The sequence below is a fragment of the Scomber scombrus genome, chromosome 15 (assembly GCF_963691925.1).
Source record: "Scomber scombrus chromosome 15, fScoSco1.1, whole genome shotgun sequence".
NCBI lineage: Eukaryota > Metazoa > Chordata > Actinopteri > Scombriformes > Scombridae > Scomber > Scomber scombrus.
Window position 1 is genome coordinate 26638492 of NC_084984.1, and position 60948 is coordinate 26699439.

Consider the following 60948-nt stretch of genomic DNA (forward strand, 5'->3'; position numbering starts at 1 on the left):
TAATAGTACAATGAATGTACACTCTGCCTGTTACACACACACACACACACACACACACACACACACACACACACACACACACACACACACACACACACACACACACACACACACACACACACACACACACACACACACACACACACACACACACACACACACACACACACACACACACACACACACACACACACACACACACACACACACACACACACACACACACACACACACACACACACACACACACACACACACACACACACACACACACACACACACACACACACACACACACACACACACACACACACACACACACACACACACACACACACACACACACACACACACACACACACACACACACACACACACACACACACACACACACACACACACACACACACACACACACACACACACACACACACACACACACACACACACACACACACACACACACACACACACACACACACACACACACACACACACACACACACACACACACACACACACACACACACACACACACACACACACACACACACACACACACACACACACACACACACACACACACACACACACACACACACACACACACACACACACACACACACACACACACACACACACACACACACACACACACACACACACACACACACACACACACACACACACACACACACACACACACACACACACACACACACACACACACACACACACACACACACACACACACACACACACACACACACACACACACACACACACACACACACACACACACACACACACACACACACACACACACACACACACACACACACACACACACACACACACACACACACACACACACACACACACACACACACACACACACACACACACACACACACACACACACACACACACACACACACACACACACACACACACACACACACACACACACACACACACACACACACACACACACACACACACACACACACACACACACACACACACACACACACACACACACACACACACACACACACACACACACACACACACACACACACACACACACACACACACACACACACACACACACACACACACACACACACACACACACACACACACACACACACACACACACACACACACACACACACACACACACACACACACACACACACACACACACACACACACACACACACACACACACACACACACACACACACACACACACACACACACACACACACACACACACACACACACACACACACACACACACACACACACACACACACACACACACACACACACACACACACACACACACACACACACACACACACACACACACACACACACACACACACACACACACACACACACACACACACACACACACACACACACACACACACACACACAAAAATAAAATAAAATAAAATAAAAGTAGCCTATTACATCAACATTAAAGTCATATCGGTTAGTCAGAATATTGATCATTTAATTAATTATTGATGTTTTTGTGGAGAATGGATTTCAGAACCATGTCTGCTTCTGGAGGAAAGCCCTACCGCTGCCACTTAGTGATTTTATCAACAAGAAAAGCATCTGAACTTCTGTGGTTAAAAACATCTGTATTGATCTGTTAATGAACGTGGGTGATTCTTACAGTGTCTGTTTATACTGTAGGACTGATATGTTGAGAAGTCTGCAGCCTCTGAGATGCTGCACAGAGCGCAGTGCCATTACACACAGCTGCTCACTGTTTATTAAATCAGTTAAATGTCGGGTTAGCACCTCATCAGCAAACTTTCTTTTCAGCCAAAGTAACTCATGTTTTATTCTTGAACACATTACTTGGTGGATTGCTATAATGGCAATCCACCAAAGTGACAGCTCTCCTGGATATTAAAGGGAATGGGAGATGACACTCTGATGAAAAAAATGGGGCCCATAGTCATAGAACTGTAGACTTGTAATCTTTCTTGACTTTGAACACCTCTTATGTCAAACTGAGACATTTCGCAACTTGTTTAGACAGGAAGTGTTTCACAGTCGTCTCTCGCACACATTTGATAGACAACTTGTGTCGACAACTCTCTATTGTCTATTTAAACCAGGAGATCCACGGAGCTAGTAAATACCAGGTGTGCCAGATTACAGCCCGATTGCATCACCTAGGCTGATGATGTCATGCGCCAACAACTCAGATCAAAACTCAACACTCACAACATCATGCAAACACCTTCAGTTCTTTTGAGGGTTTTAAACCAGTGTTCAAGGATAGTTTATCTCTGTTGACAGCAAATTACATTTTTTTGGTTTGCTGTAAATCACTTTTCCTTTGATTCTTATCTTTGAATTAAGTAATAACTTGGTGAACATCCTGCTACATAACACAAGAGCCACAGACTCAATGAACTATAACTAGGGCTGGGTATCATTTAAAAAAATGACGATACTAGTACCAATCCAATTACCCTTAAAATGATACCGATACCAACTGACTTCATTAGATACCCATTCCACATTTAGTACTCTGTCTTTTATCCGGTGTAACAGGCATGTGTTTAGGTGGCATCTTGGCTCCTGAACTGATAAGCGTGCTAACTCAAATTCACCACGACTTCACCACCACAGGCAGGTTGTAGCTGCTGTCGCAGTGGGCCAATCACAGGTCATATTAAATCCAAGAATGCTTGCGTTGATTAGCTGTGAGCAAGTCCATCATGGACAACAACTCTCACCCTATGCATCTGACTGTGAAGGCCTTAAGCAGCTCCTTCAGCAACAGACTAATACACCCCAAGTGTAAGAAGGAGCGCTTCCGCAGGTCCTTCATTCCAACTGCAGTCAGACTGTACAATGCTGCACTACAATTGCATTTTAGGGTCCTTTTATTTAGTTTTTAATTTTATTGTTGTATACATTTGTTTTTTCTTTTTTTCTACATCACTATTTTTTGAGCTGCTGTAGCAATGAATTCTCCCCAATGTGGGATCAATACATTTATCTTATCTTATATTTTCTAGCTCTGGATGCAAAAAGGATTGATTGCAGGTATTGTTTGACAGGAGACGTTTCCATACTACTTGGTGGTATTTTTGACTGCAAAGAGGGATGATTAAATGTGACTTCAGTGGGACAAATAAGCAGTAGGACCTCCCAGTGTTTGATCAGTTATTTTAGTGTTGTATTTGTCTATAGTCTTCTTAATGAGTTGCTTCCAAGTTGGTGGGTCCAACTTGTCAGGAAGTTTAGCAAGCAAGATTTTCAGATTAAGTGAATGCTCAAAACATCTCAATTATGCCATATATGAACATTTACCATCATGCAAGGAATTCCAACACCTGAGTTTGTAAAACTTTTGAAAACCTGATATTTATCAGCTGTTGTTTCTCAAAATATTGCAAAATGTTTTTCACTCGGGTAAAGTGGAAAAGTTATGAAAATTGTTCATATTCACATTCACCCAATACAACTATAAAATTCTAATTCATTACAACTTCAAATCTGATCCGCAGTTAAATTAGTGTTGACATGATTGTTTGCCAAGTCACCATTTTTTGCACAATCAAAAAAAGAATGAAAGTCTTTGCAAGCTTAAGCTTAGCTGGAAACATATTGTAATGTTTTATGGCAGTTGGTGTGTTGATAAATGCAAAATACAGACACTCTAAAATGACTCATAAATGCATGAAATGAACACGAATGCCATCTTTACATTATTTCATGTTTCAGAGTTCGACTGGCACTCTTTACATGTGTCCTTGTCTCCTGCAATGGTTTAATGGCCTACGACTGGAAAATCAGTGCTACTGTATATCCCAGTGACACCAATTCTGTGGAATTTTCCCACTATTTTTGGATGGCAACCTGGCTATATATAGAGGATTAAAGCTGCTGTTGCTAACATCTTGCTTTCACTATGAAGCTAGCCTTAGACATTGTCTTACACACACTGATGGTGCCATGTAGTGTTGTGGCAATTAATGCCCATTGCACACATAGGACACTGCCTTGAGAGGTGCTCACAATCATGGAAGTTGGAACATACAGGTCCGTGACAACAGAGCAAACCCAATCTGCTTATGGGGACCTTATACCTTGATTTGAGAAAATGTTGTCAGTTCGTATAGTTTTAATGTTGAATGTTTGCAGTGGATAAACATGCTATATAAATGATGTCATATTGTCTGCTGTCTTTAGGCTACAATGTGCTCTGTTAAATGTTATAGTAAGTATGGTGATATCCAGATACAGATTACACGTTAATGCCAGCAGGAGATGGTGTGTAGAGAACACTTGCCAGCCAATCAGAAACCAGAATGTTCTGCAGTGTAACTCATGTGATACATGAGAGAGTCTGTATGCGAAAGTCAGAAACTCCCAGCAGGTGGGGCCTGTCAGTAAGAACAAAATACACCACACACACACACACACAGACATACACACAGACATACACACACACACACAGTGTTTAACAGATTCACACAGTCTCTCTCTCTCTCTCTCTGTCTGTCAGTGTCAGTCACCCTAATAGGGTGCTGTCAGGGTGTCCAAGCATTAGACACAGAGAGAGAGTGAGAGAGGAAGTGGATGAAGGTGGTGTCACTCTGGTGTATACTTGATGGATTTTCCCCAAAAGAGCATCTCACACACACACACACACACACAAACCTGGTCTTCTGAGCTCAGTGTGTTCACATGCTGACTCTCTCAACATTTTCCTGAAGTTAAATGAAGATAAATGTGATGCTACTGACTGAACTGATTGGCCCCGCCTCTTTCTGTAGACAAATAACACCCTGTGCGTCGGGCCCCTTGTCTCCTGAGGGGGCCCTGCCGCTGCCACATGGATTTACTCTAAAAAATAAATGACTTATAGTATTGGTCCACAGCTTATACTAGCTTCTTGTTAATGCTTTACTGCTACATTTCAAGTGTTCAATGGTCTGGTTGCAAAATACATCAGTGACCTGAGCCCAGTTCAGTAGTAATCTGATTGGATTTCGGCTGTTGGATTGGATCAAATCTAGAAAATAGGTTGTTCAAAAGAAAAAAAGGATTCTGAAATCACATTAGTTCATGTAATCCAATTTTGGTTTTGATCTGGATAAAGCCCTCAGTATGTGTTTCAAACATTTTTAGTAGGATTGTGAAACCTTTGATCCAGAAAACCAGGATTATTCTGATCCCAGAAAAGGGGTGTCGGCAGTCTGACTGTTTCTTTTAAACAGTCAAGGGTGTTTAAAAGAAACTGAAAATCAAACGGGATATTCGTATTGTTTTATTGTGTTATTTTCTGTCTCTACAAATGTATACACACACTTAAAGAGACCTCACACTGGCTATTTTACTTGTTCTTTTAGGCTAGTAGCCTACATTGTGATATGTAGTCCCATTTAGAGTACTGTTAATCCAGATTTGGTAATCTTGAAAAATGTGTCTGTTTCATGGGGATCTAATCCAATGTTGCTTTGAAAAACCAGCATAAATATGGTGAATTATTTCACCCTGGATAGTGTTGCAGAGAAAACCTCCTCTGCTCCACAGACCAGACACTGAATGACAATCTGTGACATGCTAAACTTACAGTAATGCCACTCTGTGACACCATCATTTTGTATTGTTGGCTATTTTTAGTATAATAGTGAAATGGTTCATTCCCATAGTGAATAGTTATATAACTTGATCATTACTATATTGATAATATATCACAATAGCAATGCATGGGGTTTCCCAATCAAGATCATTCTGATCGAGATTGAACTTTTTGAAAATGGGCCCTGATGACCTATTATAAGAGTTATTCTATGGCAACAGAAAGTATTCAGGACCACAGGAACTTTACCTCCTTTTAACTCCAGGAACTTTGTAAATTGTTCATATAAATCCGGTTTCCATCCAAATGTAGTGCACATTTTAAGAATTTACTGAGTGATTAAATCACATGCTTCATGTACGTCATGATTTATTCGATGACTTATGTCCACTGCACTTTGTTGCATTACATATTTGCAAAAAATATGAAGCCATGACATAATACAGATTAGTCTCAAATTTAAACTGCTAAGTGTATATTGCGAACTATCTAGAATAAAAGACATTGTCTCTGGAAAGACAAATAGCTGTTGAATTTCTAAATGTCAAACGACAACACACACATTACATCCCTTTCACCTATATATGTGAATATATTATATTACTATGGAGTCATAAATCTCAGAGACATATCTCAAAACCTGAAAGTCTTTGGATTTATTTTTCAGAATGTTTTCATGGTGTCATTTTTTATTATGAACGCTTTAGCTATTGTATCCCCCGTCAAGTGTTAATTAATTCCATTTTCAACTTTAACTCAGGTTGTTGTGTTTCCTTTTCAATCCCCCTGTTGTGTTTTTCTGTATTTCGTGTGAGGAACAAGAAAAGTCATTAATACAAATTAACTGACATGTATCCAGCTGAAAGACTAAGCAGCCGCCCTCGGAAATTGTTATTCACAGTCACCGCTGTGTGTGTGTGTGTGTGTGTGTATGTGTCGTGCAGGTGTTTTTGTAGACAGGAAGTGACTCATTACGATGTTGTGTGTCGGGTCATCACCCTCAGCAGTTGAGGCCTTGCAGGTTAACAAACAGATGATGTGACGGATTACAACACAGAGACAGATGGCGCACGCACACACACACACACACACACACACACACACACACACAGGTTGGGTGTTTTATGGGGACATATTTCTCAAACCAGTACATCACATCAATAATGTAGTTACTTTTACACTTCAGCGTTGGCTTGAATTTATTATTTCCAGGAGTCGGGGGAAGCCATATATACCTATAGTTCCTGCTGTCTAAATCTTGCCAAACTTCTTATGTGTGACTGCAGTGTGGCCTCAGTTTTAAACTTCTTGTGCCATTTAAGGTCAGATGGCAGTGGTTCACAAGATGACTGCAAATGACACACTTTTATATCAATATGCTATAAGAAAGCACCAAGAATGTTAAATAATAAAAGCATTAAGGGCGTACTCACACTAGGCAATCGTACCATGCCCAAGCACATTTGCCCCCTAAAATCCGGATTATTTGGCTAGTGTGAGTGCAAGTGCACCGTGCTTGAGTACGGTGTGTTGGTTTTCAGGGTACGGTTTCATCAGCCATGGCAGAAGTGGATATGCCGCATCTCCCAGTACCATCACGTTTACATCTCCAAACCGCTGTCATATGAGGAAACAGTGTACCACTCTGACCCCTCTCATACAAAGATGAGTTGCCAAAAACTCTCGCATCATGTACTTTGCCAGGCCAACCCACATTAATGTCCCAGAACCGAAGACGATGGTCAACCACACCTTGCAGGATTACCGAGTAGAAACCTTTGCGGTTATAATAGTCTGCAGGACAGTCAGTTGGGGCTAGAATCCCAATATGGGTTCCATCAATAGCCCCTCCACATTGTGGGAAACCCCACCTGTCTCTGAACCCTTGAATAATAAGCTTAAAAAGGTTTTTTCGTTTTTTTCTACTGAGTAGAGGCTTCCGTCTGGCTACTCTACCATAAAGGTCTGATTGGTGGAGTGCTGCAGAGATGGGAGAACCTTCCAGAAGGACAACCATCTCCACAGAGGAATGCTGGAGCTCTGTCAGAGTGACCATCGGGTTCTTGGTCACCTCCCTGACCAAGGCCCTTCTCTCCCGATTGCTCAGTTTGGCTGGGTGGCCAGCTCTAGGAAGAGTCCTGGTGGTTCCAAACTTCTTCCATTTCCGAATGATGGAGATCACTGTGCTCTTCAGGATCTTCAATGCTGCAGAACTTTTTTTTTGTACCCTTCCCCAGATCTGTGCCTCGATGCAATCCTGTCTCGGAGGTTTACAGACAATTCCTTTGACGTCATGGCTTGGTTTCTGCTCTGACATGCACTGTCAACAGTGGGACCTTATATAGACAGCTGTGTGCCTTTCCAAGTCATGTCCAATCAATTGAATTTACTACAGGTGGCTTCAACCAAGTTGTAGAAACATCTCAAGGATGATAAGTGGAAACAGGAAGCACCTGAGCTCAATTTTGAGTGTCATAGTAACGGGTGTGAACACTTATGTACATGCAATATTTCAGTTTTTTTAGTTTTAATACATTTGCAAACATTTCTAAAAATCCTATTGCGCTTGGTCATTATGGGGTATTGTGTGCAGATCGATGAGAAAAAAGAGGAAGTTAATCCATTTTGAAATAAGGCTGTAACATAAAAAAATGTGAGGGAAGTGAAGGGGTGTAAATACTTTCCGGATGCACTGTATGTACAGTTGTTAGCTGTTTGCTAACAGCTACAGTTGCCTGTCATAGAGACAAGGGAGACATGATATTGTTTTAATACGGGGATAACAGCACATATTCTCAGACTTTTTTTCTGCTGGATGGTGGTCATAGTGTTTCACAGCTGTTCACATTGAAAGTGACTGAAATGGTTGTGTCAGGAATGTAAAGAAGGGGCCTTGGAGACAAGTTAAAACCCTTAAACCTCTGCACAGCTGGCCAATCACGGTGTGAAGTGGTTTTGAAGGTCGGATTGTCTTTCAGGAAGTTAAAGATTTGGCCTTATAGAGCCTCAAACTAATCTGATGTTGCTAAAATGTGGGGGGAAAGGATTTCTGTAGGGGAGTGTGTCTTCACCTGTCTTCCAAGCATTTTCATAGATGACAAAACAACATGTTATGTGCATTAGGGAATGGCCATACCTGTGCTGTGAGAATGTAGGCCTGAAGAAACATAGGGCCTAATTTTTATGGGAGGAAGATTTCTTAGAAATGAGGGAACATAGCTAATATCCCCAGAAGGGGGTCAGCCTTAACAACTTTTCTAACCAATATTGTGAGTTAAATTACAATTATTTTGTTTAAATGAAATGACAGGCATGTATTTGTGTTCTAAGATATTTTATCAAATAGTTATTTGTTCTTGTTTAATCTTGACAATAAATGGTCCGCACTATAGCTGCTTTAGCTAACATTAATACAGACTGACTGGATGGAGCTTTGATGTGTTTGTGAACTGAGATTCCTATAAATCTGTTCACCAGTTGTCATTTATACCGACTTATTCAACTACTGCGGTGCCTGCTAGCTAAATGTCTTAAACTGACGTCACCTAGATCATTTATGTACAAAATGACTCCCCACTTTGTTTTTTACAAAAAGAAACCCTAATTGTGTCATGTTTCATCTCTCACTAAACCATATTTGACTAAAATGTTGAGTTGCCAGAAGGCAGGCAGAGTACATATTCATCAGACAGAGTACATATTAATCAGACAACAGCCAAGATTTCTTTTCTGTTGATTCACCAACTCACAGAATTCAATTTACTCAGTTAGAGTTGAGTAAATTTGCCATCAACCTAACTGGTGAAATCAACCGTCACCAGTTAAAACTGTTATTCTTTCAATTGAAATCAAATGTCTCATTTAAAAATAATTATTCAGCCCCAAGCATTTAATAAAACTGGTGAGGACCTTTCTGCTTTAATTGGACATTTCCAATACACACACACACTACTTTTTTTTAATGTAACCAGTTTTTACATCCCCTTGAGTAAACTAGGGGATATGTAGATACAACCAAAGATCACACTGTACATGTATGTCCAAAAAAAATAATAATTCACCTGTCTGCCCTGTCATACTTTTAAACTGCTAATTCTTATGTTTCATTCCAGGTAATTTTCAGTTATTATGTCTCTTAAAAGGAGTTTTTTGTAAGGAGAGCTGCATTAATGGATCCCAGGTTTTCCAGGATGTTTGAAAGCTCTGCTTGAAAGTTATTTTCAGAATGCTCCTGCTGCCTGGAGGTCCTGGGAGCTTTGATTGCCTCTGCTCAGACAAGACTTTGGTCTGAATAATGTTCAAACACATTCATCTGCCGTTGTTTTCTGTCAGCGAGCGTGCACTGCATTTTGCTGCTGGATGAAGAGCAGAAAATGAAGGTCAGACGTCTAATTGATGTTTTAATTAACTTTTTGACCAAACGGCTCTTTGCAATGACTTTGAATGTGTCGCAACCATGTAAGAGTGAAAAGAAGCACAATGTGGCCACAGTAGCAGCTCTGTGAGGCTGTGCAGCTTACTGTAAAGAAAACCAAACTGTAAGATGATAAAAGCTTCAGTTTTTGTGTCTGATCCTAAGCAGCTGCAGTCAAGTGAATGTAAACAAAATCAAACCATGCCAGTATAAAAGTGCCAAGAGATGTGTGGCCAACCCTGCCACTTCAAATGTATTGAACTGTGTTCACTGATAACATCCTCACCAGTCCAGGACATGCTTCATTGTACAAAGCTCAGGACTTGAACACTGCAAATCAGATTTAATCTCCTTCATCCCATCTGGGATAATATTGTGCCTCGACCTTAGAGCTGAACGGAATTGGGCCTACATGGAATCCCAAAAGCCTGAAGGAGTTTTCGTTTGTCTTCTCAAACAAAAGGAAACAAAGAAAAGGGTGCCAGCCATGCCCTTTCAGACCCTTCACCCAGACCTAGGGTCAATACAATGCAAATTCAACCTCCTTGAATTCTCATCCCCCATTGGCTAAGAGACACCTCTACTATTTGATTATTGGTCCTGGTTCCCAAGTGGTTCCCCAAATTAATATTAATAGTTCTATAATTTCCTTTTAATAACTATTTATGATAAATTAATTATTACTAATAACTAGGGATATTGTCGGCCGATATTTACTTAAAAATGTAATATCGGGAAGTATCGGTATCGGGTTTTTATAACCGATGTTTGTTCTGTAGGCTATGTAAACACAACAGCTGAGAGGACCGAGTGAGAGGACGTTCCTATAACAGAGGTTTTTTATATATATATATATATAAATAACTGTAACTGAGGACAAGCGACTTGTCCACAGTAACTTTTCCGCAATATAAACTGACTATTTATTAATAACTGTTATTCATTTAATTGAAATATTGCTTATCGAAGTAAGTTTAACTCCCTGGCTGATGACATCCCCTGGCATAATTCATGTTCAGTCATTTTTGTTTTTATTTCTGTGACGGTGCAACAGCTGAGACAGCGTTCACAGCACGGCTCATTTTTCCTCATTCTTTGTCTTTTTCAGGACCTTTAATTCCACTAACACTAAATAATAATCTGTGTTTCTGTTGATCTATTTCTGAGAGCGGGACCTCAGTCTGAGAGCTCGTAAAATTCTTATTCTTAGTCTTAAGTGCCATTTTCATGAATGGAGCTTCTCCACAACCTGCCGGTCGTCTGACCTTATATGGTATTTTGGGGGCGTCATTCATGTTAACTTACTATTCTCAGGAACGCGCATTCATTTAGAACAGGTGGGATTCATCATGTTTACGAATGTCATTTACGACTGTTTCCTGGTGATACGAGTGTTTGGTGAATCCGACGTGGCTCACTCGTAAATTCCACCTCACGAAAAAAGTACGACTTTAGCTTGTGTTAATGTTGTGTGTGTGGTTTTCTATTAGACATGAAGCAAGGTGAGTTTTTCAACTAAAACTGGTATTAGATGTGAGGTGGGTTTAGTTGTTGATGTAAATTGACTTGGGTCTGGAACATGATCGGGACAATTTTTTTTATGTCGAATAGGCAAACCTATGTTGTAAAGGTGTGCTAATGAGCATTGAGGATGAATGGTTGATGGGCTTGACTTGGGCTGAAACGGAAGAGGTGTGTTGCAGTCTGATTGGTTGTTCTGAAATGTCTCCGCCCATGTACGAGCAAGGTATAAAGATAGCAAGGATCTGATGTCTGTACCATTCACTTGGTTTTTTCAAACCAAGGAGTTCAGTAAACTCCATTGATCCACCAATCTTTCAAGGTAAGCAGTGTTTTCATTCCTAAGAGCAGAGTATACATTTAGTTTACATTGTATGTAATGAAGGAGATTTCCACTCACTGGGTGTGTGTGTGTGTGTGTGTGTGTGTGTGTTTTATATTAAGTGATGGTTTGCTTTTTTTTTGTTTGATTGTGATCCGTTTATTGAATGTGTAACTTTGAGTGTATTTCGGGGAGTTATGCTATGTTATGGCTATGAGAGACACTGATGTTTATACTGATGTGTTTAAACTTTCTAATCATTCAGATGCCTCGTATGAAGTCCTTCCGCCGTTCCCAGGCCGGTAGGAGGAGAGTGGAAGAGCAGCAGCGCATCGTCATGCTGGGTCCTGCCATGCAGCCTCCCTGTGGCACCCTTGCACGTATGTAGCCAACTATTATTTTAATTAATATTTTCCTTTACATGTGGGCAGGTGTAAACTGTTTTTTTTTCTCGGTTTTGCACAGTTTTCCTATTGGAAATGTGTGTTAAGTTTTGGATATGTTGTGATTGTTGTTGTTTTTATCTTGGCTTTATCTAGGCCGTGGCACCGGCTGGCACCACAAGGTGGAGAAATGACCAACTTCTTTGCTGACTGGCCGTCAGCACAAGTTGGTCATTCCAGATGATGCCCCCGGCAAGAAGGTATTATTATTCTTAGAATTTAAGAACAAATAATTTGATCCAAGGAGTAATTATTTCCATTACCCCTGACTTGGTCTGTGTCATGGCTCCTAGCAACAACCTGACAGCGAGCCGGACAGTGGACGAGGGCTGGGCCGACTTTGCCAAGCTCCTGTGCACAGTCAGCACACGCTAGCCTAAGGTAGGCAAATTTGTCATTATAATGATTATTATTGCTGTTATTATGTTTTGTTTATACTTTGAGCAGTCAGCTGTAGGAGAGACAGGCTGGGCAAAGCTGATTCAGCAGGAGTAGCTCCATGTGTATTTTTTACATTTGTGCTGAGTTAACTAATGAAGCTCTCGTTTTACACTGAGTATCGGCTGGACGGCGCGGTGGCTACTTGCAGAGAGTGGAGGAGCACCGGAGCAGAAAAAGTCTGGCGAGCTTGTTATTGCGGTGGAGAGCCCGGTGTAAAGCAGCAGCACGAGAGCTGCGCAAGTCTTACCCGGGATTTCCACCGGGTCCGTTAGCGGCGTGGAACGGCTGTGCCACGGTTTTGCTCCGTCCTCTGCCCGGCTTCAACTCACACCGGGAGCGTTACTGCAGCGGAGCGGTGCCTTGCAAGCCAGCAGTATTCGCACGAGATCCCTCTCTCCTTCCTCCCCCATGTCAACCATATCACCAAAACCGCCTTTTTCCACCTCCGAAACATCGCCCGCCTCCGCCCCAACCTGTCAACTACCGCTGCTGAGACACTCATCCATGCTTTCATTACATCCAGGCTCGATTATTGCAACAGTCTTCTCTACGGCACCACCACCAAAGTCCTCAATAAACTCCATTACGTCCAGAACTCTGCTGGAATCTCTCCAACCCTCTCCTCTTTCAAATCTGCACTCAAAACACACCTTTTTACACTAGCCTTCAACACCTAGCTCCCACTGTACTCTTCATGTTTTAACCTCTGCTTTTGTTTTTTTTAACCTTCTAGAAACGTCTCTGTCAAAAATAGAAATGCTGCGGATTGAGAGCCGCTGCTGGGACGTTGCTGAGACACTCCTGGTGGAAATACTCTCATTGATTATAGTGGTACCTATCAGCTCCGGTGACCGCGGCGCAGCCGTAACAAAAAATGTTAATTGAAATGTGTCTGACTAAACTGCGTTGAGGAAATTTATAGTTGCAGCAGCTTGTGCCACAAATTAATTTGATTGTAAAAAGAAATGTACTTTTTTAATGAAAATTTTTATTTTATTTTTTCTAGGTGATCGTCATGGACTTTGTGCCGCGTTTGGTGGTGGATGAGGAGCTCCAGGGCCACTTCCGGAACGCCTTCAGCCAAGTTGCTGCAAGCATGGGCATGTTTAAAAAAGAAAAAAAAATAGCCTTAATGTGAATTATGTTGTCTCTGAATATTTCAGTAATTACTTGTTTTTTCCCCTGTAGATGTCCCATACATTCATACTGCAAACAACTTCCCCAAGGGGCGTCTACAGCTGGGGAGCAGGGACGGCGTAAGTATAATGCTGTGATATGTTCATGTTTTTGGAGTTGAAATGAGTGTCAAATTTGTGATTTGTAAATTGATTTTTCATGTGTTGTTTTTGCAGGTCCAATTGAGTGACGAGTACGGGATGCCTGTCCTTGCTGACTTGCTGTGGAATGCTGCCTACACCCAGCTGGCGACGCCGCCACCAGAGCCCTGGGTGCCTCGCAGGACGTCGGCCGTGCCGAGACGCCTTCCGCAAGTGGTCGTCAAGGGGGAGATTGTTTGAATGGTCATTGCAATATGTTTGGAAGAAATTGATGAATGAAGTTTTGTAAAGATATACATTTTTTTCTGTTAAGAAAAAATTACATTGTTACAATCATGTCATGGAAAGGAGGTAAAAAATATTTTATTCCAACTTTATGGGTGACTGTGTACAAAAGAAATGTCCTGTTTATGTGCCAGTCCCAAGTCTGTTCACATCAACAATTGGAACCACGTTTTCAAGTGACAGCAGTTGTTGTAGTGTCTTGTTAGTTATCGTTACTTGCGTTATTGATATTGTGTGTTGGTTAAGTTTTGCATGATGTGTAAATTCTGATACTGTTTTGGAAAAGAAGAAAACGAAGAAATTGTAGTTTGTGTCAGTGGTCTTATATATTGAATATTATGGCAAAGTGTTTCAAGAGTCAGTTGAATCATGTGTGTTATTTTGCGACAGGTTGAATGGAAGCCATTGCAAAGACACCTAGTAAAATGTAGTCATGCTGGCTATATAGACTAGCACAAGTCAATTGATTACGATCCACCATATCTGATAGTGTTGGTATTGTAGATATATGCTATGAATTGGCAAATGCTAAAATATCAGATAATGGGATTAATTACTTTGTTTGTTTCATATGATAATGTGGTACAACGTATGACAGTTTGAAAGCATTATGTGTGACGAGTAATATGAATGCACCCTAAATGATATTAGAAAAGTATTGAAGACAGTTTACCCTGAAAGGTTTATTACTAACAGGAGATCAGGGTCAAACATTCAGTCTGAATTAGCATAGCCCTACACCTCATTCATGATTAGCTGTTACTGTAACAAAGGGTAGCTTTGTATGTCGTCTCTTCGTTGTTACGCTAGTTGTGAGTGTTTTTGTTTTTACTTCCTGCTTAGCTTGAGTGCAGACGCTTCGCTCTTTGCTGTCCGCTTTGCTTTTTTTCCCATTGCAATCCTGTCCTTTTGCTACAAAATTTATGGAAAGTGGGTCCTGGATACTTCTATATCACTTGGAGCTTAATTTATGAAAGTATCTGAAGGCTATCACTATTATTTAAACTCTTCTACTTCGTGAGTGTGGCCTATCAGCAGCACAAGCCTGCACTATAGTGACTGGGATTGAGGAGCTCAGCTAAGCTAAGCTAATTAGCAGCAAGTTGCCTCCCTTTTCCACGGATGACTACTACCAACTTCTCCAGAAGATAGCAGTACTGGAGACGAAAATTCAGCGACTCGAAGTCAACGTGGAGGTAAATGGACAATATGGGAATGAAACCACTCTACTGATGACCCAAATCAGTGGACAGGAGCAGGCTAACAGACAGCTACTTAGCACCACCAAGAAGCAGGAGGCTGGTGGTTACGGCAGTAAATCAACCAGTAGTCCTCCCTACAACTCTTAGTGCAAAGCCAAAGCATACAGATAAATCGCTTCCCTCAGATATGGGAAGACGGTTAACAGGCATAACCCAGCACCCGGAGACTCGTGATGAAACTGGGTGGCCTGCACAGCCATCGCACAGGAGGGTCTCTTCAACCCCTATACCAAGGAGAAATCAGCCGTGGACTGTGGCAAAAACAAAAAGTAAGAGCAAACCGACCCAAGACACAGGGATTCTACTAGAGAACAGATTTGCTCCGCTTTTACGAGACCCTGACTCCCCAAAAGAAAGGTCATCTTCCAGCACCGGAGAAAGGTATGAGGCTAAATCACATACTGAAAGGCTGCAGAAAGAGCTAACCACTGGGCCTCAAACGCTGATAGTGGGTGACGGAGCTGTGAATAAGTTAACACTTTTTCAACAAAAACACCAAAGTACTCTGTTTTACCAACGACATGGTGTCCGATATCTCAGAGAAAATTCTGGAAATCGCTGCTGAGCATCCAACAGTGAAATCTCTCGTCATACACACAGGAGCACTTGATGTTGTCAAACAACAATCAGAGGTATTGAAACAGGATTTTAATGATCTGCTGAACAATGTTCGATGTCTGAATATTGAGGTGTTTATCAGTGGACCTCTACCGACAGTTCGACGAGGAGACGAGAGATTCAGCAGGGTGATGATGCTTAACAGATGGCTCAAAGATACGTGTGCCGCTCAATCAGTGATTTTTATTGACAATTTTTACATTTTTGGGAACGCAGACACCTCTTTATGGCAGATGGATTTAGCCTCAAGTCAGGAGTACAGCTGTTAAGCTACAACATTTTTTATTTTGTGCATCAGTCACCAGCAGCCCCTGCCAAGGACAATAGGCGAAACAATCCAAAACAACAGATAAGACAGCTTTCTGGAGAAGAATTGCTACCGCCTGAGATAAGGACTGACCATGACAGTCAGCACACCCAGAGAGAGTCTCCCCCAGCTCCACCAGGAGACTCCCAACTTTCACCCACCAGGACCCCATCCAGCCTTTCATTCTCTCCACTCAGTCCGGAATCCCCACTTCTGGGTTTCACCGACAGGATGAATGACCTTGTCACTGTAGGAATCCAACTCACACCACGCACAAATCCCATTTTTTCTCCCTTCAACCTCCCTCCTCGTCCAGCCCCTCGCATTCCACCACGCTGGAAAACACCATCACCCAAAAGTTACAAATCTGTATTTCAATGCAGGGAAATTACATTAGGTGATTTTAGCTCTTTTGAATATGTTTTTTATTAAAAGGTGATCCAAAAGTTCTTTTTAAAATCATTTATAGACCTCCAAGATACTCAGGAAAATTCATTGATGAGTTTGCTGAACTGCTGTCCGTTATCTGCACTAACTACAACTTTTTTTATCATAACGGGATTTTAACATTCACGTATACAATAACATGGACAGTAATGCCAAAGAACTCTCTGCTCTACTTGGCACTTTTGGCCTCTTGCAACATGTGAAAGGGCCCACACACACTCGAGGCCACACTCTGGATCTGGTTATCTCTAAAGGTGTTAACATTTCTTCTGTTGATGTTAAGGACTTGGCTCTTTCTGATCATTTCTGTGTGTTCTTTAACTTACAGATCATTCCAAATGTTCAGTTAACCTCTGTGTCTGTTAGAAGGTACATAAATGAGAATACCAGTGCAAAGTTTATGGAGGCTATAGCTATGTCACCAACTGTGAGTGCAGAGTCAGTTGATGAACTCCTGGATAATTTTAACTGGAAAATCTCAAATGTCATGGATGCTGTTGCACCTATTAAAACTAAAACGACCTTGATCAGAAAGAAAACACCATGGAGGAACATTATGATGGTAAAGTCTTTGAAAACAGAATGCAGGAAAGCAGAGCGTAAATGGAGAAAAACTAAACTTCAAATTCACCTTGACCTCTACAAACAAAGTCTTTGTAATTTTTAACTATGAGTTACTCAAAGCTAGACAGCGACACTTTTCTGAAATTATTAATAAGATCATCAATAACACTCGCACTCTGTTTGCTATGGTTGATAAGCTTACAAACCCCCCTAAACAGATAGCTCCAGAACTCCTTTCCACAGATAAATGCAATGAATTTGCTTGCTTTTTCAGTGAAAAAATCCAGTCCATAAGGTTAAATATCAACACGAATCAACAAAACAATAAAAAGACGCAATCCCTAAGACCCCCCAGGAATAACTCAACTGCGATGTCAGAATTTAAAACAGCTGACCAAAAAAACATAGAGGAAACAGTTCAGCATCTAAAACCATCAACATGCTGTCTTGACACAATGCCAGACTTTTTAAAAACTATTGTGAACTCTGTCCAAACAGATTTGCGACAAATAATAAATAGCTCACTTCAATCAGGCACGTTTCCTAAACCCCTAAAAGTAGCTGCCATTAAGCCACTCTTAAAAAAAGAGAACGCTGGATGCTTCCATATTAACCAACTGCAGACCTATCGCAAATCTTCCTTTTATAGGCAAGATCATTGAGAAAGTGGTTTTTAATCAACTCAGCAATTTCTTGAACTCCAGTGGCCTTTTTGACAAATTTCAAATCAGGCTTCCGACCTCACCACAGTACAGAAACAGCTCTTATTAGAGTGTTAAATGACATAAGGTTAAACACTGACTCAGGCAATGTGTCAGTTCTGGTCCTGTTGGATCTCAGTGCTGCGTTTGACACTGTGGATCACAGTATACTGTTGAACAGGTTGGAAACTTGGGCAGGATTCAGCGGAACAGTCCTAGAATGGTTTAGGTCCTACTTGGAGTTATTTTGTGACTATTGGAAGTTATGAATCCGATCGAGTGGCTATCCAAAAATTGTGGAGTTCCTTCAATTAAATCAGGACAAAACTGAGGTCATTGTTTTTGGCAATAAAGAGAAGAGGATTGCTGTCAGTAAACATCTCGAGTCACTCTAAAAACTAGCGACCAAGTCCGAAACCTTGGCGTGCTGATAGACTCAGATCTGACCTTCAGTCATATCAAATCAATCACCAAAACAGCCTTCTATCAGAGTATAGAGTCATATAACATATTCAGAGTGAAGGTTTTTATGTCTCAAACAGGCCAGGGGCCTCATGTACAAAGGGTGCGTACGCACAAAAAACGTGGCGTACGTTCTTTTTCACGCCAAAGTTCAGATGTATCAAGAGTGAAATGACCGCGGAAATGTGCGGTGCGTCACGCCAACTTCATGGCTGGCGTACGCACGTTTCTACAGCTGTTGATCCTTTGGCGACACTTAGGTGATGCTGGGAAACTTTTAGTCATCAGACTGAGTGATGTGCACATCAGAGACACATGAACAATTAACACACCCACGTGCACGCAATTACATGAGTGGATATAAAAGCATACGTGGTGGTGCAGAAAATACCGTTAACAACAATGGCTGCTTTAGCATTATTGGAAGATATTGCAAACGGTGCAATAAGAAGAGAATGTGCGTTCCGAGACAGAGGGGATTTACTGGCAAACGATGACAACTGGCTCATCAGCCGCTTTATGTTCCCCAGGGCAATCCTCCTGGAACTGTGCGCAGAGCTGTGGCCGGCCTTGGAGCGCAACACAGCGAGGAGCCATGCGCTGCCTGTACCGATACAGGTGCTGACCACACTGGGGTTCCTTGCAACCGGGGCATTCCAGAGGGAGCTGGCCGACCGATCGGGACTGTGCCAGTCTACCCTAAGCCGAGCCATGCCAGCCGTGTGGGACGGAGTTATCCGCATGTCAGCCAGGTAATATATAAAATTCCCATACAATGCAGCTGAACAGGTCAACATTAAAGCGCAATTTGCAGTGAGAGCCGGTTTTCCTAATGTAATCGGAGCTATCGACTGCACACACATTGCTATAAAAGCGCCATCACATGATGAATTTGTATATATCAACAGAAAACATTTTCATTCGATCAATGTACAGATCATATGTGATGCGCAAATGGAATTAACAAACATTGTGGCGAGGTGGCCTGGTTCAACGCATGATTCATACGTTCTGAATAACAGCATGGTTGGGAACAGACTACAAGCTGGCACTGCACGATTGGTGGCTTCTTGGGGAGTTAATTTCTTCATTTAATTGTCTTAATATTAATACCCGTGATGCGCATTGTACGTGTGCACCCCCAAATACTATCCCGTCTCCACAGCATCATTACTAGTTAGTGACTTGCTGGTTAAACTACAGCTTCAGATCTTTGTAACAAGCCTGATTGTCTGTGTGCAAAGTACTCATGATAATAACCCAGTGCGTAAAGTGTGAAATATCTTAATCAGCCTCATCTTTTCCCCGGCGCCCAGTGTGTGATCCAAGTGGTGTATAAAATGGAAACTGAATCCAGTTTACTTGTCTGCTTTTAATTGACCCCAGGTGACCGTGGCTACCCACTTAAGAGCTGGCTGATGACCCCTCTCACCAACCCTCAGACTGACCAAGAGCGGAGGTACAATGACCTCCATTCCCTCACTCGGTCAGTCGTTGAGGACAATCAGTCTGCTGAAGGTACGGTGGCGCTGCCTGGACAGGACTGGGGGTATGCTGCTGTACAGTCCCGAGAAGGTGTGCCGCATTGTGATGGCGTGCGGCGTCCTCCACAATGTGGCAAACCGGCACGCCATACCACTGCCAGAGCAGTATATCCCCCCACCAGACGAACCAGAAGCTGGACCCACGAACGTGCATCCTACCCAGGAGGCCATTCGGGCCCGGCAACATTTGATTTCAACCATATGAAAAGAGGCAAGGACGCATAATTCACTTATTCACCAATGTATTTATTGATTCACTTATATTGAGTACACCTATCAATTGATCTAGGCTATCATTTATGCCGCCTATTGCCCTGACTATCTCTTGTTGTGACTCCAGCACAGCACGGGTGAGGACACGGCCAGTCGGGCGGACAGCAGCAGCAGCAGTCGGTGGTTGCGGTGCACTGGCGCCGGAGACGCTGGGCATGCTGGAGGAGACGCCGGGGACGGTGGAGGAATCCCGTGTCTGTGACGCCGGGGACGGTGGAGGAATCCAGAGTCTGTGGCACGTGGATGCGACTGCGTGTCCTCTCCTGTGTTTTAAAATAAATTGAGTAATCAAACATGAGTCAAAGTCTTTGATATGCTGGCATGTTTAAAATTTAATTTCAAAAGATTTATTTCAAACCAAATAATACCATACATACAGCATTTACACATGAAACTCTTATAGTATGAACACTTTGAGTTACACAAATACATAGGTATTTACCTTGGGGATAATCGGAGTCACCCACATGTGCTCCCACCACCCCTGAGACGGCAGTGTCACCTATGATTGCGGTGACTCTCTTCAAACAGGGTGGGCTCCTCCTCTGTCCCCCCGCCTGTTTTGGCCACACTTTGGCGGTGGGGGGCTGTCCTCTGCTTCACATCCACCTTGATGTCAGACCACTTCTTCTTTAATTCAGCGTGTGTGCGCTTCTCTGACCCCACAGCATTTACAGCTGCACACACACTCTCCCAATCACTCCTCTTACGTTTGCTGTTGATGCCAGAGGAAAGCGTGCCAAAAAGAACATTTTTGCAGGCCTCCGCTTCAGTGAGAAGCGTCTCCAACTCGCTTTCTGTGAAATTCTTCTTCTTTCCCGTCTTACTCATTCTTTCGTTTGATGTTTCTGATCGTGCAGAGAGGGGAATCTCAGGTGCAGGGCCCATTTAAATATGATTTGCGTATTTAAATGAGGGCGTGGACAGGGAGGGGTCGGGTACGCCAACATGTGCGCACAATTCCACATTGATTGGGATGTACAAAGGAAATGTGCTTGGATTCATGCGTACGCACAGATTCATACATCTGGATTTTTTGTGCGTACAACGTTTTCTGGGTTTGAGCGTACGCCATGTTTCAGTAGGAAATCCACGCACGTCTTTGTACATGAGGCCCCAGGAGAAATTGAGTCATGCTTTCATCTCCAGTAAACTCGACTACTGTAACGGTCTTCTGACTGGACTCCCACAAAAAAGCATTAAACAGCTGCAGCTCGAGTTTTAACCAGAACAAAGAGATCAGAGCACATTACTCCAGTTCTAAAGTCTTTACACTGGCTCCCAGTCAGCTATAGAATAGATTTTAAAGTTATGCTACTGGTCACTGAATGGTTTAGGTCCAGAATACATGAATGACATGTTAGTAGAATATAAACCCAGTAGAGCTCTGAGATCTACTGACTCAGGTCAGATAGTGGAGCCCAGAGTTCAAACCAGACATGGTGAAGCAGCTTTTAGCTGTTATGCTGCACACAACTGGAACAAACTACCAGCAGAACTGAAATCAGCCCCAACTGTGAACATGTTTAAATCCAGGTTAAAAACATTTCTCTTCTCCTGTGCTTATGATTGAGCTCTTTCAAAGCACTTTAAATGTTTCTTTCATTTGCACTCGGTCCTTTTAATGATTTTAAAGCAAACCATTATTTTATACTGCAACCTTATATTTAATGCTCTATTCTAGTATTTTATTTCTCTCTTTCTGTACTTTGTTTTTATTATTATTATTTGTGTGTGTGTGTGTGTGTGTACACTATGATTGGGTTTTATTTTTATTTCTCAAATTCCATGTTTTTTTTTCAATTTCTGTTAAATGTTTGTTTGATGTAAAGCACATTGAGTTGCCACTGTGTATGAAATGCGCTATATAAATAAAACTGCCTTGCCTTTTGATTATTGTGTATTGACTGACTGCCAACTGCTGCTGTGTATAAATTATTTATGTGTTGTATGTTGCGGTGTGTGTGCTGCTTGATTGTGCAGTGTGTGTGTTGCTTGTGTTTGTTTGTTTGTTTGTTTTTTTAGCTACTGTCATGCCCCTTGGGGATAAATAAAGTGATTTGAATTGAATTGGGAGGAGCTTTTGCTCACCATACCATCCCCAAACAAATGGACTTATTGAAAGATTTAATAGTACCATTCAACAATAAGCTGATCTCAGAGCGGTCACCACCTATAAAAAGCTGCCACTTTAAGCTGACAACGAACATCCTCCATGTTGGATATCTGCTGCTCCTGTGCAGTAACTGGACAGCCCCATGGTGACTGGGTAAGAAACCACAGCTCTGCTTCATGAACTTGACTTTATTTGCTTTGTGATCTTAACAGCTGAAGTGTGTTTCAGATTGAGTGCACATCATGTGGCAGATGGTACCGCTGGGTGTGTGTGTGGAGCAGCCTTCCACAGATTAGGAGTATGTGTGCCCTACATCATCAATTGAGTTATTTTCCCTGACCACCTTCAGAAGACATGATCTCTGATCTTCATATAAAATGATTGACTTCAGAGGTGCAATAGACTGGACCTGTGTGGTGGCTGTCATTGCAATAATAGTGGTCACAAATGAATTTGGCTTTGTATGCATGAGTGTTTGATGTAGAGCTGACAAACAGCACAGCTTAGCGGTTTATCACAATGCACAAGTAGTTTTGGTTTAGTGAACCTGAAGCAGAGGTACACAGATAAGAACTGAAAAGCTGGCACATTAAGTAAACTTGAGATTAGGCTTGGGCGGTATCACGGTATACAGAAATGTCGACGGTATGATATTCAATACCGTCAAAAATAAACGGAGTCAACCTCAACTTTACGTGGAGCACCTGAAGACAGCACAGTGTGGGTTGCAATGTAGTTGACCTCACAGGAAGTGAAAACTGCAGAAGCAGTGATTCGAAGTATCTAACTTCGCTAAAAACTTTAGCCAAAATATGAGAGATATGCTTGTTGTATTTGTGGTGAATGAAACTTGCAACATTTTTCTTTGTTTGACCTGATATTCATTGTGAGGCCTTCAGTGACTTTGTTCCTGACATTTCTTCAGCTGTTTCTCTGCTGCGGTACCTGATGAACAGGTAAGCCACACAAATGTTTTCTCTGTAAAGTTTGGTCTTGTAAGCGGTTTGTGAGTCGTATTACCGTAGACCCCGGTAAAATACCAGAAAGGTATGGAAAAAAAGTAGATACCGCACGAGCCTACTTGAGATAAAAGACAAAAAAGTTGGCTGATAAGCTGCACCACTGCAGCTCAGTGAACGATCTGCAAAAGACTGAAGAGGCGAGCCGGGGTATATATGCTGCAGAGGAGCTTGACTATTAGATTGGTTGCAGGTGGGCAGGTTGATTGGCAGCAGAGTGGCAGCAGGTTGATTGAATGCAGAGAATGCAGCACCACACCCAGGCAGACACACACAGGGAACAAACTGTGGACCAATATAAACACAAAGGGAGGGAAAACAAGTAGGAATTAAAGGCGAGAGGTCTCTGGACCATGACAATCTCAGTTGATCCAGTTTGTTTGCTTGCTTCCATGACTGCAGCACCCTGTGTTTGCGTGCCACTGTTTCATATCTGGCAACTTGGGCTGTTGAAATGGGCGTCAACCTAATTTCACAGAAATACATGAAATGACCACAATCTCTTAAAATCACATTACGTGCTGGTGGCGTGTGTGTTAAAATTACATGCCAGCACTATGTTTGAAAAATAACAATAGAGCCCAATACACCATGTTAATATGAAGGATTTTTTTTGTATTGATTTTTCACATATTTTATCTGCACTGCATTGTGGTTGCAAGAAGCCAGAGCCATTACACACAACGGTCAATAAACTGTCAAAGTTTCATTCGAAAAGTTGGAGGAATATTTCTTTAGTTACAGTTAAGAATTATATTTATTTCTTCACATTTCAATTACTAAGATGATTTATGTTAAGGACTTAGATCAGTCTCATTTAAGTTGGAAAGATTTAATCAGCTTTTTTAACCTGTGTCTACTCTACCTGGAATATTTTGCAGACCCATTTTGGGACTAACTTACAATATTTTACATTTTACCATTACATATACCATTACAGGGGGAGAGAAGTCAAACCATGCAAATATATTAACACTCCAGTTTGTCGTTTCTACCTAATAACATATTTTAGCATCTGTTTCTGATCACGTGAAAGCTTTACACTTATGCCAAAGATCGAAATTCAATCTGAGTTGCACATGAGAGTCTGAAAAGGCGTTTGTCCTACTTGCAAAATCATTCCTCCTTCCACTGAATCCCCTCACAACCTGATCTTTGTCCAGAAGCATCTGAGTCAACTGAGACCCTGATTAACCATTGTCAACCTCTTAATCTACTGGGAAGCTAAGTCAAACAATATACCTTTTTTCTTTGAAAAACTCAAATTTGCCTGATACAAGATTAGATAAGGCAGACTTACCATTATTCCAACTTGTGATGTTTGTGAATTTAAATGCGTCTCATTGACTGAATACCCCCTAACACTGCAGATCACACAGACATGTTAACAATTTTTTTTTTATGTGGATATAGAAATAGTGGAAGAAGCTTTTCACAAACATGGACGAGACATACTTGAAAATGGAGTGTGGCTGTACAGTTGAAGTGTTCATGGAATTTTTGCAGCAGAGAATATGCAGATATTAGAGGACTTCACTTGAGTGTGTCATTTGAGCAGGCACATACAAGAGGGCCTGACTATAACTCACCCATTTATTGGAAGTCCTAAGATTTTTAACATATAGATGTCCTTTTCATCTCATATTTCCAGATAACACAGATGGTGGAATGTTACTCAGCTATCACCTGTTCATCTATGTGAAGTTATAGAACAATCTATTCCAGTTGAGGGAGCACATGTTGCAGATAATGTACCTGAAGGAATTGATGTGATTGATGCAGACAAAAGTAAGAATGTTGGGAGAGATAAAGTGCAGGACGCTGATACAGAGAATCTAGCTGTGTTTCACTTGGGTTTACAGTGCCTACACAGTTACAGATATAGCAAATGAAATTATAGTTCTTAAGGCTATTCAACAGGAGTATACAATAGATGTGCAATTTCAAGCAGTGGTGTTCTAACACTATTAGCAGAGCCCTTTGCAAGAGGCTTTATATGCAAATGGGTGTTTAACTACATACCATCAAAGGCTGCAATATTACAAGATGCACTATAACTATATTCAGTCTTTGGAAGTGACACTTGGGTACAATGATAGAGGGCAGAAGAGGTCCTATCATTACATCCCAGCACTGGAAAGCCTTTATAGCAATGCTAAAACAGTGAAGTGCAGCTCAGCTTAGTTTTCACCCTTTTCTTGTTTGAAGATGGCACATTCCGTTATTTCACTGATGGGCATGTCTCATACAATGTTTTCCTCAGACCCAGATTCTTTAAGGGTGATGCTTTTTTTTCAAGATGCTTTTGAGGTGGCTAATCACCTTAGATCTGCCAGGCAAAAACACAAAGTTATGGCTTTTTAAGTTTTAGCTGTCTACTTCACTCTGGGAAATTATCCACAACCACCAATCAACTGCTGATCAAATACAGTCAGTACTGCTCTGTATAGAGAAAGGCTGTTAATATTTTGGAGTCGATAATGTTTTCAGGGACCTTTGTAAAGGTCATATCTTTTGAGGGTAAGATATATACAGGTACTTCACGCATAATCAGCCAATTAAACTTTATTTATATAGCAGCTTTCACACAGGTTAATTAGTTCAAAGTAAAAACTTCCGAAATGTGTCCATTTCTGACAGATATCCAATCAGAATCAGAATCATGGTAGTTTATTTACTTCCCATGTTTCAGACTCGACTGGCTGTTATCCAGAGTTTTATGATGGTATGCCTGTCTTACTAAAATATAACAAAAATAAAACTACAAATCAGGGCATATAGTGAGTATTATTATCAAAAGTGAAATAACTGTCCTACTTTTGCGGCAGTGGAAAAACTGCCAGCTGGATGCCTGAGCTTGGAGTCTATGAAATCGATAAAAATAGTTCCAAAAAGCTCATTTGCAAAAGTCTTGACAGACTTAATGATTATGCTTCAAATTCTCTTTAACGCAGAGGTGTAAGGTTACTCATCTCATGTAAGCATATGCTACTATGGAGCTTGTGAAAGCATTAGTTCTGAAAGCTGTGTCATCACTCAGTAATGATCTGATGAGGACTGAGGACATTGATGGAATTCTGCCATCCATTCAGTGAACAAGACTAATTGAAGCTTTAAATGCAGCTATGCTTTTAGATTTCTTTTATCCTTAGGTTCTGTACACTCTGTATGCCTTGTAATTCATGGGTTACTGTGGCTACAGGCTTCTAATAGTTATTACCTTACTCAAAATGTAACACAATGAAGTCAATATTTAGTTACAGTGTGTTTGATTATTATAACAGCAGCATAACTAACTTAACCAATGTAAAGGGCTGTATGCTCTGTACTCATCAGCTGAAGTTCAGTACAAACCTTATAAATGGAGGATTTCTTGTCCAACAAAGCTAGCCTAGCTAACTTCCAAGAGGTCAAGCATTATAATTATTAAGAAAAAAAATGGCTAAGTCTTCACGCACTTCTTTTGTGTAGTACACTGTGTACTTACTTGTATAGTGCGCAAATGTCAACAGGTCAGTGTTGTCTCAAATCAAACACGGCCGTTGCACACTTAGAGGAAATGATAATTAGCCAGTTAGTAAGCTAGCGTTAGCATTCCCAGTACCAAATCATTACGTACTGCTAAATTAACCCAAGAAACCAACTGATGGCTTATATCTGACAACTGTATAATGGTGCTTAGTGAAAAAAACACATTTATAAAGTATAAATCGAGTCTCTTCACCGTAGTTACAATGTCCTCAGCCGACATATCCAGTTTGAAAAGTCCCCATTTTAGCTTCACTGCATTGGCTTCCTATAAAATACAGAATATAATTTAAAATCCTTCTCACTTTCAAAGCTCTTTATGGTCAGGCTCCATCATACCTCAAAGAGCTCATAGTACCTTATGTACCTACCAGAACACTGCGCTCCCAGCATGCAGGCCTACTTGTGGTTCCTAGTATCTCCAAAAATAGAATGGGAGGCAGAGCTTTGTGCTCAGAGCTCACAGGTAGCCTGGATGGTGTCCTGGCTACCTGTGGATGGAGCATTCCCCATCCTGTGAAGCATATATTGTACCATGGCACAAAATGATCACAAACATCATGCTTGCCTTGAGTGAAAAGACCAAAGCCTGAAGAAAGCTGGTTTGTATAGTCATTGATGATGCACTCAATAAAGAGTATAGAGGGTTGGGAAGTTTGCCAAGCAGATTGGATAGATTGGATAGCATTATCCCTGCTCTTTCCAAGACGGGAAGGTCAATTGAACGGGTTACAATGCTCTCTTTGTACGGCCCACAAAACAGAGTAGAACCATTTTTGGAGGCTGCAAAGAAACTAGCAGAAGGTACAATGAAGAAAAAGTCCTTACACTCAATGATTATATGTGTGGATTGGCAGCCTGCTATTGAGGCTAAAGCAGAACTCAAATCTCAACGAGATTCATTTTAAAACCGCTTCAAACCTCATCATCTGTCATGTGCTCAAAAATGGATGAGCGAAACATATCGCAGCCATCGTTCAACCATCAGCAAAGAAAGCACTGTAAACACACTATCGGAAGAGTTGCCCTTCTTTTTTGAGGTAGAGGAAATTGTCAAAAAAAAAAAAGCAAAGAGCATCAAAGACTTCTATGACACAAAAGAGAAAGATACAACTAGGTGAATATCAAGTACAGCTGATCTTTGGCATTGCGAAAGAAAAACTTAATGTATGTGTCATGGCGTCATGGGTTTTGGACTTTTTGTGTTGGTTCTCTTGGTTTCCAGTGTTGTACCTCTCTTGTTCAGTCCCTTTGGTCATTTTGATCTTCAGTTTGCTGTGTTTCCATTCCATATTCCTGCACTCAGCCCTTTTTTCTCCTCCACACCTGCCCTGCGTTATGTTCGTTAGCCTTGCCTTGCCCTCTGTTTTTCCCCAGCCTTCACACCTGTCTTGCATCAGTCTCGTCAGCCCTGCCCTGCTCACCTACTCCGCTATCCTTGACAGTATAGGCTATTGACTACTTATCGACTACATAACATCATCTGTAATTTATTTCATATTTGACCCACTTTGCACTGCTGGTGCTCTCTACTGTCCCTCTCTCTCTCTCACCCTGTTAATCATTCTCTCCCTTAAACCAAGATTCAAAGAAATCCATGAAATCCCTTTTCTCTGGTTTGTTTCCTGACAAATGGAATCCCTGATCAGAACAGATTCTTTACTTTTAACATTGATCTACGCGTAGCTGAAAATCAAGGGGCTCTAACATTAAAGGTGCACTGAGTAATTTTTTTTGATGGCTCTTCAAACGTAAGCAAACTTTTTTAAAGTATCTTTTAGCTCTGACAGAGCTCTTGATTACATCAGTTTGTAAGAGCTAAAAATGTGTTTTTAGATGTACTTTAAAGCCATAAAAGATTCTCAGTGGATCCTCTCCAGACTAATATCATGTAGTGAAAATTGAGATTTAGGCTTATGGTACTTACTTGTAATTAACGTAACTCTTACTAGTCACTTATGGTGTAAGTATGTGGGTGGGAAAACGGTATACCTCCTGCATATTTATCATGGGTTTGAAGTCTGTTGTATCATATTAACATATTTTCTCACCCAAGCTAATGTTTTTCACTTGTGCTGTTTATACAACTGGATCATTTGGGATTTTTTTGAGGTCTTGATGTCTGTTGTATTTAGTATTGTGGAGGGTTCTTGTTGGTGTTAACTTTTCCTATACTCACCATTTAATTCATTAGGTACACCTGTGCAATCTAATGTAATCCAATACAACAGCTCTGCTATAAATTCTACATTTATGAAGTTTATACATTTTCAGTTTTTCTTGACATTGTCAGAAAGGTGATAATTCTACTTTATGTTTAATATTGAGGTGGTGGTGGTGTACTGGGGTGCATTATATTGAATGGTTATCCTGATATTTTTTTAGGAATATCCACGAATCCAAATGTAATGACTCTAAACCATTTTTATTTTATTTGAAATTGAAACCAATACATTAAAACTATTTTCTCCTCCAAATATAAGAAGGCTATCAAGTGCAGCCGTCTGATTACAACCGATTCACAAGCACATAACATTTTATTTTATTCGACAGAAATCAAACACACATGCATTTGCTTTTTCATAGAAATAATGTGATCAATATTTCCTGGTTTGCTAGAGAGAGAGAGAGGGTCTGACTGGACCATTACTGAAGGTGGAAACAATGTCACCATCTGGCCGTCTGCCTCATGACCACTTAGTGTCCAACCGGAACCTTTTTTTCGACCAGAGACACAAACGTCACCGTCTGAGCAATGTTCGCTTGGAGTCTTTTCTTCTATGTTCAGCCATCATTATCAAGGCCTCTTGTTTATTTAGCTGCCAATGCAACCCAGGTCAAGATTTGCTGCAGAAAATGGATGGATAGATAGGACTGAATTTAGATGTTCATTCTTGAACATGAAATACAAGGTTGATTGTTAGTGGGTTTAAGTCCAATAATGTACAGAACATCAGAGGGACCAAACCACTACTTTTACTGTAATACTGCATACTACATCACTCCTAATACTGCAGTACTTTTACTGTAATACTGCATACTGCATCACTCATAATACTGCAGTACTTTTACTGTAATACTGCATACTACATCACTCATAATACTGCACTACTTTTACTGTAATACTGCATACTACATCACTCATAATACTGCACTACTTTTACTGTAATACTGCATACTACATCACTCATAATACTGCACTACTTTTACTGTAATACTGCATACTACATCACTCATAATACTGCAGTACTTTTATTGTAATACTGCATACTACATCGCTCATAATACTGCAGTACTTTTACTGTAATACTGCATACTACAACACTCATAATACTGCAGTACTTTTACTGTAATACTGCATACTACATCGCTCATAATACTGCAGTAATTTTACTGTAATACTGCATACTACATCACTCATAATACTGCAGTACTTTTACTGTAATACTGCATACTACATCACTCATAATACTGCACTACTTTTACTGTAATACCGCATACTACATCACTCATAATACTGCACTACTTTTACTGTAATACTGCATACTACATCGCTCATAATACTGCAGTACTTTTACTGTAATACTGCATACTACATTGCTCATAATACTGCAGTACTTTTACTGTAATACTGCATACTACATCACTCATAATACTGCAGTACCTTTACTGTAATACGTTACATCATAATGATCATACATATGTACTTTCACTGTAATCGAGTATTGTTACATTGCTGTATTGGTACATGATCTGAATACTTCTTCTACCACTGCATTTTGCAAACTCACAATATGTTAAGTTATGTTATACTACATCACATTAAGTTCATCACATTAGGTTACTATATGTTACATTACATACGTTTCTTTTATGTTATATTATTTTCTGTGTCACTTCACACACTATTATTATTATTATTATGTTGCATTATGGACATGTGTCATATTAAAGACTATCATCTTCCTATTATTCTTATAATGCAAATGTGTTATTAAAAGCAGGCAACAGCAGAGCATTAAATTGGTTAAAGACAACAGCTTAAGCAGCGCCCCTCACCCCTGCCTCCATCAGTGCGTGTCCCGGGGTCAGGCTGTCTATTTCAGTATGAAAGTCCTGCAGGCGGCCTGCTGACCCTGGAGGTTCTGCTGCCTCAGAGATACCAGCCCTGAAATTAACAACTTGCCTTTCTCTCCTCCTCCTCCTCCTCCTCCTCCTTCTCTCCCTCACCCTGCTCCTCTTTTATCCTTTATTATTCCCTCCTTCTGTCTTCTCTCTTCTCGCTACCATTCTCAGTCATTTCCTCCACCCGCTTTTCTTCCTCTTTGTCCCTCTCCTCCTCTCACTGTCTTCACCCAGACTCATCTATCCTTTTTGTAACCCTTCTCTCTTCCTCCCATTTCTTCTTCATCACCTTTGTCATCGACCTCCATGGCCGACTTCCTCTCATCGCTCCTCCTGCAGATGATTTACCTTCACTCACAAACAGGGAGGCTTGTCCTTCTTTATACACCTTGCTGTGTGCTATGAACTCCACTTTGTACTCAGTTTAATAACCTCTATACATGAGAGTGAATGTTGGAATAATGAACTGAAAAATATTGGAGAACTTTAATCATTGGGCTGAAATTAAAAAGCCGAAATTTGCTAAGAAATCAATATATATATCCACTGTGTTACTTTTTACTTGCATATAGTACTTGTGTATCTATTTGAAAAATAAATAAAGTGTAATTACCAAAAAATAAATAATTTTTAGAAACCTCTACAGGGGTTGGGAATTTTTCAGACAAGCTGACAATGTCACTGAAAATAGTGAATATCGCTTTAATTCCGACAACCACACAAAACAACAACCTACTGATTAACCTGTACATCGATGAATTATCCAACCAATGAAAAGACTACAAAACTGGCTGTATGATTGGTAACATCTTGGTAAATCATTTGATGTATGCTGATGCAGTGCTGGCTTTCAGCAGCTATATGTTCTGAGTATGGGGTGAAATATGATGTGCCATACAATGCTAAAAAAGAGTGCTGTCTTAATAGGTAGAATGAAACGAGAGATACAAGATAAGGCTCTTCAAGGCATTTTGTACTCCTTTATATACAGCACTTTTATACACAGCTCCCTTATGGACGAGGTTTAAAAAGGCAAGTATGCAAAAGCTTCAGGTTGCTTATAATGACTGTGTGAGGTTCTGTAGTGCAGGTGAGCTGTTCTGTAGAACACGGGTCAACATTCAAAGCCTTATTGAGGAGTTCGCCTGAGCGTTTCTCAGAACATTGTTAGGCTGTTGTCAGAGAAGTATAAGTCCATACGTTACCAGTCACCTGTATGGAAACACTGATATGAATGTCTTTTATAAGTAGTGCAAAGGTTTTTTTTCTATGTATCTTATATGTCTTTTTTATATATCGTGTCTGTATCATCTGTGCGTTTTTAATGTGGACCCTGAGTCTGACAATAAAGGTGATGATGATGATGATGACGATGATGATTTAGCTGTTCTTATTCACTGTGTCCCAAATCCATACTGCACACTAATGTTAAACATGTCTTGAGTATGTGGAGTACTAACACTGAAAAGTGAAAAAAATCGCAGACTAAATGTGGATTAGTGAGTCTTTTGAGTGTGCTGTGTGTGTGGACAATACTGTCCCACAATGGAACCCGCCACTGACAAGATTCATCCCTCAAGGAGCAATTTGAGACAAAACTGGAATACACATACACAATTTACCCTTACAACACATAAAAATAATCTAAAATTCTAAGTATGATAATGTTAGAAATATTCCATGGCGGTGGCCAATCTATAACTGGTTAACAATACGCACATGTAATGCTAATGTCAGTTAATGCTGTCTATACTCAAGGTAAATTGACCATTTCTTGTACTCTGGCTATTCACGAGTCTAATGGCTTCTGGAATAAAAACCAAAGTAATATGAAACACATTAGCTTAAAATAGTCATAGAGGACATATGTGCAGCCATTAACAATCTCATATGCCTTTATGAAGACTTGTTCACTACTAAGCTGTACAAAGGATCTTTGAGTTTTTCTAATCATTCTAGAGCTGATGTTAAAAACATTGTGCAGTCAGTTCCTTTCCTTTGGACAAAGTGATGTCAACCAGAAAAAAAATGAATCAATTAAAATACTTCTTGAGAAAAAGAGGAATAAAACACCGTCAATATTATCTTATCTATACCAAAGCAGTTCAGTTTACATAGTACAGATGCTGCTGAGCCTTTTTTTTCACAATGACATCTGTATTTTCACTGTCTGAATATTTTCAGGTCTGGACTATTTCAACACTTGCATCATAAATGACATGCTTACTTGTAGTGTACAGCCAGATGGAATCTCATTAAAAAAAAAGAAAAGAACCAGAAAAATGGAAAAGGAAACAGCATAGATGGAAAACAGCTGGGGGAAAAAGATGATGTAGAAAAGGAAAAGTTTCTCTGACATCTTAGGTGATATAACATCTATCGTGGGAGCAATTGTGTGATGAGTATGTAGTATATACTATATAAAAATAGTATGTAGTATGGATTTGGAACAAAGCACTCTTACCAGTAGTGGAGCTAAATATGTAAAGGTTGTCAAAATGAAAAGGTTGTCTGATGTCTTAGATGATACAACATCTGTAATGGGAGCAATTGTGAGATGAGTATGTAGTATATACTATACAAAAATAGTATGCACTTTGTAAACATGCAAAGTTGGTCCTGAGGCTGGTGATCATAGGGTCACTAAAATATACAAGTCAACCCTCTGGAGAGCAGGAACAAGATCAGGAAAGTTCACAGATATCTGACTTGTTGTTGTTGAGATATCTCACTCTGCACCAAAGTATTGGACTGACCGAAACACCAATACTAATGCTGGAATCATGCTTCTGAGAAAGAAATAACAGAAAAATATCTATGCAAAGAGACATTTCCAGGTATCTTAGAGAGGTCACAGAGGCTCATGGAGGTACCAACTTGCACACCAATCCAAATCTCAACAACACATCCAGCAGACCTCTGCATCAAACAAGATGATTGGTTGATTCAATTATTCAGAATGGGGACAAGACAAAACAGAACACATAGAAGTAGAAGAAGAAGAAACAGCTATGCAAACATCTACAATCGTGCAGCCCAGAAAGGCATTATTGCAGTTTACAGTACTATTGGCAGTAGCACTGGTTCAGGTTTAATAGCAGTATTAAAAAAAATATCGGAACAGCATTGCCAGGATCTTGATAAGATTGCGAAAATACGAACATATAACAACAGTTCTGTTTTCATATCACTGGCTGCCTGTCTGCTTCAGGGCTGGCTCCAAAGTCCTGCTACTCACATATAAGTCCATCACCAGACATGCACCTCCCTACCTACAGCTCCTGGGCCCCCAGTACCAAGCTCTGCACCATGGGGTACCATTGGTCTGCATGACGCTTGTGGAGCAATTTTTCCTATCCATCTAAAGGCAGCACAGGCCTGAGACTCTATTAAAAAAGGTGTATTCTATTCAGGAAGGCTGTTTCATCTTCTCTCTTTTTACTACTTCCTTTACGATGTGTGACCTGTTTTTATTACTGTGTCGCTTTCAGAGTTACACAATGAATGAAAAGTGCGATCTAAATAATAATAATCATATCATCATCATCATCATCATCATCTTCATTTTTATTATAATCATTATTGCTATTATTAATAAATCCAGCAGAGGAAACACAACAAAGTTTCTACCAAAGAGCTAGTACTGCCTTCTCAAACACCCACACACACACACACACACACACACCGAGATGAACTGTGGGAGTTGAATTGCACTTCACTTTTTTTTTTCAGCTCAGGCTTCTCGAACAAAGCTCATCATCCCAGACATCATTTCTGTCTCGCCTCGCCTCGCTCTCCTTTCATCCTCTCTACTGTACCCAATCAGTGACACAGAGAGGGAGGTCAGTGTGTGTCCCTGCTGAATACCGGAGTCATTATTTAAACTGTTAGATCTGTATGTATGAAGTCAGAGATGTCCTCACATGTTGGAATTTGTACTCTTCCCTTGGTTTGAAGTCGCAGAGCTGTGCCTGTGAGTTATTAGTCATATTAGTGTCAGTCCTACTCCTGACCTCATCATAGATTCAGACACTATTTAATTAGTATGAATGTGTTTCAACGTAAAGGTGGATTCCTCCTGGTTGCTGTCTGATGCCCTGCCTCCCTGTTCTACTTTGTTGGACATAGATTTCAGCGTAAAACTCCCCCTGATTGTTGTCGCACTTTATTTACACTAATATGATGGAATAAGCTGTACCTTTTATCAAATTAGACAAAAACTAGAAATACTATGTTCTTAATTAGACAGTAAACCAGCACACTTATATCCTAATTAGACACCATACACCTAAATTGTGCTGTGATTGGAAACTGCACATAATGCCATTATTAATATATACCTTTGCACTGTTATACCAAATTATACTCTAATTAGACACAAAATAGACAATCCGTACACACTATAAGACACCATTTTACAAGATCATAGTCTAATTAGACATAAAATACAATGTCATATCACATCAAAAAATATGTTACAGTTTAACGCTATTCTAGCAAATTACACTATAATTAGACATTATGTTTAATGCTGCCGACATGGGTCTATGATAACTTAATTAGACAATACATGCTGTAATTAGACAAATTCAATGTCACATTATATTGGGCATTAGGCTTAATAATAGTCACACAAAACAGTGACAGCTCAGAGCACAATACATTTATTTGGCTCATTTGTTGCTCATTTCATGAGAACTGTACCATGAAGTCAAACCACATCTGGTCACGTCTGGTCCCCACTTCCATATCCTTCGTAGCCTGGATGTTCTCTAGAGTGCCATGCAGTTTGTAGGTTATACACAGTCAAGACTACCTCCACTACTCGCCACTATTTAAAATGTTATATGGTAATGGACTGAATTTGTATAGCACCCTTTGTAGTCTTGCAACACAGACTGTAAGATCTAACCATTCACACACTAATGGCACAGCCTTCAGAACCAATTGTTATTGCCTTCAGGACACTTTGACATGTGGACTAGAGGATTTGGAAATGAAACCACCAATCTTCCGATTAGTGGGCCTTTGCTCTACCTCCTGAGTCACAGCCTCCCCTTGATATGTCACTATCCGACTTCAGTAACATTAAGCTACGGAAGCTGCTGGAACATTGCATCTTTATTTCCCACTGATAGACCCTCATTAGACTTCCTTGGAGGGTATTTTAGATCGCATTACAACAGAGCTGTACTGTAAACTAGAGTGAAATCACATATCTGCTACTTGACCCTGAGCAAAAAGTAGTTTATTCACTGTACTACGAGTATACTTATTTTATACTAAAACTGAGGCAGTATACTTGAAGTTTACTTTTTATATACTATATTTTTTATACTTAAGAATAGTATAGTGAAGTATACTTGGTTTATACTGAAAAGTATAAAGAAAATTCTAAGACTAAGCACATTAATACTAAGACTTACACTTTAATACTAAAGCTTATACTTGTACTTTAGTATACTTTTTACTTATTTCTAATACTTAGTATATCTTGATCCAAGTACAGAATAAGGTCAAGTCATTGACTCGTGCTTACATTTAATTTAGCAGAATGAAAATGTTTTTCACTACATACATTAGCTTTGATATAGTATATAACTAGTACAATGGCAGTATATATATAGTGTACTTGTGGTGTACCTAAGTATACTTCAATAAACTAAAATGTGGACTAGAAGTAAATACCTAGTACACTAGTAGTATATAGATGAGTGTACTTGTTGTATACTTGAAAGTATACTTTTGTAAACTTAAACATTTTCGAATTTAGTCCGAAGAGGTATAAAATTAGTATACTTTCTAGTACACTACAAGTACATGGTCCGTAGTATACTTGCTATACTTGTACTTACACTCAAGCATACTTGATAAAATGAACTTCAAGTATACTACTTTTTGCTAAGGGGAGATATACCTGTACTTTCTTCAGCTGGCCCCATACAACTGGCAGTTATCATCTACCATCAGTATTACAATAAGTCTTTAAACACAACATTGTTCACTCAGTAGTGAGCAGCAAACCAAGAGTTCAGACACTAACTAATCGTCATCATTTTGTGTCGTCACCATCAGCTGTACAGTAGTTTTCACATCTTTAAAATGTGGAGCACTGCATTGTGGCAGATAGTAGTGTCCATGCCATGGTCAGTACTTTTTTTCATTCCATTGTTGAATATTTGAGAGCACTATATATAATGGATATATTTACACACTCAGCAGAGGGTGTTGAGCACTATATAGTAAATAGGGAGTGATTTGTGACACATCCATACCATAAAGCAACCAGTACAAAAAGTGCTGTAAACCAAAACACGAAAATGATTGACTAGTTTAAGGAATGTAAACATGACAGGACCTCTAATAATTATAGTAACATTGTAGTCAATAATCCTGGTAAAGCTGTTATCATTGGGTGGGTACAGTTAACTGGTCATTTGGAGGGTTGTGCATTCAGATAGGAAGTCTACATTCAGTAATCAGCTGGCTTAGTTCAGAGTTGGAGACTAGATTAAAGCAAATTCACTGAGAGTACAAAACTTCATGCAGTCACTGTGATTAATGTTAAGTTAACTATTGATGGTCAGTAAATGGGTCAATGACGTATAAGGATTTTCAACAACTCAATTTTAAATAATAAAAACAAGCATATCTAATGCAGTAGTTCAAACATTCAGAATATTGTGTACCTGAAAATTCATATTACAATTTGAAAGTGATTTTAGTGGTTTTTCAAGATTAATTGGCACTGGCCTGAAAAAAAAGTCATTTGGTGCGACCATGATTCATCTTGAAATGTCTTATATAAATAAAAGACCATCATTTACAAAGATTTTTAAAAAATGCAAATACTTTGTTTCCAAACACTTTATATTACTGAAAACTTGTAAAAAAAAAAAAAAGATGTGAAGCGTGTTAAGTAAATTAATTTATTTCAAGATGAATCATGGTCGCACCACATGACTCTTTTTAAAGGCCAGTGCCAATTAATCTTGAAAAACCCACTAAAATCACTTAATTTCAAATGTATAATATGGAGCTTCAGGTACACAACATTCTGAATGTTTGAACTACTGCATTAGATATGCTTGTTTTTATTATTCTACAATTGAGTTGTTGCAAATCCTTATACGTCATTGACCCAAATACAAACTGTAGACTGGCTGCTTGTTAAACCACAATGCATCATTTTCTTTTTCTACTAATGTTAAACACAGACACAAACACAGGATGCTTTGAAGACAACTGTGGTTCACAGCTGAGACATGCCAGCATACATTGTACTTAACCCATACACCCATTCACAATTAACTAAAGACATAGATTACTTCCTTTAAAAGTTGTAACCCTAAATGTGAACTGAATCTATTCAACAAGAGTAACTGAACACACTTGTGTCAGTGTGCAGGGCCTTTAATAATATACTGTATATTCCAATACAACATGAATTAATGTTTATTTCACTTTAACTGGGAGAATATTTTTCAGGTAGTTTGTGAGTCCAGCTCTCAGATGTTGACCAAACCTCCATCAAACAGAAACGATCGATCAGTTTAAAGGATGACTCAGCCGTCCAGCAGGGACTCGCGCTCTCTCTCGCCCACACAATCAAACACACAAACACAATCTCCAGAGATTAAGAATAAAGAAAGAACAAATACACTGATAGTTCCTTTCTTACAACCCGTGTTTTAGAAACCTGTTTATTTCACTCTTTTCAATTAGCTCACAAACCAAACACAGTCTGGATAAAGGCCAATACTGTTCTGATTTAGAATAATAACTTTTTTATTATTTTTTTTTTTGCACTGAGAACCTTTGTTGTAACCTACAGACAGTTAAGCTTGGGCCTTGTTTGTTACCATCTGGTCATATGATCATTTTATGACCAAATATGTTTATTAAGGTCATCTGTATGTATTTAGAGGGGCTTCATCACTCAAATCCTCTGGAATAGAGTTGCGAAATTGACATACAGCCTTAGGACCCTCCTGGACAATAGAACAATTATGTAGAATTATATTGTGACCACCAGTTTCAATCATTTCAACTTTGTTTCTTAGAAATCATGTTTTATCCGTGATTTTGGCAAAGAACCAAATTGTTTTGTAACGCAGTTGTTAATCAGATTTATGTCAATGCAGATGGATACAGGAGCAGACTATCAGTGCCTCCCCTCTCTTTGTTCAATGTGTCGTATTTAGTTGAAGCATCTGGTTATGACAGTCAATGGAATAGCATTTTTGTCATTTGTCATTTTTGTCATGGCTAAGAGAAACCAACATTGGCCAACATTGGTAGGACACTGGAAACAAACAGTAGTCTCTCGTGTCAAGATCTGACATTTTGTTGACCCATCCAACCACCCAGCTCTTCTCTCTGGGTTTAGTGGCTCTATAATAATGTCTCATATCTTCTACTATTACTCCCAACAGACAAGCATCATCCCTACTTCCACTAGAGTTCTGGATCAGCTGAATCCCCATGCCTTTTTCTGAGGTTTCCCCCACCAATAAATACTGTTTGGGGGGAAGTTTTTCTTTGTCTGATAAGGTCTAAGGAAGAGTCCAGGAGTCCAAGGATAGATGTGTAATGTGATGTACACACTGTAAAGCCCTCTGAGAGAAGTCTCTAGCTTGACTTGTTTTAGGTAGAGATGAAATGGGATTCAAGAAATTAGAGAGAAATGCAATAAATCAACCACACTTCAACAGCACAAGTCTTTCGTTGTTTGCAGAGCTGTGAAACAATTTAATAAATAACTAACCTGCATCCCTCCTCCATAATTGTTTACACTGCTTCAACATCTCCTCTCTTTCTCTCTCGCACACTCTCTCTCTGACTCAGATGGATCCATTCTCGTCTCTCCTCTGTGAGCACATTAACTGATCCGACTGCCTTCGCTCGGCCGGCTGATTAATTGCATTCTCTGCCTGTGCTTCAGGTTTGAGACGAGACAGTGGGAAGAGGAGAGAGAGTGCGTTTTGATGAAGAAGAGAAGAGTCTGAAAACACAGTGCATCAAGTGAATTGAGAAAGTTAGAGCAGTAAATGGAGTTCAGGAACTCCATTATGACTGTGATTACAGCCCTGTATGATAAAATGTCTCTGAATGGAACCAGCAGTGACAGGCAGCTCCTGTTCTTTTAGTTTTCTAACTTTGTGTAATTGTATGTCAGTAGACGCTCAGGAAACCGAACAATTTCATTCACTAATGATAAAAATAAGTTGATTAATGTGTTATATTAAAAACATACTCTGTCATTGAATGTCTGAAGTCACAAAATGAGTTTGTTTAATCATCACCTTACAGTCAAAGTCTATTTGAGAACATTAATCGCTTTGCATGGCTGCCAGTATAAATCAGTCTATGACACTGAAATGGATGTTAGGGTGGTATGCTATAATATCACCCCACCATATTTGGGTGGTATGGTAAATGGACTGTACTTACATCATGCTTTTCTTGTCTTTAGTCTTTCAACCACTCAAAGTGCTTTCACACTATAAGTCACATTCACACAAACACCATTGTCGCAGCCATTGGAAGAAGTTTGAGGTTAAATATCTTGCCCAAGGACACATCAGCATGTGGACTGGAGGAGCCGAGATCAAACCTCCGATCTTCGGATTAGTGGACGACCCACTCTACCCTCTGAACCACAACTGTAAGACTATTATTGTAAAATGACATTTGTCACATAATGAGATAACTCATGTTATTTGAATTACCAAGGTAGCCTAAATATCCCAAATGGACCATAATGAGGTATAGTGATAACAATAAAAAAACACCACACTTATGAATGATTTAATGTCGCAACTAAATCCACATGCCAAAGTCAAGCCCACAATTTTACCTAATCAATTATTAATTTAGGCATTTTACATTTTAACAAATGTCCCGATTATCTGAAAATGTCTTACATTTAAATGACTGCAGTTCTTCTACTGTCCACTGGAGGCTGCTCCAAGAAAATGACTGCAATAAAGTGAATGGGAACATCTCCAACTTCTTCTCAAATAGTCAATAGACTTTTGACAGAATGTTACAGCCATCTAGGGATGATTTCCCTTCTTCTGGTGTTAGTCTGAGATTTTGAGAAGTCATTGGCCATGAAGGAGATATGAAAGTTAAGTAGGTTTTCTAAGTTTTATTATTATTATAAGCTTTCATTTTTACAGCAAAATGTTATTCTTTTATCAGTGTGGTCTCAGTCTGATATTAGTTTTGGCTCTATGCCATAGAACTGATCACAAACACTTACTGCAGCTGTGGTTGATAACGCTGCACACTTCATACAAAACAGAACCAGGCTCCTGTTCAGGGGACAGAGTTTCAGAGCGACTGCTTTATATTTTCATCATATTATTCAATGTGCTTGTTTAACTGTTAGCTGTTTGAACAAGCGTTATGAAACAGTGAAGTTTGAACTTTTCTTTCATTGGTTCACCTTCCATAAACTTTGATGAAATAGCACATTGACATTTCAGGTAGTGATGATACTTGTGAATTTTTACTGTGTTGAAATGTGCTATTTCATCAAACTAAATCTGTGAGACTTCATCAATATGTAAATGAGACTTGAAACTTAGTTGCAGTGGGATAATCCATCATAGTCCATGTATAAGTCAGGTTCAAAATGTTGCTGTTCAACAGATGACAGTACTTGAAAGTATCTAAGTACGTGTACTCAGATATTGTTCTTCAGTACAATTTATTGGCGACTGTAGTACTGGCTACTTTTCAAATGACATTTTTGATTCCAATGTGATGCATTGTTGGAGATTATCAAATAGAAACAATATGGACCATCCGTGTTGAAACTGTTGGAGTGCTCCCAAACATTCCTGTCGCCAGTTTTATGCTATTGCACTGATCAAAAGTTGGTGATGGTAATGTACCAACAAATGTATTGATCATCACACAGCCTTAAAGTCAAGGTTTTGTTTAAAAGTCAGGTACAGCTTGTCTTGACTACAGCACATGTTCCACTCTCTCAGATTTTCTACTTCGTTACAGCTCTTCCCATCAGTCTGTATTATCACACTGATGACGCAATCTGACTGAAAACAAACAGCTGTTCAAAGTCCAAATAAATAAACCCAGATTCATCTTTCAATATCGTCCAAAAGTTTGAAATAGTTTCAGCTTCTCTATAAAAGGACATTGAACAACAAGTGTGGAAACATTTACTCCTGCAGAGAGTCAATCATGAGGGGTCTGGTATTTCTGCTCTTGGTGGCTTTGTCCAGTGCTAAGGTCTTTGAGCGATGTGAATGGGCCAAAGTGCTAAAGAATCATGGCATGGACGGCTACCGCGGCATCAGTCTGGCCAACTGTGAGTAACAAGCTTGTTAGTCTGCACACTGTCCTTGTTGTTTTCTACCTTTATAACCAGCCATTGTTTGGTTGTTTTTCTGATCCAACGGGATCTACATTTTACACTATTTCAACACTTTTATTTAACACCATTTTACATATTATACATATTGGAGTCATTGATTTCAAGACTAACATGTGACGATGTGTACATGAATATTAAATAAAATACTTCCTAAAAATAAGATGAACAAGAAGGCAGATATGGCCAGACAATGTTAAGAAATGATTGCGTGTAATGAACAGTGATACCGTTCTAACAGATATTCATCTCGGAATTGATCCCTGAGTACATCTCCCGACATAAGGCATTGCAAATTAATTCTGCCTCGATATCTATCAGATTGCGAAGAAACGGACAACCCATGTGTGGCAGCTTGCTTCAGGTGGGAGGAGACAGGTAGAAACTCAGGGTTTCTTAAAGAAAACCTGCCAGCCAGCAGGTTATGTTCACAGAGTCAGTTACCATGGTGACTGACTCAGAGTTTCAGTTACCTCTCTTTCTGGAACGGATAACACAGAGTTTCACTCATCTCAGGGTTAACTTACTCTGAGTTTTCACATAACCCGCTTTCTGGAATACCCCCCTGGTCTGGAACTGGAACTCTGAACGTTTACACCTGCCCTTGGACAGTCCTGTGATAAGGGATGTTAGGTGCACTTGGTTTTTGTGTTTGTTTATTTTTTGTTTTTTTGTCTGTCTGTTGTCTGTGACAAGTTTGTCAGGTTGATTTTGGGTTTGGTTTGTTTTTTTGTGTGTTGGGATTGTTTTTCTATGGTTACTTAGAAAATATGATTGTTTTATATGTTAATTGGAAAATTACAAATAAAGTGTTTTTTAAAAAACCCAAAAAACAGCCATTGTTACATTCATTTTGGTGTAGTATGGAAATAAATGATCAGGCATTTAAAATTTGCTTCATTTGAAAAATAAATATATATATATATCAATATTAACTTTTTGTGTATTATTATGGTTCCTACTATGATATGTGGTAAGCAGTTATACCATTTTCAGACAGCAGACACATAATGGACCCATTCATAATGGACTGTTGGACAATGGACAAACCATGATGATGATTATTGGCCTTTAAGGTAGCATGTCAGTGGTTTCATAAAATAACTTCTCAGGCGGTCTGCGTGTTGGTCTGTTCTTTCTCCTCTGCAGGGGTTTGTCTGACCCAGGGGGAGTCACGCTACAACACCCAAGCCACCAACAACAACCGTGATGGATCCACTGACTACGGCATCTTCCAGATAAACAGCCGCTATTGGTGTGACAACGGCCGCAGCTCCAACCCTGTGAACGGCTGCAGCATCAAGTGTAGCGGTCAGTGATGAACTCCAAAACTTCACCACACCAAAACACAAGGGGACATTTTTCTGTTATTTGTTATTAGTATCCATGTGGGCAGCAAGTTTTGTCGCCAGCTATAATGAGGCCTCTAATGTCTAACGTTTTAAATGACCATTCGAATCGAAATTTCTGATTTTGTTCTTACAGACCTTTTGACAAATAACGTTGCCGTGGCGATCAACTGTGCCAAACGTGTCGTGAGGGACCCCAACGGCATTGAAGCCTGGTAAGAACTGATAATGTGACTCATGGATACAGACTGCACACACCTTCATTGCAGAGAGATGAGTGATGCTGTTGTTTCTGTCTGGTTTCAGGGTGGCCTGGCGCGATCACTGCAAGAACCGTGACGTGAGCAGTTATTTGCGGGGATGTCGTCTTTAATCAAACAACTTCAACAGTGAAGAGAAATTTGGTGAATTCAACATGTGTCTGTTCTAATTGTGCTCTGATGTAAATGAACAGATTAAAATATTTTCCACCAATGACTGTTTAATTATTCAAGAGTTACTTGATGCCATTTTGGAAATAAGTCTATATATGTTACAGGTTAAAAAAACGCCACAATGAGTCCTTAGTTGTAGTTATGTGTTAAGAAATAGAAGTAAGTGTGTGTGTGTGTGTGTGTGGTTGTGTGTGTGTGTGTGCTACCGATAAGCTAAATGTTAAATTAGAAACTGTTTGCTAACAATATCTTAATGTGTTTTTTGGGGGGGGGGTATTGTCTTCCACAAACAGTATTTTGTACAAGTTTTGAGGTAATTACATTTTACTTTTGGTTTCAAATTAAGTTCAGTGGAGAGTACATAAAAAAGACTAAAACAACATCATTTTAAAACTGAAGCAAAAATTATTTTAAACCACGACCATGTATGCCATACAGTAAGCAGAAACAATACACATTAAAGGTGTACTCCACCAATGTATCCTTGCACTCTTAAAACAATGTCAGACTCATGATGGACATTTTTTAAAAAGGTATCAAAATTAATGCAGCATAACCAGAGATACTCTCTTTTTAATTCCATTTATACTTCTTTCATGACAAAATCTTACCCACAAAGCAACTCACAAAGCTGCTACCTTCAGGCAGAGATGATGAGCTGCTACAGAGGTCTGGTAACCACAGTTCTGTCTAACTCCACACCAGAGGTGAGGGATTTGAGTCAAGTCAATGTGACTTGAGTCAGACTTAAGTCACAAGTACTTGAAACTTGCTGATGAACATTGATAAAAGATTTTGACTTGGTATTCATGACTTGAGACTTGACTTAGACTAAAGACAAATGGACTTGACTTGACCATGACTTTTTTTATTAAATATTTCTATTTTTCTCAATATTGAGAAGTTTTGGTTTGGTTTAAATAATGTGCACCGAACCTACCAAGATGCGGCAGAACGGCTAAGACCAAGGTGCAAGGCAGCTATCATGGAGGGGGGGCTCAAGAAACAGTAACACAACTATCACATCACTACAAAATCCTCAAAAATAGGTACATAAATATATACTTTATATACTTTTTTATACACTGTTCAGTTGTATTTAGCTTTGATGCAACATTTTTTTGTGCGCACTCGCACTGTTGAACACTTCACAGACACTATAAAATATTCATGTCGCCAGTTTCATACTATTGTACTGATCAAATGCAAAGGAACAAATTTAGCGATGTGTCAACAAAGGCAAGGAAGAAGAAGACCACAAGCTCGCAAACCAAAAAGCTTTTAATGTAATTTCAATACATTGGTCGGGCCTCAAGGATACATACAATGAGTTTTGTTGCGTAACACTGAAAGTCAACATCACAAAATTTAAGTCAAGGTTATGTTTTTTAAGTCAGATAGGACTCTTTCACCAAACACAGTTTTACTTGTCTTGTCACTCTGTCAGATGTCTTCTTTATTACAGCTCTTTGTTACAGGTGAATTTGTGCCAACGCTGCATCTACACTTAACCTTGTCAGTCCTTCACATCAGTCTGTATTATCACACTGATAACACAACCCACCTGAAAACAAACAGCTGTTCAAAGTAGAAATGAAAAAAACACAGATTCATCTTTCAACAAAGTGTTCACAGCATTTTCAGCTCCTCTATAAAAAAAAAAAAAACATTCAGCAAGAGCTTGAAATATTTACTTCTGCAGAGAGTCAATCATGAGGGGTCTGGTATTTATTCTCTTGGTGGCTTTGTCCAGTGCTGACGTCTATCAGCGATGTCAATGGGCCCCGATTGCTCAAGAATTATGGCATGGCTATCTACTATGAAGTCAGCCTGGCCAACTGTAACAAGCTTGTTAGTCTGCACGCTGTCACAAAAAGAAATGTTTTCATTTATATGCATTTCTGTTTCTTAGCTAACTGCAACACAACATGGCATTAGTCTTAAAGGAACAGACCTGTCCATTCACTCAAAGTCAGTTAATTTTGTAAACCATGCCAATGTGTTGTAGAAATTTCAATAAAACTTTTCCACCTTTAAAATCAGGCATGGTGTAATATGGAAAGAAATGATCAGACTTTTAAAACTTGATTCATTTATAACATCAAGTCAATATGAACTTTTAATGTATTATTATGGTGTCTACTATGATATGTGGTAAGCAGTGATGCCAAATTCAGAAAGTAGACACACGATGGACCTATTCATATCGAACTGTTGGACACTGGTCAAACTTACATTGTCACGATTCACATAAGACGCAGGTCCTGCCCGGGTTCACTGCAGGATTTTTGCATACATCACCGTTAAGCCAGGCATACCATTGAAATAAATAACAGTGGACATATTTTGTACTTTGAGGAATAGCCATGGCAGTAGGTAGGCAAGGAAGAAGAAGACCACGAACTAGGATGTAAAATTAAAAAAAAAAAAACAACATTTAAAATACTTTCAATAATTCAATTTGTCAGGCCTCAAGGATACACAGTATGACTTTTGTTGCATAACACTGAAAGTCAATATCACTTGGTTTGCTTATCACCATCCTTAAAGTCAAGGTTTTGTTTTTAAGTCACGTAGGACTTTTTCACCAAACACAGTTTGTCTTGGCTGCAACACAAGTGTTCCACTCTCTATCACATTTTCTTCTCTGTTACAGGTAAATTTGAACCAAAGCATCTACACTTCACCTTGTCAGACCTTCACATCAGTCTGTATTATCACACTGATAACACAATCCGCCTGAAAACACACAGCTGTTCGAAGTTCAAATAAAAAAGACCCAGATGCATGTTTCAACATTGTCCAGGAGTGTGAAATAAAGCATCCACAGCAGTTTCAGCTTCATCCATTCCTGCAGAGAGTCAATCATGAGGGTTCTGGTATTTCTTCTCTTGGTGGCTTTGTCCAGTGCTGAGGTCTATCAGCGATGTCAATGGGCCCGAGTGCTGAAGAATTATGGCATGGACGGCTACTACGGCATCAGCCTGGCCAACTGTGAGTAACTAGCCTGTTATTCTGCATGCGTTCACAAACAGTTAATCTTGTAAACCATGCCAACGTGTTTTAAGAAATTTCAATGAAACTTTTCCACCTTTAAAACCAGCCTTTGTTTCATTCATTTTGGGTAATGTAAATGTAAAAAAAATGATCAGAGTTTTAAAACCTTTCTTCATTTGTAACACAGTCAATATGAACTTTTTGTATATTTTGGTGTCTACTATGTTGCGTAGTAAACAGTTATACCATTTTCAGATAGCAGACACTCGATGGACCTATTCATATAGGACACTGCTCAAACTTGCGTTGTCACTATTCACATAAGATGCAGGTCCAGCCCGGGTTCACTGCAGAATTTCTGCATACATCACCATCCAGCCAGACATACCATTGGCATTAATAAAAGCGATTTGTACTTAGAGGAGTGGACATGGCAACAAGTAATCCTCTATAATAAGCTTCAATCAATGATACAATCAAAAAGAACAGCATTTTTGTCTGACATTGTAAACCAGGGGTGGAGCTGAGTTTATATATGGTGAGCATTTACATCATACTTGTGTAGCTCACAACAAAAACCAAAAGCAATCAGATATTTAAATGGTGACCTGCATCGATGACCATATTTATGTCAAAATCAACCTGTGTCAGACCAGCATCCAACCCTGGTCATGCGACCCAGTCTCACGTTTCGTGAAATATTCACGAAATTTAATCTATAGATTTGTGTACATGGACATGATTTTTCCTTTTTTTCATACCCATCACAACTTTCAGACTATTTAAATTGGAAGTATATTTTGTGCCTACACCATATTTTAGTGACAAATGTCATTTATAACGTCTATTTAAGGTGACAAATGACCATTTATGGAGGTGGCAGATTGAATGGTAAATAGACTGTACCTATATAGCGCAATTCTAGTCTTTTGACCACTTAAAGCCCTTTTAAACTACATGTCACATTCACCCACACATTCATACACTGTTCGCGCAGCCATCCTGAGCAATTTGGGGTTAATTATCTTGCCCAAGGATACATTGACATGTGGACTGGAGGAGCCAGCAACCAACCTCCAATCTACCAATTGGTGGATGATCATGCTACCTCCTGAGCCACAGCCGCCTCAAATGGATGGGTAGATAAATAAGTGACAAAGGGTGGACTTTGCTACAGGAGAATGCTCGTCTCCCGTCGCCTCCCGTTTCCAACTGTGAGTGTTGTGTTTTCAACCACAAATTCGGACATTTTTAAAAATCTGAAACAACAATCTATGTTTAAGTTGCCATGACATCAAAGTTTGCGTAACTTTAAAGGAAGTAAAATTAGTAACTGTAATTTAAGTGATCATTTTAACCCAAGTTAACCCTAACTTTTGGTTTCTGTTCTGAAACCTAACCAGTTCCTAACCACAGCATTGACACTATAAAACATAATTATTTTTTAACTGTTACTTGTTCTGAGTTGACAGAAAAAAAACTGGTGCAATCACAAAATCCAATTGAAATTCATAAGGTTCAACCTGTGTTCACAGTGCTGGATTTTAAAAAAGTGTGCCACAGGCACACAGGTGGTCAAGTGGTTAAGAGCGCATGCCATATACACTGCGGACCCCAGTTCGAGTCCCGGCCGGTGGACCTTTCTGCATGTTACACCCCCCTCTCTCTCCCGTAATTTACTGTCTCTCTTCTGTCAAATAAAAGCGTCAATGCAAAAAAAAGCTTTAAAAAAAGTGTGCCACTTAAGCTTAAAAGTTAATTGTTGACCTCCAAAGTAGTATGTCAAAATAAATTCTCAGGTGGTTTATAGGTTGGTCTGTTCTGTCTCATCTGCAGGGGTTTGTCTGACCCAGTGGGAGTCAAGCTACAACACCCAAGCCATCAACCATGACGCTGACGGATCCACTGACTATGGCATCTTCCAGATAAACAGTCGCTATTGGTGTGACGACGGCCGCACCCCCGGCTCAGGAAACGCATGTGGCATCCAGTGTAGTGGTAAGTGATGAACTCCAAAATTTCACCATACCAAAACTGAAACCATAAAAGAACATTTTCCTATACGACACATTTACTATTTAATTGAGTCCCAAAGCTCTCATCACCCCCATTTCCAGCAGTAGCAGGTAGCTGTTTTCAACAAGCAAGCTCTGATAAACCCACTGTACACTACCTGCCCAGCACCTAATGGCAAACAGACTCAGTGGAACATTTAGCTGATAAAGAGCCAAATATTTTTCTCAGGAGTTTTCTCAGAGCTAAAAGGAAAATGAATATTAGACTTAGCTTCATCAGGTGGATACAAAGTCTCCAATGAGATAATAACGTTGCTCTGTGTCTACTGGATGTAGAAGTAGGCAGCTGTTTTCTAATACATTTCCCACAAGAACTTTATAAGCTCTTTCTCCTCTCTACTCCAACCGGTCGAGGCAGATGGCCGCCCACTTTGAGCCTGGTTCTGTCTGAGGTTTCTTCATGTTAAAATGGAGTTTTTCCTTACCACTGTCGCCAAGTGCTTGCTCATGTGGGAATGTTGGGTCTCTTTAAAATTAAACCTGAAGAATACGGTTTAGAACCTGTTCTATGTGTAAAGTGCCTTGAGATGACTTTGTTGTGATTTGGCGCTATACAAATATAGATTGATTGATTGATTGACTGATTGACTTCAATATCCTCGAAACAAAAACATTTATTAAAAGGGTTTCCACCAACATGCTCATAAAAAGAAGTGAAATTATCTTTACTCACGTTTTAAATTACCATTCAAATCCAAATTTCCTATTTTGCTCTGGTTCTGTTCTCACAGAGCTCCTGACAAATAACGTTGGCGTGGCGATCAATTGTGCCAAACGTGTCGTTAGGGACCCCAATGGCATCGGAGCCTGGTAAGACCTGATAATGTGACTCATGGATATAAACTGCACACACCTTCAAATGTGGAAAGATGATTGGGGCCATTGTTTCTGTTTGGTTTCAGGGTGGGCTGGCGCGCTCATTGCCAATACCGTGACTTGAGCTCTTATCTGGCAGGATGTGGTCTTTAAACAAGTTCAACAATGAAGAGAAATGTGGTGATTTCAACATTTGTCTGTTGTAATTATGTGGTGATGTAAAACCAGATTAAAATGTTGTTTTCCACCAATGACTGTTTAATTATTAAAGAGTTACTTGATGCCATTTTGGAACAGTTTCTATGTGTCACAGTAAAAGTTAGTTGTAGTTATGTGTTAAGCAATAGAAACCAGTCTGACTGTTCTACCGATAAATGATAAATTAGCAATTGTTAAACTGTTTGCTAACAATATCTTAATGTGGTGTTTTAAAAAAATATATGTACAAACAGTATTCTAGTCATCAGTTTTGAGGTAATTGAGGTACATGACCATGTACTTCAAAACAGTAAGAAGAAAAATTATACATTAGACTCGAGTACTCTTCAAGATTTGGGTGTGTTATGCTAGTAGAAGATACGTTGCGTGGAGCTGCTAGTTTCAAGCAGAGATGAGGAGTGGGCTACAGAGGTCTGGTAACCTCACTTCTTTCTAACTCCACATCATAGGCGGGGGACTCGAGACTTATGCTGTGTCTCAAATCACATACTTCTTTTAGTACGCTGTGTACACTCTGTATTTGTGTAGTCAAAGTTTGACAGGTTAGTGTCGTCTCAAATCCAACACGGCCGTTGCGCACTTACCGGAAATGATGAATGGCTAGTTAGAACGCTAGCATTAGCATTCAAGTTATCGTTCGTGGTATCAAATCATTACAGACTGCTAAATTAACCCAATACACCTACTGAAGGCTTATACTGTGACAAAAGTATAGCGGTGCTTAGTGCAAAAAACACATGTATAATGCATTTGTATAATGCAGCGATGTTCACTGTAGTTACAACATCTTCTGCCGCCATTTCCGGTTTGAAAAGTGGTCCCTCCCCTTCTGCTACGTAGCCAAGATGGCAACCGTTGAGGGTGTGAAGTGTCCATAGTTCCACACTCAACTTTTTGACTTTTTTGAGTGCACCATCCAGGTACTAATAGTGCACTGCATTTTTCCCCATACTTCTCAGTGTGAACACACTTATGAACTCAAAATATTAAGTATAAGTACAGAAGTACGAGATTTGAGACACAGCATTAAACTAAAGAGATGACTAGAAAGGACTTGACATGACTTGAAATGAGTTTTGTTTTGTTTTTTAAAACATGGCTGGGTGATTTCCAGTGTAACCTACCAAGATGCAGCAGAGGCCAACATGTAAGGCAGCTATCATGGGGGCAGGGCTCAAAAATCAGTAACATGAACACCACAACATTGCTACAAAACCTTCAAGGAAAGGTGTGTGAATGTGTGTTTTATCTAACTTATTGGCTAGTAAATTTTAAGCTATATATTTTCATTGATTTTTTTATTATTTTTTTATTTTATACACTGTTCAGTTGTATTTGGCTTTGATGCAACACGTTTTGTGCACACTTGCACTGTTCAACACTTCACTGACATTATAAAACATTAATGTTGCTAGTGTCATGCTATTGCACTGATCAAAAGTTGATGTTGGTGAATGAAACAATGTGCCAGCAAAAGCGAGGAAGAAGAAGACGACCACAAACTAGCAAACCTGGATGTAAAATTAAAAAACAAACAAACATACTTTCAATACATTGGTCAGGCCTCAAGGATACACACTTTGTTGCATAACACTGAAAGTCAATATCACTCGGTTTGCTTATCACCATCCTTAAAGGTCACGGTTTTGTTTTTAAGTCAGGTAGGACTTTTTCACCAAAAACAGCAACACAAGTGTTCCACTCCCTGTCATATTTTATTTTTTGTTACAGGTGAATTTGTTGCAAAGCATTTACACTTCACCTGGTCAGACTTTCACATCAGTTTCTATTATAACACTGATGACACAATCCGCCTGAAAACAAACAGCTGTTCAAAGTTCAAATAAAAAGACCCAGATTTCAACATTGTTCAGGAGTTTGAACTAAAGCGTCCACAGCAGATTTAGCTTCATCCACTCCTGCAGAGAGTCAATCATGAGGGTTCTGGTATTTCTTCTCTTGGTGGCTTTGTCCAGTGCTGACGTCTATCAGCGGTGTCAATGGGCCAGAGTGCTGAAGAATAATGGCATGGACGGCTACTACGGCATCAGCCTGGCCAACTGTGAGTAACTACCTTGTTATTCTGCATGTGACCACAAACAGAAATGTTACTCATTGATATGCATTTCTATTTTTTAGCTAACAGCAATACAAAATGACATTAGTCTTAAAGGACTATATCTGCCAATTCACTCGAAGTCAGTTAATTTTGTAAACCATGCCGATGTGTTGTAGATATTTAAATGAAACTTGTCCACCTTTAAAACCAGCCTTTGTTCCAATCATTTTGGGTAATGTAAATGTAAATAAATGATCAGACTTTTAAAACTTGCTTCATTTATAACATAAAGTCAATATGAACTTTGTGTGTATTATTATGGTGTCTACTGTGATATGTGGTAAACAGTTATGCCATTTTCAGACAGCAGACACCCGATGGACCTATTCATATCGGACTATTGGACACTGGACAAACCTTTGTTGTCACTATTCACTTAAGATACAGGGCCAGCCCGGGTTAACTGCAGAATTTCTGCATACATCACCGTCCAGCCAGACATACCATTGGCATAAATAAAAGTGGACGTGGATTGTACTTTGGGGAGTGGACATGACAATAAGTAATTCTCTACAATAAGCTTCAATCAATGATACAATCAAAAAGAACAGAATTATTGGCTGAGATTGGTAAAGGGGGGGGGGGGCTGACTTTATATATGGTGAGCATTGACATCATACTTGAGTAGCTCACAACAAAAAAACAAAAGCAATCAGATATTTAAATGGTGCATCCAGGACCATATTTATGCCAAAATCGACCTGTGTCAGACCAGCATCGAACCCTGGTCATGCGACCCAGTCTCACAGTTCCTGAAATATTCACAAAATTGTATCTACAGATTTGTGTACATGAACATGAATGTTCCTTTTTTTCATAAACAGCACAACTTTCAGACTTGTGTATTTAAATTGGAAGTATATTTCGTGCCTACACCATATTTAAGTGACGGATGTCATCTATAACATCTATAAAAGGGGACACATTTCCATGCTTGGAGGTGGCAGATTGAATGGTAAATGGACTGTACCTATGTAGCATAATTTATGTTTATATTGACCCTGACACGGGTTCAACCTGCATCCCTCTGTTGGTCTGAATGGGGTATTACACTGCAATGCCACACAACCATAATATATAATATTGTATAAAAAAAACTGATGCAGAGTTAGTTTTCACCATGCTGGACTTAAGTGTGCCACTTAAGCTGAAAAGTTAATTGTTGAGTTCTGAAGTAGTATGTCAAAATAAAGTCTCAGGTGGTCTACATGTTGGTTTGTTCTGTCTCCTCTGCAGGGGTTTGTCTGACCAAGTGGGAGTCAACCTACAACACCCAAGCCATCAACCACAACACTGACGGATCCACTGACTATGGCATCTTCCAGATAAACAGTCGCTATTGGTGTGACGACGGCCGCACCCCCGGCTCAGGAAACGCATGTGGCATCAAGTGTAGTGGTAAGTGATGAACTCCAAAATTGAAACCACAAAAGATAATTTTCTTATTATTGTATTAGTTGCCATGTGGGTTAGCAAGTTCTGTCATCAATCCTGTTGTGTCCTGATTTACTTTACATGATTCATCATAATTTAGTGTTTAGAGTAGTTGCTACTCTACAGCTTGTTAGATTCTTTTAGCTCCTAGTTTTTTTTTTACAACACGTTTTCTATTTAATTGAGTCCCAAAAGCTCTCATCATCCGCTTTTCCAGGAGTAGCAGGTAGCTGTTTTCAACAAACACGCTCTGATAAACCCATGTACACCGCCTGCCCAGCATCAAATGGCAAACAGACTCAGTGGAACATTTAGCTGATAAAGAGCCAGATATTTTTCTCAGGAACTTAGGACTTAGCTTCATCAGGTGGATACAAAAAAGTCTCCAATGAGATAATAACGTTGCTCTGTGTCTACTGGGTGTAAAAGTAGGCAGCTGTTTTCTAATACATTTCCCACAAAAACTTTATAAGTTGATTCACTTCAATATCCTTTCAACTAAAATTTTATTACCAGAATTTCCACCAACATGCTCATATAAAGAAGTGAAATTATCTTTAATAACAGCTATAAAAAAGGCTTAGTTTTTCTGTAAAGGTTCTCTAATGTCTTACGTTTTCAATTACCATTCAAATCCAAAATTCCCATTTTGTTTTGGTTCTGTTCTCACAGAGCTCCTGACAAATAACGTTGGCGTGGCGATCACTTGTGCCAAACGTGTCGTTAGGGACCCCAACGGCATCAGAGCCTGGTAAGACCTGATAATGTGACTCATGGATACAGACTGCACACGCCTTCAAATGGGGAGCGATGAGTGATGCCATTGTTTCTGTCTGGTTTCAGGGTGGCCTGGCGCAATCACTGCGCGAACCATGACGTGAGCCCTTATTTGGACGGATGTGGTCTTTAATCAACACATTGAACCAACAGCTTCAACAATGAAGAGAAATGTGGCGATCAACACGTCTGTTCTAATTGTGCTCGGATGTAAATGAAAAGATTAAAATATTTTCCACCAATGACTGTTTAATTATTCAATAGTTAAAATTGATGCAGCAGAACCATATATTCTTCTTCCTATACGAACTCTGGCGTTTACATTGCTCACAAAGCAACTCAACAGCAGACAGCTAGGCTATATATTTTAATTCATTTTGACATACTTGTTTTTATTATAGACACTATTCAGTTCAGTATTTTGATTCACTCCACAGATTGTGTGTCAGTGTTCTGTCAGCTGGAATCATAGATGTCAATCACACATCGAAAGTAACATAAGTTAACAGTTATTGGTGATTTTGCAAGGAGCTGCTGACAAGACCGCCAACACAGTTCACAGTTAATACTTTTTTTCTCTGTTTTTTCTAATTGGATTCCCTGTACAGTGAAGACAAGGAAGGCAAAATAAAAAAAAACTGAAGTTTCCTGGTGGCTCAGGACTTTAAGATGCTGACCACTGAATCAAGCCTGTCTGCAGGGACCTTTGCTACATGTCTCTCTTTTCTCATTTCCTGTCAGCTCTGGACTTTTCACTGTCAAGTAAAAAGGAAAGAGTCCCCCAAAATAATGAACCACAGAAAGATAAAAACATTGAAATGGTGAATCATGGACAAGACCCCAAACATACCTTCAGTCAGTGAGATCCAACATGTCCATGTGTCAGTGTTGAATACATTCTTCCAAAGTTTGCCAGCTGCAGGAATACAGATGCTGTGTCTGTAGACCTTATGCAAACCAGGAATATGAAATATAAATTTACCTTTGTTGGGAAATGTTCTGATGACACAGCTATCCGCAGTCTGCTGCACAAAGACACAAGCCAAGCAGCCTATTTCTCTGACATAGAAAACGTTTGTGCAGTGGTGTGATGCCAACCATCTCATTTTAAATGTGTCTAAAACTAAGAAGATGGATCTGGAACCTAGATCAGTGGGGGATCACCGTCCGTTGGTCATACATAATACGCATATCAATCAGGTCTGCTCGTACAAGTATCTCTGCGTTCACTTGGACGACACTTTCAGCTGGAAGGTTTATGTGGAAAGTGTGTGTTTTTGTCTACAGCAGAGACTTTATTTCTTACGCAGACTCAGAGTGTATGGTGTTGACCAGAGGATTATGTTTTTATTTTATCAGGCTGTACTAGAAAGCTTAGTTAGATATGGGATGTCAGCACGGTATGGCAATACCACTGTGCAACTAAAAACTAAGTCTGGTACACATCACCATGAAGGTGATGGGGAGAAATGAATACCAGCCCCGCCAGTTGATATATGAGTGGTCTGTTCTTAAGCAAGCTCAGAGGATATGACTGACCCATTACATATCCTCCACACAGAATATGAGCCCTTGCCCTTTGGCAGACAATACAGAGTCGTCGAGTCGAGTTTAACTTTTAAATAATGCTTCTTGAGGCTGTGGGGATTGTGCAGTGGTCTCATGGTGTTTTATTATGGGGTGTGTGAAATATGTGTTACGTGTAATTTATTGTTGTGATTGAAACAGATGTTGCTATTTGTTAACTGTAATTGTGGAGGCATTAATGTGTGCAGCATTTGAGCCCAAGATAAATTTCCCTATGGGGACAATGAAATATATTGTCTCATATGAACTGAGCTATAAGCCACTGTAGTAAATTCACCACATCTTAAATTATCAATGAACATGACAGCCATAACCAATGACAAGTTGTTTAAAAGACAGCTGCATTTTATACACAGTAAGTGGAGTGATATTTTGTTCATTTATTTTTTTCTAAGCATTTCTTATACGTTCCTTTTCTACTAATTGATTACAAATAGCTTTCAATTGATTAGCTTGATTAATGGGTCACATGACAACCATATTTATTTGACAGTATAAACCCCCAATAGCTGTTATGTCACCATTTTTATGTTTAGACCTAACAAAGCAAAACTCAATTTAGTTTAATGACACGTTATCATCTTAGCTCCAGAAACAAACAGGAAGTTATTCTATCATCAGAGTGAAGGCAAAATTAACAGAGGCAGCTGTCTGTTTGTTTTGACGGAACCAGTCAGATGTGACATCCAAAAATAACACACACACACACACACACACACACACACACACACACACACACACACACACACACACACACACACACACACACACACACACACACACACACACACACACACACACACACACACACATTGGCAGTGATATAATACATGCTGTAACCCCTAACTCTATTCTCAGAGCTTCTCTGATTAATATTTTTTCTAATAACAATGGAACAAATTAATTTTTCGATGTGAAACTGGTCGCTCATGTAAACAAACACACCGCAGTTCCCCTCAACTCTACGGAGCAATTTAGGGTCTTTCAGGTCATTGTTTCGGTGTGTCGGTTGCGTTAACAGCTTGTTTCCACTGCCCCCAAGTGACCAAAAAACAACAACAACGACAAATAAATCAGGTTTAAAGATCCAGTGAAATCATAAAATACATTTTTTCTCAATTCTAATCCTTTGCCCCTTTGTTGATCCCCTAGAATCTTTCACAGAGCCAACTGTGTATGTCAGAAAACATTTTAAAATATTTATTTTAAAATCCCTCTCTTTCCATTTTCTATTCAGAACATATCTTTGATGACTCATCCTGCACTCTGGGGTGTACACACACATTTATCCAATAAAATATGATTTGGTGCAACCGGCTAGCCCCTCCCACGATATAAAAACTGCACTCAGCCGTTGGCTTGTGGATGTTTGTTTGGGTTATAGCCAAAAAAAACATGGTTGAGCCCTCATTTATTCAATAGTCCCTTGTGGTCTGCCTGTTGATTTAACAAGTAAAGTAAAAGTAAACAAGTAAAGTGCGGTGTGTAGAATTTAGTGGCATCTAGCAGAACAGACTTAAAAGAAATTGAATATAATATTCATAATATTCCTTTTTAATCAGTGTATAATCACTTGAAAATAAGAACCAGTGTGTTTTTGCTACCTGAGAATGAGCCCTTTATATCTACATAGGGAGTGGGTCCTCTTCCACGGAGCCTGCCATGTTGTACCACCATGTTTCTACAGTATCCCAGAATGGACAAACCAAACACTGGGTCTAGAGAAGGCTTTTTGTGTTTTTTTTGCTCAGGTTCTCCTACAAGAGGGAATAGGGGTAGATGGTTGCAACTTCCAACCTCACCACTAGTTGCCACTAAATCCTACACATTGCACCTTTAACTAAAATTAAGATTAGGTTTCCAATAAACGTTTTAATTAATGATGTAAAAGATGATACTGACTCCTCCAACCTTTTTGTCTCACTTCCAGAGCTTCAGAACCCTGATTGTTATCCTGAATATGGAACAGATAAAGGACCTCTGCCCAAGAATCTCAAAGAGGTGCAGGCTCCAGTGGGACCAAGATGTCAGTAATATAGAGAAGAGCATGGCCTCAACAAGACTTAATTAATAAGATCTTAAAATCAATTCTTAAACACACTGGGAGCCAGTGGAGGATACTGATGACAACAGAAGCCTGAGTTATGTAATGAATCAATAGATTTTTGATTAAGAGGTTTTAAGAGGTGAAGAGCCTGCTGCATTAATCGAGGTGTGATGAGATAAAAGCATTTTAAATGCTCTATGTGTCTTTGCTATTTAAAATAGATAGTTTCACTAATGTGGGGTGGCTGTAGCTCAGGAAGTAGAACGGGTCGTCCACATATTGGAAGATTGGTGGTTTGATTGCTGGCTCCTCCAGTCAACATGTTGATGTGTCCTTGGGCAAGACAGAGAATCCCAAATTGCTGCTGATGGCGGTTCCAACAGTGAATGAATGTGTGTGAATGTTAGTTTCCTCCTGATGAGCTGTGTGATAGCCCCTGTCATCAGTGTATGAATGTGTGTGAATGGGTGAATAAGACATGTAATGTAAAAGAACTTTGAGTGGTCAGAAGACCAGAAAAGCGCTATATAAGTACAGTCCATTTACTATTTAATGTGTTATGTAATTATGCTTGAACTGTATTTTCACTTTCACTTTAACCTAAACCTTGAGCCAAAGTCTTAACCCTCAACCTTCTGAAGAGGTTACTGGACAAAAGGTCTTCAGTTACAGAGGCCACTTCTTTCTAACTCCACACCCTCAGATGTATTTCGTTTTCAAATTTGTAGCCTTCAATCTCAATCGATGTTGACTAAAGTGATATCAGTTTTAAGACTTTATACAACGTTTTACACACCACAGTGACAGACAATTCCTCTCTAGGGTCAGATAATCCAGGCTAAGGTAGCACATACGGTGCATAAGCAATATATAGTTTACTACAAGTTAAACTTACACACTAACAGCTCCAACCATTCTCCTTATGTGTGAAGCTTTTGATATTTTTGACTTTACTAAGATCTAATATTCATGCATGTGTTTGTTAAGGGGTGAGTGAGTTCACCAGCATAATTCCCTATTGCTGCATTCTTAAAGAACACTCTCAAAGAGCAGAGCCTTTTAATCAAATCTCTCTGCCCATTTGCCGTACCGTAAATTGTCAATTCTTTGATGTAGGCATCTCTGACTGAAATACTCTTGTGGCTGAATGGGAGCGAATCTGTGCATGCAGCCAGGTTCCAACAATCTGCGGAAAGCACTCGCAGAAGAATGAAGGTTGTTACAGCAACCGTTTTTTATGTAATGTAATGTTCACGGCTTTAATGTTGGAGTGTAAATGTAAATATACGGTACAAGCATAATCATGACCAACTAAAGCATCATTACCGGCAGCAGTTTCACGCTTTCAGTTTAACCTCAGCCAGTGTTTTCTGATGCACATGCATGAACAGAGCTGCTGTTACGGGATAGAAACAGGAATCCCTGGATGAGAGAGAGAGAGAGAGAGAGAGAGAGAGAGAGAGAGAGAGAGAGAGAGAGAGAGAGAGAGAGAGGAGAGAGAGAGAGAGAGAGAGAGAGAGAGAGAGAGAGAGAGAGAGAGAGAGAGAGAGAGAGAGAGAGAGAGAGAGAGAGAGAGAGAGAAGGTGGGACGGAGAAAGAGAGAAAGCGAGAGAGCGAGAGGGAGGGAGCATCTGGCAATGAAGCAGGAATTTAAATGTGTAGTTGCAGTGATCAGAAACTGGCATCATAGGGCCATTAGCAGATGCAAATGAGAGCAGAGTTGGCAGACTGGTTTGTCTCTCTCTGTCTTTAACACACACACACACACACACACACACACACACACACACACACACACACACACACACACACACACACACACACACACATACAGATTGACAAAAACACCACAGTCACACATGCAGAGTTTAGCATTTGGACTAAGAACAAGTTGTGCCAAGTATCTGACAGAACAAACCACACACTCATTATTTAGCCATTGTTAGAGCTTTACCAGTGGTGGAGTTAAAGTTGTACAGTTGTCCTGAGGGTGGTGCTAGAGGACAGGTCACAGGGTCATTAAAGTCTAAAGGGTTCATCCTCTGGGAAGCAGGAATGGAATCAGAAAATTTAATGACAATCTGGACAGAAGATGCTGAGATACATACAACACCTTACTATTACATGTGAGGCATTTGAAAATGCCATTATTATGCTAAGTACAAAAAAACCTTAAAAACGTATGAGGTTATAATAATAAATAATACATTTTGTGGTAATTAATGTAATGATAATGTAGAATATGTCCTCCAGATTCAACAGAGCATCTATGTGTCTGCCCAACATTTTGGTCACACACAATTAATGAGTAAAAAAAAGTATGTGGACAAGGCCTGGGGAACAAACCCCTGCAGCCAGATTCTTACATCTTGTAGAAAGCCTGTTATGT

The 60948-nt window shown here is 39.7% G+C and overlaps 3 protein-coding genes across 3 annotated transcripts; all 3 read left to right on the top strand.

The window, feature by feature from the left end:
- The first annotated feature begins 42381 nt into the window (after nt 1–42381).
- On the top strand, nt 42382–44528 carry LOC133994813 (lysozyme C-like). Its single transcript, XM_062433983.1, has 4 exons — nt 42382–42642; nt 43855–44016; nt 44191–44269; nt 44361–44528. Exons 1-4 carry the CDS (start codon nt 42516–42518, stop codon nt 44425–44427), a joined length of 435 nt encoding a protein of 144 aa, XP_062289967.1. The 5' UTR covers nt 42382–42515; the 3' UTR covers nt 44428–44528.
- Nucleotides 44529–47277: 2749 nt separating this feature from the next.
- LOC133994814 (lysozyme C-like) lies at nt 47278–50611 on the top strand. Its single transcript, XM_062433984.1, has 4 exons — nt 47278–47482; nt 49322–49483; nt 50292–50370; nt 50463–50611. The coding sequence occupies exons 1-4, from the start codon at nt 47356–47358 to the stop codon at nt 50527–50529; spliced, it is 435 nt and encodes a 144-aa protein (XP_062289968.1). The 5' UTR covers nt 47278–47355; the 3' UTR covers nt 50530–50611.
- A 1852-nt stretch (nt 50612–52463) lies between these two features.
- On the top strand, nt 52464–55167 carry LOC133994812 (lysozyme C-like). Its single transcript, XM_062433982.1, has 4 exons — nt 52464–52657; nt 53951–54112; nt 54821–54899; nt 54992–55167. The coding sequence occupies exons 1-4, from the start codon at nt 52531–52533 to the stop codon at nt 55056–55058; spliced, it is 435 nt and encodes a 144-aa protein (XP_062289966.1). The 5' UTR covers nt 52464–52530; the 3' UTR covers nt 55059–55167.
- The last annotated feature ends 5781 nt before the right edge of the window (nt 55168–60948 follow it).

What these genes read in the sequence shown, in the direction of transcription:
- LOC133994813 (XM_062433983.1), top strand. Translation starts at nt 42,516, where the DNA reads ATGAGGGGTCTGGTATTTCTGCTCTTGGTGGCTTTGTCCAGTGCTAAG. An exon ending in CTGCAGCATCAAGTGTAGCG is followed by an intron (nt 44,017 to 44,190) that starts GTCAGTGATGAA and finishes TTGTTCTTACAG; the next exon opens with ACCTTTTGACAAATAACGTT. An exon ending in CCCAACGGCATTGAAGCCTG is followed by an intron (nt 44,270 to 44,360) that starts GTAAGAACTGAT and finishes GTCTGGTTTCAG; the next exon opens with GGTGGCCTGGCGCGATCACT.
- LOC133994814 (XM_062433984.1), top strand. Translation starts at nt 47,356, where the DNA reads ATGAGGGTTCTGGTATTTCTTCTCTTGGTGGCTTTGTCCAGTGCTGAG. An exon ending in CGGCATCAGCCTGGCCAACT is followed by an intron (nt 47,483 to 49,321) that starts GTGAGTAACTAG and finishes TCTCATCTGCAG; the next exon opens with GGGTTTGTCTGACCCAGTGG. An exon ending in CCCAATGGCATCGGAGCCTG is followed by an intron (nt 50,371 to 50,462) that starts GTAAGACCTGAT and finishes GTTTGGTTTCAG; the next exon opens with GGTGGGCTGGCGCGCTCATT.
- LOC133994812 (XM_062433982.1), top strand. Translation starts at nt 52,531, where the DNA reads ATGAGGGTTCTGGTATTTCTTCTCTTGGTGGCTTTGTCCAGTGCTGAC. An exon ending in ATGTGGCATCAAGTGTAGTG is followed by an intron (nt 54,113 to 54,820) that starts GTAAGTGATGAA and finishes CTGTTCTCACAG; the next exon opens with AGCTCCTGACAAATAACGTT. An exon ending in CCCAACGGCATCAGAGCCTG is followed by an intron (nt 54,900 to 54,991) that starts GTAAGACCTGAT and finishes GTCTGGTTTCAG; the next exon opens with GGTGGCCTGGCGCAATCACT.